Source organism: Bombina bombina, chromosome 8, assembly GCF_027579735.1.
Source record: "Bombina bombina isolate aBomBom1 chromosome 8, aBomBom1.pri, whole genome shotgun sequence".
Taxonomy (NCBI): Eukaryota; Metazoa; Chordata; class Amphibia; order Anura; family Bombinatoridae; genus Bombina; species Bombina bombina.
Window position 1 is genome coordinate 342,699,790 of NC_069506.1, and position 72,089 is coordinate 342,771,878.

A 72,089-nucleotide genomic window follows, 5' to 3' on the forward strand; every position below is an offset into this window, starting at 1 on the left:
CGCCTAATAAATGTTGAGGAGCTGGCACCATAAAAAAAAACTTTTTTAAAAAAAATAAACTGACTAGATCATTTGTACTAAGAATAAAACACAATTTGTATATACTTATAAACTTATAAATGATGTATATTCTGGTAGCAAGCTGGGCCTTAGATCACCATGAGAAGACTGGACAGTTCACATGGCAGAGCCAAGAAGGTAGCAATACACACATGGACATACAAGCACACAATGGTGGGATACACACATGCACAAACATACATGCAGGGCTAAACAGACACACACACACATGCAGACACACAAACATACATTACAGAAATAGTTACACAAACATACATGCAGGGCTAAACAGACACACACACACATGCAGACACACAAACATACATTACAGAAATAGTTACACAAACATACATGCAGGGCTAAACAGACACACACATGCAGACACACAAACATACATTATAGAAATAGTTACACAAACATACATGCAGGGCTAAACAGACACACACACACATGCAGACACACAAACATACATTACAGAAATAGTTACACAAACATACATGCAGGGCTAAACAGACACACACACACATGCAGACACACAAACATACATTACAGAAATAGTTACACAAACATACATTACAGAAATAGTTACACAAACATACATTACAGAAATAGTTACACAAACATACATGCAGGGCTAAACAGACACACACACACATGCAGACACACAAACATACATTACAGAAATAGTTACACACACACACACACATACAGACACACAAACATACATTACAGAAATAGTTACACAAACATACATGCAGGGCTAAACAGACACACACATACATGCAGACACACAAACATACATTACAGAAATAGTTACACAAACATACATGCAGACACACAAACATACATTACAGAAATAGTTACACAAACATACATGCAGGGCTAAACAGACACACACACACATGCAGACACACAAACATACATTACAGAAATAGTTACACAAACATACATGCAGACACACAAACATACATTACAGAAATAGTTACACAAACATACATGCAGACACACAAACATACATTACAGAAATAGTTACACAAACATACATTACAGAAATAGTTACACAAACATACATGCAGGGCTAAACAGACACACACACACACATGCAGACACACAAACATACATTATAGAAATAGTTACACAAACATACATGCAGACACACAAACATACATTACAGAAATAGTTACACAAACATACATGCAGGGCTAAACAGACACACACACACATGCAGACACACAAACATACATTACAGAAATAGTTACACAAACACACATGCAGACACAGAAACATACATTACAGAAATAGTTACACAAACATACATGCAGGGCTAAACAGACACACACACACATGCATTACAGAAATAGTTACACAAACATACATGCAGGGCTAAACAGACACACACACACATGCAGACACACAAACATACATTACAGAAATAGTTACACAAACATACATTACAGAAATAGTTACACAAACATACATGCAGGGCTAAACAGACACACACACATGCAGACACACAAACATACATTACAGAAATAGTTACACAAACATACATGCAGGGCTAAACAGACACACACACACACATGCAGACACAGAAACATACATTACAGAAATAGTTACACAAACATACATGCAGACACACAAACATACATTACAGAAATAGTTACACAAACATACATGCAGACACACAAGGATAGATACACACACACAGACACATAGAGGGGTAGATACACATACAGGGAAAGATACACACATACATGCAGACACACAGACAAAAAACATACAGGGATAGACTATACATGGATTGATATACATGCAGACAGACAAATACATGGTTGGACACAGGGACATAGAACACACATATGGTCATACACACAGGGACACATAACACACAGACACAGAACACACACAGGGGCATACACATATGGACACAGAACACACGGGGGCATACAACACAAACACAAGGACATACACATAGACACACACATGAACACAAAACACACATGGGGCATACAACACAAACACAAGGACATATACATAGACACGAACACACAACACACACACACACAGGGGAATACAACACAAACACAGGGACATACACATGAACACAGAACACACACGGGGGAATACAACACAAACACAGGGACATACACATAGACACACATAGGGACACAAAACACACACGGGGCATACAACACAAACACAAGGACATACACATAGACACACACATGAACACAGAACACACACGGGGGAATACAACACGAACACAGGGACAGACACACATAGGGACACAGAAGACACACGGGGGCATACAACACAAACACAGGGACAGACACATAGGGACACAGAAGACACACGGGGGCATACAACACAAACACAGGGACAGACACACATAGGGACACAGAACAGACACTGGGGCATACAACACAAACACAGGGACAGACACATAGGGACACAGAACAGGCACTGGGGCATACAACACAAACACAGGGACAGACACATAACACACATGGACAGAACACACACAGGGCATACAACACAAACACAGGGACATACACATAGACACACGCAGGGACACAACACACATGGACACAGAACACACACAGGAGCATACAACACAAACACAGGGACACATAACACACACAGGGGCATACACACAGAGGGGGACACAGAACACACACAGGGGCACATACACAGGGACATACACATAGACACACACAGGGACACATAACACACACAGGGGCATACACACAGAGGGGGACACAGAACACACACAGGGGCACATACACAAACACATACACATAGACACACACAGGGGCATACAACACAAACACAGTGACATACACATAGACACACACAGGGGCATACACACAGAGGGGGACACAGAACACACACAGTTGCACATACACAAACACAGGGACATACACATAGACACACACAGGGACACATAACACACACAGGGGCATACACACAGAGGGGGACACAGAACACACACAGTTGCACATACACAAACACAGGGACATACACATAGACACACACAGGGACACATAACACACACAGGGGCATGCACACAGAGGGGGACACATAACACACACAGGGGCACATACACAAACACAGGGACATACACATAGACACACACAGGGACACATAACACACACAGGGGCATACACACAGAGGGGGACACAGAACACACACAGGGGCACATACACAAACACAGGGACATACACATAGACACACACAGGGACACATAACACACACAGGGGCATACACACAGAGGGGGACACAGAACAAACACAGGGGCACATACACAAACAAAAGGATATCTTTAATACTTCTGTGACTGTTGCAACTTTAGTTCCAACCTAAGTTCCAGCTCACTGGGAACCCCCTCCTGCTCAATTAAATTGGACAAAAAACACACATAAACAGACACACACGTACAGGGACACAGAATGCACACAGAACACACACACACACAGGGACACAGAACACACACACAGGGACACAGAACACACACACAGGGACACAGAACACACACACAGGGACACAGAACATACACACACAGGGACACAGAACATACACACACAGGGATACAGAATACACACACACACACACAGGGACACAGAATACACACACACAGGGACACAGAATACACACACACAGGGACACAGAATACATACACACACAGGGACACATAACATACACACACAGGGACACATAACATACACACACAGGGACACATAACATACACACACAGGGACACATAACATACACACACAGGGACACATAACATACACACACAGGGATACATAACATACACACACAGGGACACATAACATACACACACAGGGACACATAACATACACACACAGGGACACAGAACACACACACACAGGGACACAGAACACACACAGACAGACAGAGACATCCAGCCTAATGCTGCCCCTTTAGTTCCAGTCTGAGGTCCAGTTCACTGGGGACCACTCATGCTCAATTAGAATGCAAGTCATGAAGTAGGGAGCATGCTCTGGTTTCATTTAATGGAGGTAAGCGGTATGGTTAATGATGATCCATACCACCTGCTTCATCAGAAAACAAATAATTGAGACCAAGGGTTGGCCAGGGCAATGAGCAAAACAACAACCACTGGGGTATTAATAATATAACTCAAAATAAATGTGGTAAGGTTTACAGGGGTGAATAGGCATAAGACATTGCCTAAATGAATTGTGATTTTGTTATGGTTAATTTATTAGAACAGATAATTACAAGACAGGAGACGGTTTGACAAAATAATGAAACAGTGCAGAGCTGATTATCAGGGTGCAGTGTAATTAGAAGGGTTGCCCGGCTGTTTTACATGGCCTAGATCTAGTGGTGTCTAGAAAGGAGTCTGTGGGTGTCAGGTTAGGAAATGTCCAGAAGAAGACCCAAATGCTAGGGCGAACTTAATCAACACCCTTGCACTCTGAGTTTAATCCAGGACGTGACCCCACGACAACCTCCAAAAAACAATTTACTCACGATATGGAGCAGGGTTAGCCTGTGCCCAAAGTAATTCAAGATATCAGCCAGAAAGACTTCTGAATAAGGAACTGGTTTCAGGAAATGTCTTCCACAGAATCAGGAAAGCAGGGATAGTCCACTTATACTTAGACAGAAGAAGGGTAAAACAGGAAACAGTTAATAATGCAGGAGTAGGTAATTTGTTATCAGGCAGTTTGAGGGTAAACACTGTGTAGATAGTCTTTGCAAAGTATGCAACAGGTAATCAGGCAGTTTGAGGGTTAACACGGTGTAGTCAGAACTTGCAGAGTTAACAACATGTAATCAGGTAGTTTGAGGGTTAACACTGTGCAGACAGTCTTTGCAGAGTATGCAACAAGTAATCAGGCAGTTTGAGGGTTAACACTGTGTAGATAGTCTTTGCAGAATATGCAACAAGTAATCAGGCAGTTTGAGGGTTAACACTGTGTAGATAGTCTTTGCAGAATATGCAACAGGAAATCAGGCAGTTTGAGGGTTAACACGGTGTAGTCAGAACTTGCAGAGTTAACAACATGTAATCAGGTAGTTTGAGGGTTAACACTGTGCAGACAGTCTTTGCAGAGTATGCAATAGGTAAACAGGCAGTTTGAGGTTAACACTGTGTAGATAGTCTTTGCAGAGTATGCAACAGGTAATCAGGCAGTTTGAGGGTTAACACTGTGTAGTCAGAACTTGCAGAGTTAACAACATGTAATCAGGTAGTTTGAGGTTTAACACTGTGCAGACAGTCTTTGCAGAGTATGCAACAAGTAATCAGGCAGTTTGAGGGTTAACACTGTGTAGATAGTCTTTGCAGAATATGCAACAAGTAATCAGGCAGTTTGAGGGTTAACACTGTGTAGATAGTCTTTGCAGAATATGCAACAGGAAATCAGGCAGTTTGAGGGTTAACACGGTGTAGTCAGAACTTGCAGAGTTAACAACATGTAATCAGGTAGTTTGAGGGTTAACACTGTGCAGACAGTCTTTGCAGAGTATGCAATAGGTAAACAGGCAGTTTGAGGTTAACACTGTGTAGATAGTCTTTGCAGAGTATGCAACAGGTAATCAGGCAGTTTGAGGGTTAACACTGTGTAGTCAGAACTTGCAGAGTTAACAACATGTAATCAGGTAGTTTGAGGTTTAACACTGTGCAGACAGTCTTTGCAGAGTATGCAACAAGTAATCAGGCAGTTTGAAAGTTTCACAAAACAAACAGTACTTGCATTGTTTGGAGACAGGTAATCAGGAGGTTGAAGGTTAATCCAGCATAGTAAGTCCTTGAAGAGATTGGCAACAGAAAAGCAGCAGTTAGAGAGATTCCACAGTGAATTCACCACAGAAGCCACAAAGTTAAACAAACAAACGGGCACTGGAGAAACAGGAAGCCCGAAATAAAAAGCCTGGTTGTGACATCATCAGGAAGGGGTGGCTCAGACACCTGTCAATCAAGCACACAGAGAGGACTGCAGAGCTTCCCAGCAGCTGAGCGTGACAGTGGGATCCCTCTGTGTCATGTATTCCAGCTCTGTCTACATCCAGATCTACTTCTTTATCTGTATCATAAACTCCCAAATGGAGAGATTGGAAACCTCCAGATACATATGTGGCTATAAAATGGTGATCTTATATTGTGCTCAGCCAGTATGAATGTTTTTTGTGACTGTGTGTCTGTTTTACCAGTATCTCACTTGGTCAGTCTTTAACAGTGTCACTTTAATAGCGCAGGGGGAGTGACATCAGTGCAGACTGCCGCATTAAAAAATTCCCATATAAAAAAAGGTTTTCAATTCCAAATGTTCAAATGCTTGTCCACTAGGTTATCTTAGAGGGAATGGGCCTACTTAGGAGTATGGGCTTGGAGCTGCAGCTCCACCCGCCCATAGGTTAATGCGACCCTGCCAGGTCCCTGAAGGCTAGTGCGGGCTGAAAAGTACCACCACCTACAACAGTGTGGGCCGGGCTCCCTGCGTTCTATAATAGTGCACAACACTCTCTCTTGCAATTAAAGAAAGAAATGCCCCTTATTATGGTGGCTGAAAAGCACCATCGTTAGTGCGGCTCTAGGGCCGGTGTTGTGTCGAATCTGGGGATCATCAAAATAGGGAATCAGCAATTCCCGGAACCCCGGCCACACATCTCTAACCCGCCCACACATCTCCAGTAAGATAAAACACACTATGCCTAACGTCCGCCCAGGATACCTCCCACGTCTACTAAACTCCACCCAGGATAGCTGTACTTTTTCGATTTTTATCATAATTAATAAATTGTTAAAATTAATATGCAATTCTTAGTCCTGGTTGGAGTTTAGTAGAAGTGGGAGGTAGCCTGGGCGGACTTAGGATACTGTTTATTAGCTTAGTAGATGTGTGGGCGGGTTTAAGATGTGTGGGCGGGGTTCCGGGAATTGCCGATTCCCGATTTTGATGATCACTACATTTGACACAACACCGGGCCCACTGCCCTTCATTCTGCAGTAGCACTCTCTGCCGCCGTTTAAAAAAAAATATGTTCCAGCACCCGGTAAGTGTGGTAAATCGGTCTGGCTCACTGGGCCCCTGACTCCAGTCACCCCTTTCACCCCCGGATGGCTATATAATAAAGAAATTACAGGCTCTAATCCGCATGTCATTTTCTAACTATCAGCCCTGCTCTACTGTGTATTTAATCACACAAAGGGATTAAACACATAGTAGAAAGTTCTGCTCGGGATACGTGGTGCACTACTTGAGCAGAACTCGCAGCTGATCCAATCGGCAGTGCTAGTTGCTCATCTGGGCGACTAGTGCACTGATTGGATCAGCTGTTGGTTTTGCTCAGGGCCAGCAGTATACTGTGAGTCACAGGCTGCACTTTTACTGTGTGTTTATCCCCTATGCAATGTTAAATACACAGTAGAGCAGGATCTAACTGATGATAAGAGCATGTCATTTTTTTACTATAATGGCCCTTTAACCATTAGAAATTAGTAATTGATAAATATCACAAAAATATTGTTCTCAAATTATATGAGGTTGCAATTTATGCAGAATAGGAATACAATAAAGTATATGGCTGAAAGCTTGTGCACATCACACCTATATGAGGTTGCTGGGCCTCCTATTCCAAAACCATGGGCATTAATATGGAGTTGCCTTCCCCAAACTGTTGCCACAAGGTTGAAAACACTCAATTGTTTTAGAATTCTTTGTATCCTGTAGCATTAAGAGGACCTTCTCTGACATTAAAAGGTCAAGCCCCAGACCATTATCGCTCTTTTATAACATTTTACAGTGGGCACTATGCATTCCATTAGGTAGAATTCTCCTGGCATCCACCGTAGGCTGCCAGATGTAGTGTGAGTCTCCAGAGAACACACTGTCAATGCTTTAGTGGGTACAGTGGTGAAATGCTTTGCACCACTTCAGCCAAGACTTGGCATTGTGCATGTTGGCGTGATGCTTTGTACGGCTGCTTGGTCATGGAAATCAATATCAGGAAGCTCCTGAATAGGGATGGAAGTGTAATTCATTTGGTAGAATAAATAGTCCTATAGACATAAGCTTTGGACAATCGAATGTTGATTAGGAAAATCCATTAAAATTCGGTAATCATTCTGGTTTTCAAATGTTCATAGATAAATCAAATATTCAGATTTAAAATTTCGAAAGTAACATTTAATTTAACAAATACTATTCAGAAGTTCAAAAGTTCATGGGGTAGGGAATTTTGTAAGTTGATACATTATAGATACAAATATATCATTTTGAATATTGCATAATTTTGAGAGAACATCTTGGATGACGTCATTTAAGGAACCTTCATTCGTCGTTACCAAGTTACCTGTAAAATAAATATAAATCCTAAAATAGCTACAATGTAATTATTAGTTATATTGTAGCTATATTAGGGTTTATTTTATAGGTAAGTATTTATTTTTAAATAGGATTTATTTATTTAATGATAGTAATTTTAGTTTGTTTTATTTAAATTATATTTAATTTAGCGGGGTGTTAGGGTTAGGGTTAGACTTAGGTTTAGGGGTTAATAACTTTATTATAGTAGCGGCGACGTTGGGGGCGGGAGATTAGGGGTTAATAATTGTAGGTAGGTGGCGTTGATGTTAGGGAGGGCAGATTAGGGGTTAATAAAATTTATTATAGTGTTTGAGAGGCGGGAGTGCGGCGGTTTAGGGGTTAATACATTTATTATAGTGGCGGCGATGTCCGGTCGGCAGATTAGGGGTTAATAAGTGTTGGTAGGTGGCGGCGACGTTGGGGGGGGACAGATTAGGGATTAATACATATAATATAGGTGTTGGTTATGTTAGAGGCAGCAGATTAGGGGTTCATAGCTATAATGTAGGTTGCGGCGGTGTCTGGAGCGGCAGATTAGGGGTTAATAGTATAATGCAGGTGTCAGCGATAGCGGGGACGGCAGATTAGGGGTTAATAAGTGTAAGGTTAGGGGTGTTTAGACTCGGGGTTCATGTTAGGGTGTTAGGTGTAGACTTAGAAAGTATTTTCCCATAGGAAACAATGGGGCTGCGTTAGGAGCTGAACGCTGCTTTTTTGCAGGTGTTAGGTTTTTTTCAGCCAGCTCAGCCCCATTGTTTCCTATGGGGAAATTGTGCACGAGCAGGCAACGCTGGTATTGAGAGTTGAAGGGAAGCTAAATTTGCTCAACGCTCCCTTTTCTGAGGCTAACGCAGCCATTCAGACAACTCGTAATACCAGCGTTGGCTTAAGGGTGTGCTGGAAAAAAAAGGCTCGTTAGCACCGCGGGTCTTTACCGACAAAACTCGTAATCTAGGAGTTAGTTTGTGAGCAAAAAATATGTTTAGTAGAATATTTAAATTTAAGATTTTTTTAGCAGTGTGTAATTATGTGTATTAATTTAATGTATTGATACTCTTTATTATCTCATTTCATTTTCGTTTTTATTTCCACCGGTGGAATATTTTATGTACTGTTTTACATCTTATTAGATGTGATATTTTGTGCCAACATTTTATATATAAAATATATTTTTTAGCACTTCCTGCAATCAGAATCGCTTTGTAATCTATTTTATTTTATTGATTTATTGAGCCTTCCTTTATATATTGATACATTTTTTTATTATTTCCATATTTTAGTGGTCTAGCTTTTTAGCGCATTTTCTTTCTTTTTTATACTGTTTCTGCTCTAGACGTTTCCACTTCACAATAATAGCACTTACAGTGACCAGGGCAGATCTAGTAGGACAAACGTTTCACAAACAGGCTTTGGGGCCTATTTATCAAGCTACGAATGGAGCTTGAGGACCCGTATTTCTGGAGAGTCTTCAGACTCGCCAGAAACAGCAGTTATGAAGCAGCGGTCACAAAGACCGCTGCTCCATAACCCTGTTCGCCTGCTCTGAGCAGGCAGACAGGAATCGCCGGAATTCAACCCGATCGGGTTGATTGACACCCCCTGCTGGCATCCCATTGGCTGCGAGTCTGCAGGGGGCGGCGTTGCACCAGCAGCTCACAAGAGCAGCTGGAGCTGAAAACCTAAACTCAATAATTAGTAGGGGACAAATACTTTTGGCCATATAGTGGTTCCTGACCACAAACAATATTACTTAATAAAATGTGCCTAATAGTTGCTGTCAGGTTATAGTATAAAACGTTTTATTTGAATGTTTTATAGTTCTGTTGTGATGGGTGGTAAAGGCCTTGTCAGAGTTGTAAAAACCCCAACATGACAATCATATGGCAGCTGTATAAATCGATAGGGGGATTGTCTTCTTTAAATAATGTGTCTCACTCTTCCCTAAATGTTGTGGGGTTGAAATACTATAAGGTAATTAGATAATTACCCAGTCTGGTGTCTGGAACCAATTAAGCAGAGGATAGACTGCAGGAACTTGTCAGAGACACATTAGAATAGTCCCTAGACAGGCCAGGGGTTAGAACCAGAAGAGCCATCAAAGACCAGGGGGCCGATTTAACAATGTGCGGACGGATCATGTCCGCTGCACATCGATAAATGCCGACTGCATACGCTGTCTGCATTTATCATTGCACAAGCATTTCTAGTAAAATGCTTGTGCAATGCCGCCCCCTGCACATTTGCTGCTAGCAGGGGGTTTCAATCAACCCTATCGTATCCCATAGGGCTGATTGCTGCCCGTCACCTCAGTGGTAGCGGATGAGTTAAGGAACAGTGGTCTTAAGACCGCTACTTCTAACTCCTGTTTCCGGGGAGCCTGAATGCATTAAGATCCATACAGGGCTTGATAAATCCGCCCCCAGGCGTCAGAACATAAGGATGAAACAAATAACTCTTGCAATAAATGGTTATTATATGGCCCTTTAAATGAACAGTTAAAGTTAAAGGGACATAAAAGCCCAAACATTGAGTTCATGATTCAGACAGAACATACAAATTCAAACAACTTTCCAATTTAATTCTATTATCATATTTTCTTTGTTTTCTTGTTTCTTTGTTGAAAAGCAGGAAGGTAAGTTCAGAAGTGTGCACGAGTCTGCAACACTATATGGCAGCAGTTTTACAATAATGCTATACCTTAGCAAGAGCACTAGATGGCAGCAGTTTTACAATAATGCTATACCTTAGCAAGAGCACTAGATGGCAGCAGTTTTACAATAATGCTATACCTTAGCAAGAACACTAGATGGCAGCAGTTTTACAATAATACTTTACCTTAGCAAGAGCACTAGATGGCAGCAGTTTTACAATAATGCTATACCTTAGCAAGAACACTAGATGGCAGCAGTTTTACAATAATGCTATACCTTAGCAAGAACACTAGATGACAGCAGTTTTACAATAATGCTATACCTTAGCAAGAGCACTAGATGGCAGCAGTTTTACAATAATGCTATACCTTAGCAAGAACACTAGATGGCAGCAGTTTTACAATAATGTTATACATTAGCAAGAGCACTAGATGGCAGCAGTTTTATAATAATGTTATTCTTTAGCAAGAGCACTAGATGGCAGCAGTTTTATAATAATGTTATACATTAGCAAGAACACTAGATGGCAGCAGTTTTATAATAATGTTATACATTAGCAAGAGCACTAAATGGCAGCAGTTTTATAACAATTTTATACATTAGCAAGAGCACTAGATGGCAGAGGTTTTATAATGTTATACATTAGCAAGAGCACTAGATGGCAGCGGTTTTATAATAATGTTATACATTAGCAAGAGCACTAGATTTTAGCAGTTTTATAATAATGTTATACATTAGCAAGAACACTAGATGGCAGCAGTTTTATAATAATGTTATACATTAGCAAGAACACTAGATGGCAGCAGTTTTATAATAATGTTATACATTAGCAAGAGCACTAGATGGCAGCAGTTTTACAATAATGCTATACATTAGCAAGAGCACTAGATGGCAGCAGTTTTACAATAATGCTATACCTTAGCAAGAACACTAGATGGCAGCAGTTTTACAATAATGCTATACCTTAGCAAGAACACTAGATGGCAGCAGTTTTATAATAATGTTATACCTTAGCAAGAACACTAGATGGCAGCAGTTTTACAATAATGCTATACCTTAGCAAGAGCACTAGATGGCAGCAGTTTTACAATAATGCTATACCTTAGCAAGAGCACTAGATGGCAGCAGTTTTACAATAATGCTATACCTTAGCAAGAGCACTAGATGGCAGCAGTTTTACAATAATGCTATACCTTAGCAAGAACACTAGATGGCAGCACTATTTCCTGTCATGTAGTGCTTCAGGCATGTGCATGCTGTCTATCTAGGTATCTCTTCAACAAAGAATAACAAGAGAATGAAGCAAATTTTATAATAGAAGTACATTGAAAACCTTTTTAACCCCTTAATGACCACAGCACTTTTCCATTTTCTGTCCGTTTGGGACCAGGGCTATTTTTTCATTTCTGCTGTGTTTGTGTTTAGCTGTAATTTTCCTCTTACTCATTTACTGTACCCACACATATTATATACAGTTTTTCTCGGCAATAAAAGGACTTTCTTAAGATACCATTATTTTCATCATATCTTATAATTTACTATAAAAAAATTATAAAATATGAGGAAAAATTGGAAAAAAAACACACTTTTTCTAACTTTGACCCCCGAAATCTGTTACACATCTACAACCACCAAAAAACACCCATTCTAAATAGTTTCTAGATTTTGTCCTGCTTTTTTTTAGAAGACATCCCAAAGTATTGATCTAGGCCCATTTTGGTATATTTCATGCCACCATTTCACCGCAAAATGAGATCAAATAAAAAAAATTGTTAACTTTTTCACAAATTTTTTCACAAACTTTAGGTTTCTCACTGAAATTATTTACAAACAACTTATGCAATTATGGCACAAATGGTTGTAAATGCTTCTCTGGGATCCCCTTTGTTCAGAAATAGCAGACATATATGGCTTTGGCATTGCTTTTTGGTAATTAGAAGGCGGCTAAATGCCACTGTGCACCACACGTGTATTATGCCCAGCAGTGGAGGGGTTAATTAGGGATCATGTAGGGAGCTTCTAGGGTTAATTTTAGCTTTAGTGTAGTGTAGTAGACAACCCCAAGAATTGATCTTGGCCCATCTTGATATATTTCATGCCACCATTTCACCGCCAAATGCAATCAAATAAAAAAAATAGTTAACTTTTTCACAATTTTAGTTTTCTCACTGAAATTATTTACAAACAACTTGTGCAATTATGGCACAAATGGTTGTAAAAGCTTCTCTGGGATCCCCTTTGCTCAGAAACAGCAGAAAAAATGGCTTTGGCATTGCTTTTTGGTAATTAGAAGGCCGTTAAATGCAGCTGCGCACCACACGTGTATTATGCCCAGCAGTGAAGGGGTTAATTAGGGAGCTTGTAGGGTTACTTTTAGCTTTAGTGTAGTGTAGTAGACAACCCAAAGTATTGATCTAGGCCCATTTTGGTATATTTCATGCCACCATTTCCCCGCCAAATGCGATCAAATAAAAAAAAAATCGTTCACTTTTTCACAAACTTTAGGTTTCTCACTGAAATTATTTACAAACAGCTTGTGCAATTATGGCACAAATGGTTATAAATGCTTCTCTGGGATCCCCTTTGTTCAGAAATAACAGACATATTACTTTTTGGTAATTAGAAGGCCACTAAATTCCGCTGTGCATCACACGTGTATTATGTCTAGCAGTGAAGGGGTTAATTAGGTAGCTTGTAGGGAGCTTGCAGGGTTAATTTTAGCTTTAGTGTAGAGATCAGCCTCCCACCTGACACATCAGACCCCCTGATCTCTCCCAAACAACGCTCTTCCCTCCCCCACCCCACAATTGTCCCTGCCATCTTAAATACTGGCAAAAAGTCTGCCAGTACTAAAATAAAAGGTATCTTTAATTTTTTTTTTTATATATTTTTTTAGCATATTTACATATGCTGCTGTGTAGGATCCCCCCTTAGCCCCCAACCTCCCTGATTCCCCCCACACAGCTCTCTAACCCTCCCCCACTACCTTACTGGGAGCCATTTTGGGTACTGGCAGCTGTCTGCCAGTACCCAGTTTCCCAAAAAAATGCTTTTTTTTACTTTTTTTTTCTGTAATGTAGCTTCCCCCCCAAAGAACAACCCCCCTCCACCTCCCAGATCCCTTAGATTTTTTAAAATTATATTTTACCCCACTCTTCTTGAACATTTTTTTCTGTAGTGTAGCCGTTCCCACCCGCTTCCACCCCGTGCATGCGCGCGAGTCCGTTCACGCCCCCGGCGATCCCGCCCACGATCCCGCCGCCCTCCACATCACACGGCCCATCGATGGCCGCCGACCCGCCTCCCAGATTGGCTCCCCCATCAACGATACAGGCCATCGATGTCCAGTGCAGAGAGGGCCACAGAGTGTCTCTCTCTGAATGGGATGGCCATGGGGGGGTTATTGCAGGATGCCTCGATATCGAGGCATCACTGCAATAACCGGAAAGCGTCTGGAAGCGATCAGGATCGCTTCCACCGCTTTCCAAGACCAAGGACGTACGCCATATGTCCTCGGTCATTAACTGTATTTTTTTGAGGAGTTTGAGGACGTATGGCGCACGTCCTTGGTCGTTAAGGGGTTAAAATGTTACTCTCTATCTGAATCATGAAAGAAATGTTTTGAGTTTCATGTCCCTTTAAGTCAAAATTAGACTTTCATGATTCAGATAGAGCACACAATATTAAACAACTCTCCAATTCACTTCCATTATCTAAATATGCACAATATTCTTATATGCACGAGTTTCCATTGAGCAAGTGCAAGAATTCACAGTACATATATTAATTTTGTGATTGGCTGATGACTGTCACATGATGCAGTGGGAAGGAAAATTAAACTAAATTGAAATTTGTCAGAAAATAAAAAACTAACGCCTAGATTACAAGTTTTGTCGGTAAAAACTTGCGGGGCTAACGAGCCTTTTTTTTCAAGCGCTTACTTAAAACAACGCTGGTATTACAAGTTTTCTGAATGGCTGCGTCAGCCTCAGAAAAGTGAGCGTTGAGCAAAATTTAGCACCACTTCTACCTGTAATACCAGCGTTACTTACGGTAGCGGTAAGCTGGAAAAACGTGCTCGTGCACGATTTCTCCATAGGATAAAATGGGGCTGACCTGGCTGGAAAAAAACCTAACACCTGCAAAAAAGCAGCGTTCAGCTCCTAACGCAGCCACATTGTTTCCTATGGGGAAACACTCTCTAAGTCTACACCTAACACCCTAACATGAACCCCGATTCTAAACACCCCTAACCTTACATTTATTAACCCCTAATCTGCTGCCCCCGCTATCGCTGACACCTACATTATATTATTAACCCCTAATCTGCCACTCCGGACACCGCCGCCACCTACATTATAGCTACGAACCCCTAATCTGCTGCCCCTAACATCGCCGACACCTATATTATATTTATTAACCCCTAATCCTCCGCCCACAACATCGCCGCCACCTACCTACACTTATTAACCCCTAATCTGCCGACCGGACATCGCCGCCACTATAATAAATGTATTAACCCCTAAACCGCTGCAATCCCACCTCGCAAACACTATAATAAATTTTATTAACCGCTAATCTGCCCCCCCAATGTCGCCGCAACCTACCTACAATTATTAACCCCTAATCTCCCGCCCCCGTCGCCGCTACTATAATAAAGTTATTACCCCCTAAACCTAAGTCTAACCCTAACCCTAACACCCCCTAACTTTAATATAATTTAAATAAAACGAAATAAAATTACTATAATTAAATAAATTAATCCTATTTAAAACTAAATACTTACCTGTAAAGTAAACCCTAATATAGCTACAATATAACTAATAGTTACATTGTAGCTATTTTAGGATTTATATTTATTTTACAGGCAACTTTGTATTTATTTTAACTAGGTACAATAGCTATTAAATAGTTAATAACTATTTAATAGCTACCTAGTTAAAATAATTACAAAATTACCTCTAAAATAAATCCTAACCTAAGTTACAAATACATCCAAACATAAAGAAAAACCAGCGAGCCTCAGATAAAGTTAGTAGACCTTTATTCCTCCTTCACAGGTTGCTACATGTCAAGTAGTAAAAACTGCACACAGGCAGTGCTGTCAGCTTAGCAACTGACGCGTTTCGGCTAGTATGCCTTAATCGTAGATGCTCACTTAGTGGCCAATCAATCTTTAAATAGCCACCTTAATTAGAATAATGCAAAAACACTGTGGCTGAATTTCTAAAAACAGACCTTAACATTCATCTGGGCATATGGTGGAGAAAGTGAAAAATCTGTGATTTGGTGGTGACATATTGTTCAACAAAATAAAGTAAAGTAAAACAGAATAACTTATAAAATACTAATACTTTCCTATTATTTTCTTATTATACTAATCCCTGAGTATTTAACTGAATATGAGTGATTAAACATATGTTTATATTAATTCATATGAATTTTCAAAGCTGGTATTATATCTTTTTAAGAAAAAACATTCTAAGCTCATTTGATCACCCCAATTAAACAATAATACTAAAATGGGTGTAAGGAAAAACATGTCTTGAGAAATTTACAAAAGACACAGAAATTTAAACCCTTTTCCAAAAATTGATTATGTCGCCACTAATGTTGAATCCTTGAGGTCTTCTAGTTCTCAATAGAAATATCCAAAAGGCTTCTCTGTGAAACATTTTCACTGTTTTGTCTCCACCCCTGGGACCTACTTGTATACGTTCGATTACACACCAGTTAAAAGTAGTAACCTTTTTGTCATGCACTTGTATGAAGTGTCGCACAAGATCTGACCAATCTATTTCTTGTTCAATATTGTTAAGATGCTCCCTTATACGTGAGCGCACCTCCCTTGAGGTGCACCCCACGTACTGTAATTTACATTGGGAGCATTCTGCAAGATAGATCACATATTTTGTGCGACAGTTTGTACACTCACTTAGATCAAATACTTTTTGGGTTACATAAGATTGAAAATGTTTAGTGGGTCTCATATGGTTACAAGCTATGCATTGTGAAAAATGACATTTGTAATGTCCTTTAGAGGTGAGCCAGCTGCTAGTTTTTTTTTTACTCTTACTTTGTATAATGGATGGAGATAATATATTACCCAATGTTGTACCCCTCTTAGGAATAAAACTACATCCCCTTGATACATAGTCCTTGAGACTGTCTTCTCCTGTTACAATGGTTAAATGCCTTTTTACAATATTGCATATTTCCTCAAACTGTGGACTATATGTCGTAACAAAGCAGGGTCTGTCTTCCTGGGATCTAAGTTTACGCTTAGTGTTAGAACCCTGTAGGAGTGTATCCCTGTCTAGTCTCTTAACTTCAAGCAAAGCCCTACTAACTGTCTTATTTGAATACCCTCTCTCTAATAATTGGTCCCTCAGTTTGCCTGCCTCAACTAAAAAATCTGACTCAAAAGTGCAATTGTGCTTGAGTCTGATAAACTGGCCTTTGGCTACGCCAAAGCCAGTATGTTTTGGATGTGAGGACTTAGCGTGGAGGATAGTATTAGAAGATATGGGCTTTCTATACAGACTAGTAGCTACTTTGCGTGTAGAAACTGATCCCTTGAGGATTACATCCAAATATGGTATCTCTACTGTTCCTGATTCAGCAGTAAATTTAAGATTGACCTGGTTGTCATTTAAATATTTGATGAAATCTGCCTTTTTATCATTTCCTCCCGTCCACACAAACAAGAGATTATCAATAAATCTCTTGTATGTCTTGATTTTAGACCTGAATGGGTTCTGTTCCCCAAAGACGTGGGACCGCTCCCACCAACCCATAAATAGGTTGGCATAGGAGGGGGCAAATTTAGCCCCCATAGCGGTCCCATGTCTCTGTAGGTAGAAGCCATCCCCAAACTTAAAGTAGTTGTGTTCTAGAAGGAACTTGATGAGCCTGATCACAAATCCTTTAAGATTATCATCAAAAATTGTGTACATGTCTAGAGAGAACTTTATTGCCTCTAATCCATCTTCATGTGGTATAGTGGAGTAAAGGCTGACCACATCAGCGGTCAACCATACACACTCCTCATCCCAGAAGATCTTGTCTAAGCTATTAAGTAGGTGAGTGGTATCCTTCAAGTAAGAAGGTAATTGGTAGACGATGGGCTGGAGCAGAGACTCTATCCAGCCTGAAAGGTTCTCAAATAAGGAACCTATTCCTGAAACAATCGGTCTTCCCTTCACCTCCTCCAAGGATTTATGAACCTTGGGGAGGTGATGGAAGATAGGAATAACTGGTGATTGAACATTTAAAAAATCAAAGGTTTCCTGATCGAGGATCCCTAGCTCCAGCCCATCGTCCAGCAAATCCACCAATTCACATTTGAAATCTGCAGTGGGGTCTTTGTGTAAGTTAATATAGACTTCAGGATCTTTAATCTGTCGTTCCGTTTCTTCGGTATAAGATAACTTATCCATGACAACAATACTACCACCCTTGTCAGCCTGTCTGATGACTATCGTATCTCTTTCTTTCAGGCTGTCAAGGGCGCGTAGCTGTTCCACGGACAAGTTATTATGTTCTCTTCTATGGTATTTGGTTCATTTGATCAAATCCTCTTCCACCCTATGGTGAAAGGCCTCCAAAAAGGGGCCTCTCTCCTTAGTAGGGTAGAAGATGGATTTGGGTTTGAACCCCGTATGCTTAGATTTAATGGAGAAGCTTTGAGAAGTGGAGGATTCTGCCAAAAGACCCTGCAGGGCAAAATAATCACAACCCTCATTGAAATCAATGATGTCATGAATTTTGTGTTGATCATAATCTGGATACTCACGGGAGGAACCATCAGGTGCCTGTGTTGAATATTGTAATTGTTTATTGGAAAAAAACTTTTTTAGGGTTAAATCTCTAACCAATCTATTAACATCAATGATAGTTTCAAAGAGGTTAAATTTCTTTGTTGGCACAAATCCCAGGCCCATTCCTAATACAGATAGTTCCTAACACTACACTATCAATAAATTAATTAAATAAATAAACTACAATTATCTAAACCAAAATACAATTAAATAAACTAAACTATAGTACAAAAAAACACTAAATTACAAAAAATAAAAAAATATTACAAGAATTTTAATCTAATTACACCTAATCTAAGCCCCCTAATATAAAAAAAGCCCCCCAAAATAATAACATTCCCTACCCTATACTAAATTACAAAAGTAATCAGCTCTTTTACCAGCCCTTAAAATCGGATTGAAGTTCAATCCGATTGGCTGATTAAATCAGCCAATTGGAATTTTCCTACCTTAATTCCGATTGGCTGATAGAATCCTATCAGCCAATCGGAATTCGAGGGACGCCATCTTGGATGACGTCATTTAAAGGAACCTTCATTCGTCGTTAGTCCGTCGGCCGAGGAGGATGTTCCGCGTTGGAGGTCTTGAAGATGGAACCGCGGATGGATGAAGACTTCTGCCGGATGGAGGACCTCTTCTGCCCTGCTTGGATGAAGACTTCTGCCTGATGGAGGACCTCTTCTGGCCCGCTTGGATGAAGACTTCTGCCAGATTGAGGACCACATCGCCCGGATTGGATGAAGAATTCGGCCCAGCTGGGTGAACACGGCTCAAGGTAGGGTGATCTTCAGGGGGTTAGTGTTAGGTTTATTTAAGGGGGGATCAGGTGGGTTTTAGAGTAGGGGTGTGTGGGTGGTGGGTTGTAATGTTGGGGGGGTTTTGTATTTTTTATTACAGGTAAAAGAGCTCATTACTTTGGGACAATGCCCTGCAAAAAGCCCTTTTAAGGGCTGGTAAAAGAGCTGATTACTTTTGTAATTTAGTATAGGGTAGGGAATTTTATTATTTTGGGGGGCTTTTTTATTTTATTAGGGGGCTTAGATTAGGTGTAATTAGATTAAAATTCTTGTAATATTTTTTTATTTTTTGTACTATAGTTTAGCTTATTTAATTGTATTTTAGTTTAGATAATTGTAGTTAATAATTTATTAATAATGTAGTGTTAGGTGTATTTGTAACTTAGGTTAGGATTTATTTTACAGGTAATTTTGTAATTATTTTAACTAGGTAGCTATTAAATAGTTATTAACTATTTAATATCTATTGTACCTAGTTAAAATAAATACAAAGTTGCCTGTAAAATAAATATAAATCCTAAAATAGCTACAATGTAACTATTAGTTATATTGTAGCTATATTAGGGTTTATTTTACAGGTAAGTATTTAGTTTTAAATAGGATTAATTTATTTAATTATAGTAATTTTATTTTGTTTTATATTTAAGTTAGGGGGGTGTTAGGGTTACTGTTAGACTTAGGTTTAGGGGTTAATAACTTTATTATAGTAGCAGGGACTTTGGGGGTGGGAGATTAGGGGTTAATAATTGTAGGTAGGTGGCGGCGAAGTTGGGGGGGCAGGGGTTAATAAAATGTATTATAGTGTTTGCGAGGCGGGATTGCGGCGGTTTAGGGCTTAATACATTTATTATAGTGGCGGTGATGTCCGGTCGGCAGATTAGGGGTTAATAAGTGTAGGTAGGTGGCGGCGACGTTGGGGGGGCCAGATTAGGGGTTAATAAATATAATGTAGGTGTCGGCGATGTTAGGTGCAGCAGATTAGGGGTTCATAGGGATAATGTAGGTGGCCGCGATGTCTGGTCGGCAGATTAGGGGTTAAATAATTTTATTATAGTGTTTGCGATGTGGGGGGCCTCGGTTTAGGGGTTAATAGATAGTTTATGGGTGTTAGTGTACTTTGTAGCACTGTAGTTAAGAGCTTTATGTTCCGGCGTTAGCCCATAAAACTCTTAATTACTGACTTTTAAATGCGGTAGGAGTCTTGACAGGAGAGGGTCTACCGCTCACTTTCTCCATGACTTGTAATACCAGCGTTTATGGAAGGGGATTTGCGGTAAGCTTGAGTCACGGAAAAAAAGTGAGCGGTACACCTGTACCTGCCTGACTCGTAATATCAGTGGGCGTTAAAAAGCAGCGTTGTGACCTCTCAACGCTGCTTTTTAAGGCTAACACAGAACTCGTAATCTAGCCGTATGTGCTTTTGTATTTAGTTTTATTTTGCATTTATGGATTGTGCTATTCTGCTGTGTTAAGTGATCCTTTATATTCAGGTTCCCTATAACAGAAACTTTCAGGAGACGTTTATGCTGCTAAAAATGCAGGAGTCCTCAATCACCTGTAAAATCTAAATCTGATGCAACATTAATGCAAATAAAAGTGGTGCGAAGAAGAGCAATGTAAACAAAGGAATCAGGGCATCGTACTGTTAGACTGAGCCATTATTGGGAGTTAGTTGCTGACTTTACAAAACTGTTACTGGAATAAAACTTACTGCATCTGCACAGCAGCCATAAATTAAAAAGGGCAAAGGAATCTGTCATATGAATAAAATATACGGGACAAGAAATAGAGGGATGTGAGATGGAAGTGAGAGGGCTACAAATGATTGGTATTTTTATTTTCTGAATAGCTGCAAGTGGATAAGTGGTTGGGTCTGATTATTTATATCTCAGACCTCTGCAGTAATATTCCCATTCCTTATTCTAGGTTATCGGCTTTCCCCACATGAAGGCTATAAGTAACTAAAGTGAGGCTTATCAGTAGCGTTTTATGTCTTGGCTAATGGGGGAGATGTCTGAAGCAATGAACCTTTCTGTCTGCCAGGGGTTTTCTATTTTTTTATTTTTTTTTAAACGTTTAAACAAATAAAAAAAAAGGTAAAATAGAGTAATTAAAATGAAATGTAATAAAAAATAGACCTTACTGTATTTGTGTTTGTTTTAGCATTTAGTAGTATTACTAAGAAGGAACTTTAGTGTATACATTCTTTTATTCTGTGTCATTCGCTTTAATGTTACATTTAAGGGAAATACAGTATGTATATGTATATACACACACATATATATATATAATTGTGCCGTATGTGCACAATTAAAGGGACAGTATATACAAATTTTTATATAACTGCATGTATCAAACACTACTATAAAGAATAAGATGTACAGATACTGATCTAAAAATCCAGTGTAAAACCTTTTATAACTTACTTAGAAGCTCCCAGTTTAGCACTGTTGAAAAGGTTAGGCTGGGACACCCACTGAAAAGGGCTGGGACAGCAAAAAGTGCAGACACCCCCCCCCCCCTGCATATGAAAAGCTTTACACAAACAGGAGCAAGCTGGAGTAGGTAGACAACAGTCTGCTTCTAAAAGTTTGGAACAATGTTATTTAAAAAGAAGCAAAACTATACATTAAAAAAAAAACCTGTATGGGCTATATAAGTTGATCATCTACAAAACATTTATGCAAAGAAAATACAGTGTCCCTTTAAAGAGACTCACCTTGTACGCATCCAATTGTAAACAGATTTTGTCCCCAGAAACAGCCCCAGTGACCCCCTTCATAGCCTGCCTGTTAGCCGCAGCGTCATTTTTAAAAAAGTGTCAGAGGGTCATTTGCAAATCCCAATCTGACCGAAGTTCATTTTAATGTAGAGCACTTTCATGCTGGGTAAAGTTATCTGCTGCTTTATCCAGTGCAGAAGTGCACTACAGTAAATGAATGACGCTAATGATCAGGTTATGATTTGCAAAAAACTTTGTGACGCTTCTTCTTTTTTTCTACTGCTGCTACTTTTTGGAAACTAGCGCCCATTATTTTCACTTACTTGATTACTTGATGACTAAATTTCCCTAATTATTAAATGACTACTCTCAAAATTTACCAGATCACTAATTACAGTTAATTACAAACCAACATTACACCCCTGTAGCTTCATATTCCCTTTGAGAATTACCACACCTGTAGATTTATTTAAATGTATCCAAAAACTCCTTACCCCACTGTTGTGTGTAACAATAGACTCTGTGAAACTTGTACATACTGGTGCTATGGAGGTTCTGACTCTTTTCGTGCAATTTTTAATTTGAGAACATGTAACATCAATTTAAATTTGAATCCAGTGAGAAGAGACAAAAACCTAGCAGTATTATAACATCATTCACTATCACCAATTGCTCTAAAGAGACATGAAACCCAACATTTTTCTTTCATGATTCAGATAGAGAGTGCAATTTTAAACAACATTTCAATTTACTTCTATTACCTAAATTGCTTCATTCTGTTGTTATCTGTTGTTGAAGAAGCAGCAATGCTCTACTAGGAACTAGCTGAAGGCATTGGGTCACCCAATAGCATGAGGCATATACGTGCAGCCACCAATCAACAACTTATGACTACCTATGTATTCTTTAAAATAAAAGATACCAGGAGAACAAACCAAATTAAATAATAGAAAAAAAATGGATAGATGTTTAAAATCGCTCTATCTGAATAATTAAACAAAAAAATGTGGGTTCCATGTGCTCTTCAAATTACATTTCAAATTCCTTATGCTTGGAATATGTAGCCATATTATAAATAAATACTAAACAACCAATACCAGTGATTATCTATGGTCCCTAGGGTGCTCCTAATTTGAGCTGCCAAATGATCAAATATATAATCAAATGCTACACGTGATAGCACAATTAGTATTGATTATATTAATACCATAAATATGTGTATATATGTGTGTGTGTGTGTGTATATATATATATATATATATATATATAAGAAAATAAAAAATACAAATAAATTAATATAATTGAATAAAGTAATTAAAAAAAATTAAATGGGTTCAGCTGGATGTATATGTGTCAATGACCATATGTGGCCACAATGACCTTTAAGTGGATACAAACAAGATATTAGATTGACTTAAGTCCAGCTTAATAACGATAGAAATGGCTGTACCAATTCAATAAAGGGTTATGAGAAAACCCACAGGTGAATCTCCTCATCTGGGTGCATATAGTGTGGTAAATTCTCAGGGCTGCTTCTCTCCTTAGTATTCGGATGGATAGCAATCTGTGTAGAGACACAAACAACAGATGGCGCCCCCTAGTGTAACACTGGGGTGTACCAAGCAGATAGATAACAATCTGTGTAGAGACACAAACAACAGATAGCGCCCCCTAGTGTAACACTGTGGTGTACCAAGCAGATAGATAACAATCTGTACGGAGACACAAACAGAGGGCGCCCCCTAGTGTAACACTGTGGTGTACCAAGCAGATAGATAACAATCTGTATGGAGACACAGACAACAGATGGCGCCTCCTAGTGTAACACTGTGGTGTACCAAGCAGATAGATAACAATCTGTACGGAGACACAAACAACAGATGGCGCCTCCTAGTGTAACACTGTGGTGTACCAAGCAGATAGATAACATTCTGTGTAGAGACACAAACAACAGATAGCGCCCCCTAGTGTAACACTGGGGTGTACCAAGCAGATAGATAACAATCTGTGTAGAGACACAAACAACAGATAGCGCCCCCTAGTGTAACACTGTGGTGTACCAAGCAGATAGATAACAATCTGTACGGAGACACAGACAACAGATGGCGCCTCCTAGTGTAACACTGTGGTGTACCAAGCAGATAGATAACAATCAGTACGGAGACACAAACAGCAGATGGCGCCCCCTAGTGTAACACTGTGGTGTACCAAGCAGATAGATAACAATCTGTACGGAGACACAAACAGAGGGCGCCCCCTAGTGTAACACTGTGGTGTACCAAGCAGATAGATAACAATCTGTACGGAGACACAAACAGAGGGCGCCCCCTAGTGTAACACTGTGGTGTACCAAGCAGATAGATAACAATCTGTACGGAGACACAAACAACAGAGGGCGCCCCCTAGTGTAACACTGTGGTGTACCAAGCAGATAGATAACAATCTGTACGGAGACACAAACAACAGATGGCGCCTCCTAGTGTAACACGGTGGTGTACCAAGCAGATAGATAACAATCTGTACGGAGACACAAACAACAGAGGGCGCCTCCTAGTGTAACACTGTGGTGTACCAAGCAGATAGATAACAATCTGTACGGAGACACAGACAACAGATGGCGCCTCCTAGTGTAACACTGTGGTGTACCAAGCAGATAGATAACAATCTGTACGGAGACACAAACAGAGGGCGCCCCCTAGTGTAACACTGTGGTGTACCAAGCAGATAGATAACAATCTGTATGGAGACACAGACAACAGAGGGCACCAAGCAGATAGATAACAATCTGTACGGAGACACAGACAACAGATGGCGCCTCCTAGTGTAACACTGTGGTGTACCAAGCAGATAGATAACAATCTGTACGGAGACACAGACAACAGAGGGCGCCTCCTAGTGTAACACTGTGGTGTACCAAGCAAATAGATAACAATCTGTACGGAGACACAGACAACAGAGGGCGCCCCCTGGTGTAACACTGTGATGTACCAAGCAGATAGATAACAATCTGTACGGAGACACAAACAACAGAGGGCGCCTCCTAGTGTAACACTGTGGTGTACCAAGCAGATAGATAACAATCTGTACAGAGACACAAACAGAGGGCGCCTCCTATTGTAACACTGTGGTGTACCAAGCAGATAGATAACAATCTGTACGGAGACAGAAAAAACAGAGGGCGCTTCCTAGTGTAACACTGTGGTGTACCAAGCAGATGGATAACAATCTGTACGGAGACACAAACAACAGATGGCGCCCCCTAGTGTAACACTGTGGTGTACCAAGCAGATAGATAACAATCTGTACGGAGACACAGACAACAGATGGCGCCTCCTAGTGTAACACTGTGGTGTACCAAGCAGATAGATAACAATCTGTACGGAGACACAGACAACAGATGGCGCCCCCTAGTGTAACACTGTGATGTACCAAGCAGATAGATAACAATCTGTACGGAGACACAAACAACAGAGGGCGCCTCCTAGTGTAACACTGTGGTGTACCAAGCAGATAGATAACAATCTGTACAGAGACACAAACAGAGGGCGCCTCCTATTGTAACACTGTGGTGTAACAAGCAGATAGATAACAATCTGTACGGAGACACAAACAGAGGGCGCCCCCTAGTGTAACACTGTGGTGTACCAAGCAGATAGATAACAATCTGTACGGAGACACAAACAACAGAGGGCGCCTCCTAGTGTAACACTGTGGTGTACCAAGCAGATAGATAACAATCTGTACGGAGACACAAACAACAGAGGGCGCCTCCTAGTGTAACACTGTGGTGTACCAAGCAGATAGATAACAATCTGTACGGAGACACAAACAACAGAGGGCGCCTTCTAGTGTAACACTGTGGTGTACCAAGCAGATAGATAACAATCTGTACGGAGACACAAACAACAGATAGCGCCCCCTAGTGTAACACTGTGGTGTACCAAGCAGATAGATAACAATCTGTATGGAGACACAAACAACAGAGGGCGCCCCCTAATGTAACACTGTGGTGTACCAAGCAGATAGATAACAATCTGTACGGAGACACAACCAACAGAGGGCACCTCCTAGTGTAACACTGTGGTTTACCAAGCAGATAGATAACAATCTGTACGGAGACACAAACAACAGAGGGCGCCTCCTAGTGTAACACTGTGGTGTACCAAGCAGATAGATAACAATCTGTACGGAGACACAAACAACAGAGGGCGCCCCCAGTGTAACACTGTGGTGTACCAAGCAGATAGATAACAATCTGTACGAAGACACAGACAACAGATAGCGCCCCCTAGTGTAACACTGTGGTGTACCAAGTAGATAGATAACAATCTGTACGGAGACACAGACAATAGAGGGCGCCCCCTAGTGTAACACTGTGGTGTACCAAGCAGATAGATAACAATCTGTACGGAGACACAGACAATAGAGGGCGCCCCCTAGTGTAACACTGTGGTGTACCAAGCAGATAGATAACAATCTGTACGGAGACACAGACAATAGAGAGCGCCCACTAGTGTAACACTGTGGTGTACCAAGCAGATAGATAACAATCTGTACGGAGACACAAACAACAGATAGCGCCCACTAGTGTAACACTGTGGTGTACCAAGCAGATAGATAACAATCTGTACGGAGACACAGACAACAGAGGGCGCCCCCTAGTGTAACACTGTGGTGTACCAAGCAGATAGATAACAATCTGTACGGAGACACAAACAGAGGGCGCCTCCTATTGTAACACTGTGGTGTACCAAGCAGATAGATAACAATCTGTACGGAGACACAGACAACAGAGGGCGCCCCCTAGTGTAACACTGTGGTGTACCAAGCAGATAGATAACAATCTGTACAGAGACACAAACAACAGAGGGCGCCCCCTAGTGTAACACTGTGGTGTACCAAGCAGATAGATAACAATCTGTACGGAGACACAAACAACAGAGGGCGCCCCCTAGTGTAACACTGTGGTGTACCAAGCAGATAGATAACAATCTGTACAGAGATACAAACAACAGAGGGCGCCCCCTAGTGTAACACTGTGGTGTACCAAGCAAATAGATAACAATCTTTACGGAGACACAAACAACAGAGGGCGCCCCCTAGTGTAACACTGTGGTGTACCAAGCAGATAGATAACAATCTGTATGGAGACACAGACAACAGAGGGCACCAAGCAGATAGATAACAATCTGTACGGAGACACAGACAACAGATGGCGCCTCCTAGTGTAACACTGTGGTGTACCAAGCAGATAGATAACAATCTGTACGGAGACACAGACAACAGATGGCGCCTCCTAGTGTAACACTGTGGTGTGCCAAACAGATAGATAACAATCTGTACGGAGACAAAAACAACAGATGGCGCCTCCTAGTGTAACACTGTTGTGTACCAAGCAGATAGATAACAATCTGTACGGAGACACAAACAACAGAGGGCGCCCCCTAGTGTAACACTGTGGTGTACCAAGCAGATAGATAACTATCTGTACGGAGACACAGACAACAGATGGCGCCTCCTAGTGTAACACTGTGGTGTACCAAGCAGATAGATAACAATCTGCACGGAGACACAAAAAACAGATGGCGCCTCCTAGTGTAACACTGTGGTGTACCAAGCAGATGGATAACAATCTGTACGGAGACACAAACAACAGAGGGCGCCTCCTAGTGTAACACTGTGGTGTACCAAGCAGATAGATAACAATTTGTAAGGAGACACAGACAATAGAGGGCGCCCCCTAGTGTAACACTGTGGTGTACCAAGCAGATAGATAACAATCTGTGTAGAGACACAGACAACAGATGGCGGCCCCTAGTGTAACACTGTGGTGTACCAAGTAGATAGATAACAATCTGTACGGAGACACAAACAACAGAGGGCGCCCCCTAGTGTAACACTGTGGTGTACCAAGCAGATAGATAACAATCTGTACGGAGACACAAACAACAGATGGCGACTCCTAGTGTAACACTGTGGTGTACCAAGCAGATGGATAACAATCTGTACGGAGACACAGACAATAGAGGGCGCCCCCTAGTGTAACACTGTGGTGTACCAAGCAGATAGATAACAATCTGTACGGAGACACAAACAGAGGGCGCCTCCTAGTGTAACACTGTGGTGTACCAAGCAGATAGATAACAATCTGCACAGAGACACAAACAACAGATGGCGCCCCATAGTGTAACACTGTGGTGTACCAAGCAGATAGATAACAATCTGTACGGAGACACAAACAACATAGGGCGCCTCCTAGTGTAACACTGTGGTGTACCAAGCAGATAGATAACAATCTGTACGGAGACACAGACAACAGAGGGCGCCCCCTAGTGTAACACTGTGGTGTACCAAGCAGATAGATAACAATCTGTACAGAGACACAAACAGAGGGCGCCTCCTAGTGTAACACTGTGGTGTACCAAGCAGATAGATAACAATCTGTACGGAGACACAAACAGAGGGCGCCCCCTATTGTAACACTGTGGTGTACCAAGCAGATAGATAACAATCTGTACGGAGACACAAACAGAGGGCGCCCCCTATTGTAACACTGTGGTGTACCAAGCAGATAGATAACAATCTGTACGGAGACACAAACAACAGAGGGCGCCTCCTAGTGTAACACTGTGGTGTACCAAGCAGATAGATAACAATCTGTACGGAGACACAAACAACAGAGGGTGCCCCCTAGTGTAACACTGTGGTGTACCAAGCAGATGGATAACAATCTGTACGGAGACACAAACAACAGAGGGCGCCCCCTAGTGTAACACTGTGGTGTACCAAGCAGATAGATAACAATCAGTACGGAGACACAAACAACAGAGGGCGCCCCCTAGTGTAACACTGTGGTGTACCAAGCAGATAGATAACAATCTGTACGGAGACACAAACAACAGAGGACGCCCCCTAGTGTAACACTGTGTTGTACCAAGCAGATAGATAACTATCTGTACGGAGACACAAACAACAGAGGGCGCCCCCTAGTGTAACACTGTGGTGTACCAAGCAGATAGATAACAATCTGTACGGAGACACAGACAACAGAGGGCGCCCCCTAGTGTAACACTGTGGTGTACCAAGCAGATAGATAACAATCTGTACGGAGACACAAACAACAGAGGGCGCCTCCTAGTGTAACACTGTGGTGTACCAAGCAGATAGATAACAATCTGTACGGAGACACAAACAACAGATGGCGCCCCCTAGTGAAACACTGTGGTGTACCAAGCAGATAGATAACAATCTGTACGGAGACACAAACAACAGATGGCGCCTCCTAGTGTAACACTGTAGTGTACAAAGCAGATAGATAACAATCTGTACGGAGACACAAACAACAGAGGGCGCCCCCTAGTGTAACACTGTGGTGTACCAAGCAGATAGATAACAATCTGTACGGAGATACAAACAACAGAGGGCGCCCCCTAGTGTAACACTGTGGTGTACCAAGCAAATAGATAACAATCTGTACGGAGACACAAACAACAGAGGGCGCCCCCTAGTGTAACACTGTGGTGTACCAAGCAGATAGATAACAATCTGTATGGAGACACAGACAACAGAGGGCACCAAGCAGATAGATAACAATCTGTACGGAGACACAGACAACAGATGGCGCCTCCTAGTGTAACACTGTGGTGTACCAAGCAGATAGAGACCAACCTGTACGGAGACACAAACAACAGAGGGCGCCTCCTAGTGTAACACTGTGGTGTACCAAGCAGATAGATAACAATCTGTACGGAGACACAAACAACAGAGGGCGCCCCCTAGTGTAACACTGTGGTGTACCAAGCAGATAGATAACAATCTGTACGAAGACACAGACAACAGATAGCGCCCCCTAGTGTAACACTGTGGTGTACCAAGTAGATAGATAACAATCTGTACGGAGACACAGACAATAGAGGGCGCCCCCTAGTGTAACACTGTGGTGTACCAAGCAGATAGATAACAATCTGTACGGAGACACAGACAATAGAGGGCGCCCCCTAGTGTAACACTGTGGTGTACCAAGCAGATAGATAACAATCTGTACGGAGACACAGACAATAGAGAGCGCCCCCTAGTGTAACACTGGGGTGTACCAAGCAGATAGATAACAATCTGTACGGAGACACAAACAACAGATAGCGCCCACTAGTGTAACACTGTGGTGTACCAAGCAGATAGATAACAATCTGTACGGAGACACAAACAGAGGGCGCCTCCTATTGTAACACTGTGGTGTACCAAGCAGATAGATAACAATCTGTACGGAGACACAGACAACAGAGGGCGCCCCCTAGTGTAACACTGTGGTGTACCAAGCAGATAGATAACAATCTGTACGGAGAAACAAACAACAGAGGGCGCCTCCTAGTGTAACACTGTGGTGTACCAAGCAGATAGATAACAATCTGTACGGAGACACAGACAACAGAGGGCGCCTCCTAGTGTAACACTGTGGTGTACCAAGCAGATAGATAACAATCTGTACAGAGACACAAACAACAGAGGGCGCCCCCTAGTGTAACACTGTGGTGTACCAAGCAGATAGATAACAATCTGTACGGAGACACAAACAACAGATGGCACCTCCTAGTGTAACACTGTGGTGTACCAAGCAGATAGATAACAATCTGTACGGAGACACAGACAACAGAGGGCGCACCCTAGTGTAACACTGTGGTGTACCAAGCAGATAGATAACAATCTGTGTAGAGACACAAACAACAGAGGGCGCCCCCTAGTGTAACACTGTGGTGTACCAAGCAGATAGATAACAATCTGTACGGAGAAACAAACAACAGAGGGCGCCTCCTAGTGTAACACTGTGGTGTACCAAGCAGATAGATAACAATCTGTACGGAGACACAAACAACAGAGGGCGCCTCCTAGTGTAACACTGTGGTGTACCAAGCAGATAGATAACAATCTGTACGGAGACACAAACAACAGAGGGCGCCTCCTAGTGTAACACTGTGGTGTACCAAGCAGATAGATAACAATCTGTACGGAGACACAAACAACAGATGGCGCCTCCTAGTGTAACACTGTGGTGTACCAAGCAGATAGATAACAATCTGTATGGAGACACAAACAACAGAGGGCGCCTCCTAGTGTAACACTGTGGTGTACCAAGCAGATAGATAACAATCTGTACGGAGACACAAACAACAGAGGGCGCCCCCTAGTGTAACACTGTGGTGTACCAAGCAGATAGATAACAATCTGTACGAAGACACAGACAACAGATAGCGCCCCCTAGTGTAACACTGTGGTGTACCAAGTAGATAGATAACAATCTGTACGGAGACACAGACAATAGAGGGCGCCCCCTAGTGTAACACTGTGGTGTACCAAGCAGATAGATAACAATCTGTACGGAGACACAAACAACAGAGGGCGCCTCCTAGTGTAACACTGTGGTGTACCAAGCAGATAGATAACAATCTGTACAGAGACACAAACAACAGAGGGCGCCCCCTAGTGTAACACTGTGGTGTACCAAGCAGATAGATAACAATCTGTACGGAGACACAAACAACAGATGGCGACTCCTAGTGTAACACTGTGGTGTACCAAGCAGATGGATAACAATCTGTACGGAGACACAGACAATAGAGGGCGCCCCCTAGTGTAACACTGTGGTGTACCAAGCAGATAGATAACAATCTGTACGGAGACACAAACAGAGGGCGCCTCCTAGTGTAACACTGTGGTGTACCAAGCAGATAGATAACAATCTGTACAGAGACACAAACAACAGATGGCGCCCCCTAGTGTAACACTGTGGTGTACCAAGCAGATAGATAACAATCTGTACGGAGACACAAACAACATAGGGCGCCTCCTAGTGTAACACTGTGGTGTACCAAGCAGATAGATAACAATCTGTACGGAGACACAGACAACAGAGGGCGCCCCCTAGTGTAACACTGTGGTGTACCAAGCAGATAGATAACAATCTGTACAGAGACACAAACAGAGGGCGCCTCCTAGTGTAACACTGTGGTGTACCAAGCAGATAGATAACAATCTGTACGGAGACACAAACAGAGGGCGCCCCCTATTGTAACACTGTGGTGTACCAAGCAGATAGATAACAATCTGTACGGAGACACAAACAGAGGGCGCCCCCTATTGTAACACTGTGGTGTACCAAGCAGATAGATAACAATCTGTACGGAGACACAAACAACAGAGGGCGCCTCCTAGTGTAACACTGTGGTGTACCAAGCAGATAGATAACAATCTGTACGGAGACACAAACAACAGAGGGTGCCCCCTAGTGTAACACTGTGGTGTACCAAGCAGATGGATAACAATCTGTACGGAGACACAAACAACAGAGGGCGCCCCCTAGTGTAACACTGTGGTGTACCAAGCAGATAGATAACAATCAGTACGGAGACACAAACAACAGAGGGCGCCCCCTAGTGTAACACTGTGGTGTACCAAGCAGATAGATAACAATCTGTACGGAGACACAAACAACAGAGGACGCCCCCTAGTGTAACACTGTGGTGTACCAAGCAGACAGATAACTATCTGTACGGAGACACAAACAACAGAGGGCGCCCCCTAGTGTAACACTGTGGTGTACCAAGCAGATAGATAACAATCTGTACGGAGACACAGACAACAGAGGGCGCCCCCTAGTGTAACACTGTGGTGTACCAAGCAAATAGATAACAATCTGTACGGAGACACAAACAACAGAGGGCGCCTCCTAGTGTAACACTGTGGTGTACCAAGCAGATAGATAACAATCTGTACGGAGACACAAACAACAGATGGCGCCCCCTAGTGAAACACTGTGGTGTACCAAGCAGATAGATAACAATCTGTACGGAGACACAAACAACAGATGGCGCCTCCTAGTGTAACACTGTAGTGTACAAAGCAGATAGATAACAATCTGTACGGAGACACAAACAACAGAGGGCGCCCCCTAGTGTAACACTGTGGTGTACCAAGCAGATAGATAACAATCTGTACGGAGATACAAACAACAGAGGGCGCCCCCTAGTGTAACACTGTGGTGTACCAAGCAAATAGATAACAATCTGTACGGAGACACAAACAACAGAGGGCGCCCCCTAGTGTAACACTGTGGTGTACCAAGCAGATAGATAACAATCTGTATGGAGACACAGACAACAGAGGGCACCAAGCAGATAGATAACAATCTGTACGGAGACACAGACAACAGATGGCGCCTCCTAGTGTAACACTGTGGTGTACCAAGCAGATAGATAACAATCTGTACGGAGACACAGACAACAGATGGCGCCTCCTAGTGTAACACTGTGGTGTGCCAAGCAGATAGATAACAATCTGTACGGAGACACAAACAACAGATGGCGCCTCCTAGTGTAACACTGTCGTGTACCAAGCAGATAGATAACAATCTGTACGGAGACACAAACAACAGAGGGCGCCCCCTAGTGTAACACTGTGGTGTACCAAGCAGATAGATAACTATCTGTACGGAGACACAGACAACAGATGGCGCCTCCTAGTGTAACACTGTGGTGTACCAAGCAGATAGATAACAATCTGCACGGAGACACAAACAACAGATGGCGCCTCCTAGTGTAACACTGTGGTGTACCAAGCAGATGGATAACAATCTGTACGGAGACACAAACAACAGAGGGCGCCTCCTAGTGTAACACTGTGGTGTACCAAGCAGATAGATAACAATTTGTACGGAGACACAGACAATAGAGGGCGCCCCCTAGTGTAACACTGTCGTGTACCAAGCAGATAGATAACAATCTGTGTAGAGACACAGACAACAGATGGCGGCCCCTAGTGTAACACTGTGGTGTACCAAGTAGATAGATAACAATCTGTACGGAGACACAAACAACAGAGGGCGCCCCCTAGTGTAACACTGTGGTGTACCAAGCAGATAGATAACAATCTGTACGGAGACACAAACAACAGATGGCGACTCCTAGTGTAACACTGTGGTGTACCAAGCAGATAGATAACAATCTGTACGGAGACACAAACAGAGGGCGCCTCCTAGTGTAACACTGTGGTGTACCAAGCAGATAGAAACACAATCTGTACAGAGACACAAACAACAGATGGCGCCCCCTAGTGTAACACTATGGTGTACCAAGCAGATAGATAACAATCTGTACGGAGACACAAACAACATAGGGCGCCTCCTAGTATAACACTGTGGTGTACCAAGCAGATAGATAACAATCTGTACGGAGACACAGACAACACAGGGCGCCCCCTAGTGTAACACTGTGGTGTACCAAGCAGATAGATAACAATCTGTACAGAGACACAAGCAGAGGGCGCCTCCTAGTGTAACACTGTGGTGTACCAAGCAGATAGATAACAATCTGTACGGAGACACAAACAGAGGGCGCCCCCTATTGTAACACTGTGGTGTACCAAGCAGATAGATAACAATCTGTACGGAGACACAAACAGAGGGCGCCCCCTATTGTAACACTGTGGTGTACCAAGCAGATAGATAACAATCTGTACGGAGACACAAACAACAGAGGGCGCCTCCTAGTGTAACACTGTGGTGTACCAAGCAGATAGATAACAATCTGTACGGAGACACAAACAACAGAGGGTGCCCCCTAGTGTAACACTGTGGTGTACCAAGCAGATGGATAACAATCTGTACGGAGACACAAACAACAGAGGGCGCCCCCTAGTGTAACACTGTGGTGTACCAAGCAGATAGATAACAATCAGTACGGAGACACAAACAACAGAGGGCGCCCCCTAGTGTAACACTGTGGTGTACCAAGCAGATAGATAACAATCTGTACGGAGACACAAACAACAGAGGACGCCCCCTAGTGTAACACTGTGGTGTACCAAGCAGATAGATAACTATCTGTACGGAGACACAAACAACAGAGGGCGCCCCCTAGTGTAACACTGTGGTGTACCAAGCAGATAGATAACAATCTGTACGGAGACACAGACAACAGAAGGCGCCCCCTAGTGTAACACTGTGGTGTACCAAGCAGATAGATAACAATCTGTACGGAGACACAAACAACAGAGGGCGCCTCCTAGTGTAACACTGTGGTGTACCAAGCAGATAGATAACAATCTGTACGGAGACACAACCAACAGATTGCGCCCCCTAGTGTAACACTGTGGTGTACCAAGCAGATAGATAACAATCTGTACGGAGACACAAACAACAGAGGGCGCCTCCTAGTGTAATACTGTGGTGTACCAAGCAGATAGATAACAATCTGTACGGAGACACAAACAACAGATAACTCCCCCTAGTGTAACACTGTGGTGTACCAAGCAGATAGATAACAATCTGTACTGAGACACAGACAACAGAGGGCGCCCCCTAGTGTAACACTGTGGTGTACCAAGCAGATAGATAACAATCTGTACGGAGACACAGACAACAGATGGCGCCTCCTAGTGTAACACAGTGGTGTACCAAGCAGATAGATAACAATCTGTACGGAGACACAAACAACAGAGGCTGCCTCCTAGTGTAACACTGTGGTGTACCAAGCAGATAGATAACAATCTGTACGGAGACACAAACAACAGAGGGCGCCTCCTAGTGTAACACTGTGGTGTACCAAGCAGATAGATAACAATCTGTACGGAGACACAAACAACAGAGGGCGCCTCCTAGAGTAACACTGTGGTGTACCAAGCAGACACATAACAATCTGTACGGAGACACAGACAACAGAGGGCGCCCCCTAGTGTAACAATGTGGTGTACCAAGCAGATAGATAACAATCTGTACAGAGACAAAACAACAGAGGGCGCCTCCTAGTGTAACACTGTGGTGTACCAAGCAGATAGATAACAATCTGTACGGAGACACAGACAACAGATGGCGCCCCCTAGTGTAACACTGTGGTGTACCAAGCAGATAGATAACAATCTGTACGGAGACACAAACAACAGATGGCGCCTCCTAGTGTAACACTGTGGTGTACCAAGCAGATAGATAACAATCTGTACGGAGACACAAACAACAGATGGCGCCTCCTAGTGTAACACTGTGGTGTACCAAGCAGATAGATAACAATCTGTACGGAGACACAAACAACAGATGGCGCCTCCTAGTGTAACACTGTGGTGTACCAAGCAGATAGATAACAATCTGTACGGAGACACAAACAGAGGGCGCCCCCTAGTGTAACACTGTGGTGTACCAAGCAGATAGATAACAATCTGTACGGAGACACAGACAACAGTTGGCGCCTCCTAGTGTAACACTGTGGTGTACCAAGCAGATAGATAACAATCTGTACGGAGACACAGACAACAGATGGCGCCTCCTAGTGTAACACTGTGGTGTACCAAGCAGATAGATAACAATCTGTACGGAGACACAAACAACAGAGGGCGCCCCCTAGTGTAACACTGTGGTGTACCAAACAGATAGATAACAATCTGTACGGAGACACAAACAACAGATGGCGCCTCCTAGTGTAACACTGTGGTGTACCAAACAGATAGATAACAATCTGTACGGAGACACAATCAACAGAGGGCGCCTCCTAGTGTAACACTGTGGTGTACCAAACAGATAGATAACAATCTGTACGGAGACACAAACAACAGATGGCGCCTCCTAGTGTATCACTGTGGTGTACCAAGCAGATAGATAACAATCTGTACGGAGACACAAACAACAGAGGGCGCCCCCTAGTGTAACACTGTGGTGTACCAAGCAGATAGATAACAATCTGTACGGAGACACAAACAACAGATGGCACCTCCTAGTGTAACACTGTGGTGTACCAAGCAGATAGATAACAATCTGTACAGAGACACAAACAGAGGGCGCCTCCTAGTGTAACACTGTGGTGTACCAAGCAGATAGATAACAATCTGTACGGAGACACAGACAACAGAGGGCGCCCCCTAGTGTAACACTGTGGTGTAACAAGCAGATAGATAACAATCTGTACGGAGACACAGACAACAGAGGGCGCCCCCTAGTGTAACACTGTGGTGTACCAAGCAGATAGATAACAATCTGTACGGAGACACAAACAACAGAGGGCGCCTCCTAGTGTAACACTGTGGTGTACCAAGCAGATAGATAACAATCTGTACGGAGACACAAACAACAGAGGGCGCCTCCTAGTGTAACACTGTGGTGTACCAAGCAGATAGATAACAATCTGTACGGAGACACAGACAACAGAGGGCGCCTCCTAGTGTAACACTGTGGTGTACCAAGCAGATAGATAACAATCTGTACGGAGACACAAACAACAGAGGACGCCCCCTAGTGTAACACTGTGGTGAACCAAGCAGATAGATAACAATCTGTACAGAGACACAAACAACAGAGGGCGCCCCCTAGTGTAACACTGTGGTGTACCAAGCAGATAGATAACAATCTGTACGGAGACACAAACAACAGAGGGCGCCTCCTAGTGTAACACTGTGGTGTACCAAGCAGATAGATAACAATCTGTACGGAGACACAGACAACAGATGGCGCCCCCTAGTGTAACACTGTGGTGTACCAAGCAGATAGATTACAATCTGTACGGAGACACAAACAACAGAGGGCGCCCCCTAGTGTAACACTGTGGTGTACCAAGCAGATAGATAACAATCTGTACGGAGACACAAACAGCTGATGGCGCCCCCTAGTGTAACACTGTGGTGTACCAAGCAGATAGATAACAATCTGTACTGAGACACAAACAACAGATGGCACCTCCTAGTGTAACACTGTGGTGTACCAAGCAGATAGATAACAATCTGTACGGAGACACAGACAACAGAGGGCGCCTCCTAGTGTAACACTGTGGTGTACCAAGCAGATAGATAACAATCTGTACGGAGACACAAACAACAGATGGCACCTCCTAGTGTAACACTGTGGTGTACCAAGCAGATAGATAACAATCTGTACGGAGACACAGACAACAGAGGGCGCACCCTAGTGTAACACTGTGGTGTACCAAGCAGATAGATAACAATCTGTGTAGAGACACAAACAACAGAGGGCGCCCCCTAGTGTAACACTGTGGTGTACCAAGCAGATAGATAACAATCTGTACGGAGACACAAACAACAGAGGGCGCCTCCTAGTGTAACACTGTGGTGTACCAAGCAGATAGATAACAATCTGTACGGAGACACAAACAACAGAGGGCGCCTCCTAGTGTAACACTGTGGTGTACCAAGCAGATAGATAACAATCTGTACGGAGACACAAACAACAGAGGGCGCCTCCTAGTGTAACACTGTGGTGTACCAAGCAGATAGATAACAATCTGTACGGAGACACAAACAACAGATGGCGCCTCCTAGTGTAACACTGTGGTGTACCAAGCAGATAGATAACAATCTGTATGGAGACACAAACAACAGAGGGCGCCTCCTAGTGTAACACTGTGGTGTACCAAGCAGATAGATAACAATCTGTACGGAGACACAAACAACAGAGGGCGCCCCCTAGTGTAACACTGTGGTGTACCAAGCAGATAGATAACAATCTGTACGAAGACACAGACAACAGATAGCGCCCCCTAGTGTAACACTGTGGTGTACCAAGTAGATAGATAACAATCTGTACGGAGACACAGACAATAGAGGGCGCCCCCTAGTGTAACACTGTGGTGTACCAAGCAGATAGATAACAATCTGTACGGAGACACAGACAATAGAGGGCGCCCCCTAGTGTAACACTGTGGTGTACCAAGCAGATAGATAACAATCTGTACGGAGACACAGACAATAGAGAGCGCCCCCTAGTGTAACACTGGGGTGTACCAAGCAGATAGATAACAATCTGTACGGAGACACAAACAACAGATAGCGCCCACTAGTGTAACACTGTGGTGTACCAAGCAGATAGATAACAATCTGTACGGAGACACAGACAACAGAGGGCGCCCCCTAGTGTAACACTGTGGTGTACCAAGCAGATAGATAACAATCTGTACGGAGACACAAACAGAGGGCGCCCCCTAGTGTAAAACTGTGGTGTACCAAGCAGATAGATAACAATCTGTACGGAGATACAAACAACAGATGGCGCCTCCTAGTGTAACACTGTGGTGTACCAAGCAGATGGATAACAATCTGTACGGAGACACAGACAACAGATGGCGCCCCCTAGTGCAACACTGTGGTGTACCAAGCAGATAGATAACAATCTGTACGGAGACACAGACAACAGATGGCGCCTCCTAGTGTAACACTGTGGTGTACCAAGCAGATAGATAACAATCTGTACGGAGACACAGACAACAGAGGGCGCCCCCTAGTGTAACACTGTGGTGTACCAAGCAGATAGATAACAATCTGTACGGAGACACAGACAACAGATGGCGCCTCCTTGTGTAACACTGTGGTGTACCAAGCAGATAGATAACAATCTGTACAGAGACACAAACAGAGGGCGCCTCCTAGTGTAACACTGTGGTGTACCAAGCAGATAGATAACAATCTGTACGGAGACACAAACAACAGAGGGCGCCTCCTAGTGTAACACTGTGGTGTACCAAGCAGATAGATAACAATCTGTACGGAGACACAAACAACAGAGGGCGCCTCCTAGTGTAACACTGTGGTGTACCAAGCAGATAGATAACAATCTGTACGGAGACACAAACAACAGAGGGCGCCTCCTAGTGTAACACTGTGGTGTACCAAGCAGATAGATAACAATCTGTACGGAGACACAAACAACATAGGGCGCCTCCTAGTGTAACACTGTGGTGTACCAAGCAGATAGATAACAATCTGTACAGAGACACAAACAACAGAGGGCGCCCCCTAGTGTAACACTGTGGTGTACCAAGCAGATAGATAACAATTTGTACGGAGACACAAAGAGAGGGCGCCCCCTAGTGTAACACTGTGGTGTACCAAGCAGATAGATAAAAATCTGTACGGAGACACAAACAGAGGGCGCCCCCTAGTGTAACACTGTGGTGTACCAAGCAGATAGATAACAATCTGTACGGAGACACAAACAACAGAGGGCGCCTCCTAGTGTAACACTGTGGTGTACCAAGCAGATAGATAACAATCTGTGTAGAGACACAAACAACAGAGGGCTCCCCCTAGTGTAACACTGTGGTGTACCAAGCAGATAGATAACAATCTGTACCGAGACACAAACAACAGAGGGCGCCCCCTAGTGTAACACTGTGGTGTACCAAGCAGATAGATAACAATCTGTACGGAGACACAAACAACAGAGGGCGCCTCCTAGTGTAACACTGTGGTGTACCAAGCAGATAGATAACAATCTGTACGGAGACACAGACAACAGATGGCGCCCCCTAGTGTAACACTGTGGTGTACCAAGCAGATAGATAACAATCTGTACGGAGACACAAACAACAGATGGCACCTCCTAGAGTAACACTGTGGTGTACCAAGCAGATAGATAACAATCTGTACTGAGACACAGACAACAGAGGGCGCCCCCTAGTGTAACACTGTGGTGTACCAAGCAGATAGATAACAATCTGTGTAGAGACACAAACAACAGAGGGCGCCCCCTAGTGTAACACTGTGGTGTACCAAGCAGATAGATAACAATCTGTACAGAGACACAGACAACAGAGGGCTCCCCCTAGTGTAACACTGTGGTGTACCAAGTAGATAGATAACAATCTGTACGGAGACACAAACAACAGAGGGCGCCTCCTAGTGTAACACTGTTGTGTACCAAGCAGATAGATAACAATCTGTACTGAGACACAAACAACAGATGGCGCCTCCTACAGGGAGTGCAGAATTATTAGGCAAATTAATATTTTGACCACATCATCCTCTTTATGCATGTTGTCTTACTCCAAGCTGTATAGGCTCGAAAGCTGACTACCAATTAAGCATATTTGGTGATGTGCATCTCTGTAATGAGAAGGGGTGTGGTCTAATGACATCAACACCCTATATCAGGTGTGCATAATTATTAGGCATCTTCCTTTCCTTTGGCAAAATGGGTCAAAAGAAGGACTTGACAGGCTCAGAAAAGTCAAAAATAGTGAGATATCTTGCAGAGGGATTCAGCACTCTTAAAATTGCAAAGCTTCTGAAGCGTGATCATCGAACAATCAAGTGTTTCATTCAAAATAGTCAACAGGGTCGCAAGAAGCGTGTGGAAAAACCAAGGCGCAAAATAACTGCCCATGAACTGAGAAAAGTCAAGCGTGCAGCTGACAAGATGCCACTTGCCACCAGTTTGGCCATATTTCAGAGCTGCAACATCACTGGAGTGCCCAAAAGCACAAGGTGTGCAATACTCAGAGACATGGCCAAGATAAGAAAGGCTGAAAGACGACCACCACTGAACAAGACACACAAGCTGAAACGTCAAGACTGGGCCAAGAAATATCTCAAGACTGATTTTTCTAAGGTTTTATGGACTGATGAAATGAGAGTGAGTCTTGATGGGCAAGATGGATGGGCCCGTGGCTGGATTGGTAAAGGGCAGAGAGCTCCAGTCCGACTCAGACGCCAGCAAGGTGGAGGTGGAGTACTAGTTTGGGCTGGTATCATCAAAGATGAGCTTGTGGGGCCTTTTCGGGTTGAGGATGGAGTCAAGCTCAACTCCCAGTCCTACTGCCAGTTTCTGGAAGACACCTTCTTCAAGCAGTGGTACAGGAAGAAGTCTGCATCCTTCAAGAAAAACATGATTTTCATGCAGGACAATGCTCCATCACACGCGTCCAAGTACTCCACAGCGTGGCTGGCAAGAAAGGGTATAAAAGAAGAAAATCTAATGACATGGCCTCCTTGTTCACCTGATCTGAACCCCATTGAGAACCTGTGGTCCATCATCAAATGTGAGATTTACAAGGAGGGAAAACAGTACACCTCTCTGAACAGTGTCTGGGAGGCTGTGGTTGCTGCTGCACGCAATGTTGATGGTGAACAGATCAAAACACTGACAGAATACATGGATGGCAGGCTTTTGAGTGTCCTTGCAAAGAAAGGTGGCTATATTGGTCACTGATTTGTTTTTGTTTTGTTTTTGAATGTCAGAAATGAATATTTGTGAATGTTGAGATGTTATATTGGTTTCACTGGTAAAAATAAATAATTGAAATGGGTATATATTTGTTTTTTGTTAAGTTGCCTAATAATTATGCACAGTAATAGTCACCTGCACACACAGATATCCCCCTAAAATAGCTAAAACTAAAAACAAACTAAAAACTACTTCCAAAAATATTCAGCTTTGATATTAATGAGTTTTTTGGGTTCATTGAGAACATGGTTGTTGTTCAATAATAAAATTAATCCTCAAAAATACAACTTGCCTAATAATTCTGCACTCCCTGTAGTGTAACACTGTGGTGTACCAAGCAGATAGATAACAATCTGTACGGAGAAACAGACAACAGAGGGAGCCCCCTAGTGTAACACTGTGGTGTACCAAGCAGATAGATAACAATCTGTACGGAGACACAAACAACAGAGGGCGCCCCCTAGTGTAACACTGTGGTGTACCAAGCAGATAGATAACAATCTGTACGGAGACACAAACAACAGAGGGCGCCTCCTAATGTAACACTGTGGTGTACCAAGCAGATAGATAACAATCTGTACGGAGACACAAACAACAGAGAGCGCCTCCTAGTGTAACACTGTGGTGTACCAAGCAGATAGATAACAATCTGTGTAGAGACACAAACAACAGAGGGCTCCCCCTAGTGTAACACTGTGGTGTACCAAGCAGATAGATAACAATCTGTACCGAGACACAAACAACAGAGGGCGCCCCCTAGTGTAACACTGTGGTGTACCAAGCAGATAGATAACAATCTGTACGGAGACACAAACAACAGAGGGCGCCTCCTAGTGTAACACTGTGGTGTACCAAGCAGATAGATAACAATCTGTACGGAGACACAGACAACAGATGGCGCCCCCTAGTGTAACACTGTGGTGTACCAAGCAGATAGATAACAATCTGTACGGAGACACAGACAACAGATGGCGCCCCCTAGTGTAACACTGTGGTGTACCAAGCAGATAGATAACAATCTGTACGGAGACACAAACAACAGATGGCACCTCCTAGAGTAACACTGTGGTGTACCAAGCAGATAGATAACAATCTGTACTGAGACACAGACAACAGAGGGCGCCCCCTAGTGTAACACTGTGGTGTACCAAGCAGATAGATAACAATCTGTGTAGAGACACAAACAACAGAGGGCGCCCCCTAGTGTAACACTGTGGTGTACCAAGCAGATAGATAACAATCTGTACAGAGACACAGACAACAGAGGGCTCCCCCTAGTGTAACATCGTGGTGTACCAAGTAGATAGATAACAATCTGTACGGAGACACAAACAACAGAGGGCGCCTCCTAGTGTAACACTGTGGTGTACCAAGCAGATAGATAACAATCTGTACGGAGACACAAACAACAGAGAGCGCCTCCTAGTGTAACACTGTGGTGTACCAAGCAGATAGATAACAATCTGTACTGAGACACAAACAACAGAGGGCATCTCCTAGTGTAACACTGTGGTGTACCAAGCAGATAGATAACAATCTGTACGGAGACACAAACAACAGATGGCACCCCCTAGTGTAACACTGTGGTGTACCAAGCAGATAGATAACAATCTGTACGGAGACACAAACAACAGAGGGCTCCCCCTAGTGTAACACTGTGGTGTACCAAGCAGATAGATAACAATCTGTACGGAGACACAAACAGAGGGCGCCTCCTAGTGTAACACTGTGGTGTACCAAGCAGATAGATAACAATCTGTACAGAGACACAGACAACAGAGGGCGCCCCCTAGTTTTAACACTGTGGTGTACCAAGCAGATAGATAACAATCTGTACGGAGACACAAACAACAGATGGCGCCCCCTAGTGTAACACTGTGGTGTACCAAGCAGATAGATAACAATCTGTACGGAGACACAAACAACAGAGGGCGCCCCCTAGTGTAACACTGTGGTGTACCAAGCAGATAGATAACAATCTATACTGAGACTCAAACAACAGAGGGCGCCTCCTAGTGTAACACTGTGGTGTACCAAGCAGATAGATAACAATCTGTGTAGAGACACAAACAACAGAGGACGCCCCCTAGTGTAAGACTGTGGTGTACCAAGCAGATAGATAACAATCTGTGTAGAGACACAAACAACAGAGGACGCCCCCTAGTGTAACACTGTGGTGTACCAAGCAGATAGATAACAATCTGTACGGAGACACAAACAACAGATGGCGCCCCCTAGTGTAACACTGTGGTGTACCAAGCAGATAGATAACAATCTGTACGGAGACACAAACAACAGATGGCGCCCCCTAGTGTAACACTGTGGTGTACAGAGCAGATAGATAACAATCTGTACGGAGACACAAACAGAGGGCGCCCCCTAGTGTAACACTGTGGTGTACCAAGCAGATAGATAACAATCTGTACGGAGACACAAACAGAGGGCGCCCCCTAGTGTAACACTGTGGTGTACCAAGCAGATAGATAACAATCTGTACGGAGACACAAACAACAGATGGCGCCCCCTAGTGTAACACTGTGGTGTACCAAGCAGATAGATAACAATCTGTACGGAGACACAAACAACAGATGTCGCCCCCTAGTGTAACACTGTGGTTTACCAAGCAGATAGATTACAATCTGTACGGAGACACAAACAACAGAGGGCGCCCCCTAGTGTAACACTGTAGTGTACCAAGCAGATAGATAACAATCTGTACGGAGACACAAACAACAGAGGGCGCCCCCTAGTGTAACACTGTGGTGTAACAAGCAGATAGATAACAATCTGTACGGAGACACAAACAGATGGCGCCTCCTAGTGTAACACTGTGGTGTACCAAGCAGATAGATAACAATCTGTACAGAGACACAGACAACAGAGGGCGCCCTCTAGTGTAACACTGTGGTGTACCAAGCAGATAGATAACAATCTGTACGGAGACACAGACAACAGAGGGCGCCCCCTAGTGTAATACTGTGGTGTACCAAGCAGATAGATAACAATCTGTACGGAGACACAAACAACAGATGGCGCCTCCTAGTGTAACACTGTGGTGTACCAAGCAGATAGATAACAATCTGTACGAAGACACAAACAACAGAGGGCGCCTCCTAGTGTAACACTGTTGTGTACCAAGCAGATAGATAACAATCTGTACGGAGAAACAAACAGAGGGCGCCCCCTAGTGTAACACTGTGGTGTACCAAGCAGATAGATAACAATCTGTACGGAGACACAAACAACAGAGGGCGCCCCCTAGTGTAACACTGTGGTGTACCAAGCAGATAGATAACAATATGTACAGAGACACAAACAACTGATGGCGCCTCCTAGTGTAACACTGTGGTGTACCAAACAGATAGATAACAATCTGTACGGAGACACAAACAACAGATGGCGCCCCCTAGTGTAACACTGTGGTGTACCAAGCAGATAGATAACAATCTGTACGGAGACACAGACAACAGAGGGCGCCCCCTAGTGTAACACTGTGGTGTACCAAGCAGATAGATAACAATCTGTACGGAGACACAGACAACAGAGGGCGCCCCCTAGTGTAACACTGTGGTGTACCAAGCAGATAGATAACAATCTGTATGGAGACACAGACAACAGAGGGCACCAAGCAGATAGATAACAATCTGTACGGAGACACAGACAACAGATGGCTCCTCCTAGTGTAACACTGTGGTGTACCAAGCAGATAGATAACAATCTGTACGGAGACACAAACAACAGAGGGCGCCTCCTAGTGTAACACTGTGGTGTACCAAGCAGATAGATAACAATCTGTACGGAGACACAGACAACAGATGGCGCCTCCTAGTGTAACACTGTGGTGTACCAAGCAGATAGATAACAATCTGTACGGAGACACAGACAACAGAGGGCGCCCCTAGTGTAACACTGTGGTGTACCAAGCAGATAGATAACAATCTGTACGGAGACACAGACAACAGAGGGCGCCCCCTAGTGTAACACTGTGGTGTACCAAGCAGATAGATAACAATCTGTACGGAGACACAAACAACAGAGGGCGCCCCCTAGTGTAACACTGTGGTGTACCAAGCAGATAGATTACAGTCTGTACGGAGACACAAACAACAGAGGGCACCCCCTAGTGTAACACTGTGGTGTACCAAGCAGATAGATAACAATCTGTACGGAGACACAAACAGCTGATGGCGCCCCCTAGTGTAACACTGTGGTGTACCAAGCAGATAGATAACAATCTGTACTGAGACACAAACAACAGATGGCACCTCCTAGTGTAACACTGTGGTGTACCAAGCAGATAGATAACAATCTGTACGGAGACACAAACAACAGAGGGCGCCTCCTAGTGTAACACTGTGGTGTACCAAGCAAATAGATAACAATCTGTACTGAGACACAAACAACAGAGGGCGCCTCCTAGTGTAACACTGTGGTGTACCAAGCAGATAGATAACAATCTGTATGGAGACACAAACAACAGAGGGCACCAAGCAGATAGATAACAATCTGTACGGAGACACAGACAACAGAGGGCGCCTCCTAGTGTAACACTGTGGTGTACCAAGCAGATAGATAACAATCTGTATGGAGACACAAACAACAGAGGGCACCAAGCAGATAGATAACAATCTGTACGGAGACACAGACAACAGAGGGCGCCCCCTAGTGTAACACTGTGGTGTACCAAGCAGATAGATAACAATCTGTACGGAGACACAAACAACAGAGGGCACCAAGCAGATAGATAACAATCTGTACGGAGACACAGACAACAGAGGGCGCCTCCTAGTGTAACACTGTGGTGTACCAAGCAGATAGATAACAATCTGTACGGAGACACAAACAACAGAGGGCGCCCCCTAGTGTAACACTGTGGTGTACCAAGCAGATAGATAACAATCTGTACGGAGACACAAACAACAGAGGGCGCCCCCTAGTGTAACACTGTGGTGTACCAAGCAGATAGATAACAATCTGTACGGAGACACAGACAACAGAGGGCGCCCCCTAGTGTAACACTGTGGTGTACCAAGCAAATAGATAACAATCTGTACGGAGACACAAACAACAGAGGGCGCCTCCTAGTGTAACACTGTGGTGTACCAAGCAGATAGATAACAATCTGTACGGAGACACAAACAACAGAGGGCGCCCCCTAGTGTAACACTGTGGTGTACCAAGCAGATAGATAACAATCTGCACGGAGACACAAACAACAGAGGGCGCCTCCTAGTGTAACACTGTGGTGTACCAAGCAGATAGATAACAATCTGTACAGAGAAACAAACAACAGATGGCGCCCCCTAGTGTAACACTGTGGTGTACCAAGCAGATAGATAACAATCTGTACAGAGAAACAAACAACAGAGGGCGCCCCCTAGTGTAACACTGTGGTGTACCAAGCAGATAGATAACAATCTGTACGGAGACACAGACAGATGGCGCCCCCTAGTGTAACACTGTGGTGTACCATGCAGTGGAAATCGCTGTACTCACAATTGTGGCAGCACCAATGTGCTGCATGACACAGACTGGGATCTCTCAGTGTCCCAGCTCTCTGCTCCAGCAATAGTGTGGTCAGACAGACTCACTCCTCCCAAACAGACTCGTGCTTGTGGTGTAAAATGGTGGTTTATTAAAACAGAATAAAAATAAATCTTAAAATCAGGGGTACAATTGCCCCTTTAGACACTTGCAACGCGTTTCTCAGCTACAACACAGGCATCTGTCTCTTACTAACAAGCACAGTCTTTAAAAAAAAAAAAAAAAACTAACAACCTATCAGGATGTGGCATCTGCTCACACCCACTTTACCTCATTTGTAGCATATCAATTAATCAAAATGTTGCTAACAAAGAAGTAAGTTGTTTCAATGCATCGTATTATCAAACACATTTACACAATACCTAAAAACCATAATTGTACATTCTATTTATCCTCTCGTTTGAAGGAAATCTGAAATCCACAGTATGTGTGAAGCAAACTCACTTGTGTTGATAATGCCCTTTGTGTGTATTCCTAATTATATACATTAAAAAGTGTGTATCTAATAGGAATTTGTGTACTGTCACTATTAGTGCCGTTCTACTACCTCTTCGGATTGATTTAAAATTGTGTGTAAAAAATATATATGAGCTTCCAAAGATCTACCGATTAAATATTTGCTGGACCTTTTCCCGGATACCTTGTTTATCAGTATAAGAACGCCCATCTGAGTGGCGTGACTGGGAGGCGTGTGCTCCAAAAACATCATTGTTGACGCGTGCACAGGGGTGTGTGAGTTACGTGTCTAGATAGGCCTATGTCGTGTAATGTGACAAGAGCTATGATGTGTGATAAGGGGGGTGGGGATCGTTTTTTAACCTGTGTCATATAATGAGGCGTCTATAATTGTGTGTATACACAGAACTAGAAATAAAAGTGCAGGTGTTTGCAAAATATCGTCAATGACATAGAGAGGGGAGTAAGACCATTTATGATCATTGGACTATGTCATGAATGTCATATACTATGTAGATATATATCAACTACTCCAATAACAGAAGAATGCCGCTTGGATAAAACTTCATATTTTATTTAGAACAATTAAAAACTTGATGCTAACGTGCAGTAACAAGTGTTCATGTCACAAACAGGCCAGTCTGACGCATTTCGGCTGATATGCCTTATTCATAGACTCAATTATCTGATATCACCTGTGGAGCTTTATATGCCCCCTCACAATCTTATTGGTTGCCTGAATAGGTGTGTGAACTCTCTCCTCCCCTTTGCTCGTCTACCATTGATTTTAGTTCTCCCACTACCTTCTTATCCTCCTCTATACACAGTTAATGGTACAGTATCTGTATCAATATAGATAAATTTTCTGTCTAATGGGATTGCAATAATAACATGTGTAAACTCTCATTTTAAGGTTCCAAAACAATCCCTACATTACGCCAGAGAATCGGCGAACTCCTTACACAGCAGTAACACAACCTCATATTTGACTATTACCTCTCTTTACATATTGATACATATGCTGGCTACAAGCTGCAGTAATGTAGTCTGGTCGCAGTATCCTGTAGTTCCTATTTACAGACGATACATTGTCAATTGGCAACATTTAGTTTGTATTACACAGTCTCGATCTAATTAAACAATCGTTCTTAGAGCTACTTCCTGGACCAGTTATTGTATATGAGAAATTGATCCCTATTCTGATTTCTTGCCTATGATTGTTTGCCATTAAGGTCATCCTTCTTAGCTCGATTAATAATCGATCACAAGCTGTATTAACTAGCTGCCCCTTTCTTGTCAGTGACTATATCTAGTTTATAATTTATTACCGTCAGTGAGTCCTCCTACCGCTGTACCAAGACCTATTATGTTGTGTATCTATGCATGTCATTATACCATTGTATAATTCTAACTTAGTGTACCCCAGTATCAGGATATCTAATCTGATTAAATATATATAAATCCCTATGTTTGGATGAATTAATCTATCCTTCAATGTTGGTCACTATAATCAAGTTAAAATGTATCAATTAGTATATTGTTTGACATACCTACAAATACAACATATTGTATCATTATGTTTTGAAAGAGCAATAGTCTGTTTACATTAGTCTTAATGTCCTGATGTCTCCCAAAAGTTGATAATATCATCTGCTATATTCATGCCAGCTGGTCTACGTGTATTGAGGGTGAAGATCCAGTACGCCTCTCTACGAAATAGCTCTTGCACTCTATTACCCCCTCTGGGTTTTTTATCTATCACGTGAATTATCATCCATCTAAGGGTGTTTACATTTCCTTGATGGTCATACAGAAAATGTTTGGCTACTCCTGTGGTGGTTTTCTCTTTGTCAATGTCATTAAGGTGCTCCCTAATTCTTGCTCGAGCCTCCCTAGAGGTGCACCCCACATACTGTAGTTTACATTCATTGCATTGCACCATATATACAACGAATTCTGTTCTACAGTTGGTACATTGTTTACACTCATATACCTTTTGTGTATATATCAATTGAAACACTTTGCTGATTAATGTATAGCTGCAGGCTGTGCAGCTTCTGGTGCCACATTTGTAATGCCCCTTGCAGCTCAACTAGCTGCTCTCTTTCTCTTTAACATACTCATACATAATATATCAACTACTACGTGTCAACATGACACCAAAGCACCTATATATATGTTGTATTGTGATCACCATATGAGATAAATACGAGTGGTGATAAGTGGTTAAAGTGATAGTGACACCAAAGCACCTATATATATGTTGTATTGCAATCACCATATGAGATAAATACGAGTGGTGATAAGTGGTTAAAGTGATAGTGACACCAATGCACCTATATATATGTTGTATGGTGATCACCATATGAGATAAATACGAGTGGTGATAAGTGGTTAAAGTGATAGTGACACCAAAGCACCTATATATATGTTGTATTGCAATCACCATATGAGATAAATACGAGTGGTGATAAGTGGTTAAAGTGATAGTGACACCAAAGCACCTATATATATGTTGTATTGCAATCACCATATGAGATAAATACGAGTGGTGATAAGTGGTTAAAGTGATAGTGACACCAATGCACCTATATATATGTTGTATGGTGATCACCATATGAGATAAATACGAGTGGTGATAAGTGGTTAAAGTGATAGTGACACCATGTGAGAAACGGGGATCTAGGGTGTTGGTGTGAATCACTTAAATGACTCTATATAGATGGATATGATATCGATACAGTTTGCTAGATAGAAATGTCAAGTTGCTTGGGTCATTTAGAATGACATCTATAGTGTGAGAAAATGCGGTAAATACTGTTATCTACCATTAACATAGGGGTAATTAAAAAGCATATTTTTTTATATAGATTAAGCTTAGTATATAAGGGACACTATGGTGGTGTGTAATAGACTGATGTGGCAAATTAGCAGCATAAAAGTATATGATGAGACCTAACTTGTGTTAATAAATAGTGTGTTAATGAATAGTGACTACTGGATGAAAAAATATTAGTGTGAATGGTGACAGGTGGAGTGTCTATAACTTGTATTAAGATGAGACATTATTTGTTTAAAGTAGTGGCAACTAGTGTATCTGTGGGGATTGTGCCTGACTAGTGGTTACTATCAGTCTTCTAATAACCAATATTGGTGCACCGAATCCTATTGCTATGCTATGTGTGCTGGATATTATTAATCTACTAGTGGGGCTAATATAATGTACGGGTTAATGGTGATGTTGGGTGTTTGTAATTAAATGCTAATATTCTATATGGGTCAAAGGTGATGTTGGATGTTTATAACTAGATGCAGAGTTCCTTCAAACTGAACTCACACTTATTGAATTGATTAAAGGCTGCCATGTCCAAATTCTCATTTAGACCCATTGGAGATAGTGATTTGAACTTGTAGATCCAATAGGTCTCTCTCTGTCTAAGTTTTACAACTCTATTAGATCCCTGTATAAAGGGTATATGTTCGATGGGGGTAATTTTGAAGACACATTTTATATTTGAATGTCTGGAGACACTATGTTTATTACTCCCTTTGATGACATTTCTATAATGTTCACCCCATATTTTCCTGGTCACTATCCAAACCAGATCAACACTTATAATAAATATACACCCTTGACCTATGGAGACCAAAGTAACACACACACAGATATAATGAAGGGCAACATATGGGTCATTATAATGGTATAAATAATTCACATGATAGAAGATTTACTATTCCATCGCAGAATGTTATTTCTGAAAATAGAGGCCTTGGTATTAACCAGCTAAATGAGGGCCTTATTAATATACCAACTGGTAACTTCAGAAGACACAACATCAACCAATATAATGACAGCCCAATAAACCCACAGGCTAGCAATTCAAATAACCCCAATTTTATACCTATTCCACAGAGTGACAACTTCCCTCATTAGACTAATGGGGGCCACAATTTGAATCCCCAGAATGAACAATATAATATTTCCCCTGCCCCTACACAGGTTTTTTTTAGGAAACCCTCCCACCCCAACAGAATCTGGCACCTCTTTGGAGGAAAGATACACAGAATTCAAATTCAAGAACCAACCAAGGTCAAAAAAGACCATACGGCCACGGGGAGGAGAGGGAGAGGAAATACAACCAAACAAGAAAAATTGGAGAAACTAAAAGAGGGGATATTTAATCTCTCTGATCATCATTTATCTGACGATGAAATTAGAGTGTTAGGGAAGGGATTATCCTTCAGTCCCTCTAACACTAACAACATTTTTAATTTATATGCTGACCTAAACAGATTTACTAGAAAACTGTCTCTTCAAAGATATTTTGCTTTAAAAAAACTGAAACATCAGGGAATTGATGGAATGCCCATATTGACAGATGATATGAACATTAAGGATAATACTATAATTCATAGTGATATTGATACACTATTAGGGGATTTATATGAGGGATATATACATACTAATCTCAAACCTTTATCTACATTTACACCCCATAGAGATGAGGGATCCTACATTGGTATATTTCATGATTTAGTAATGGAAGACCTTGAGCGCATACCCAAACATGTATTGGGTAAACCCAATCTGTGGCCCAATAAAAGAAATGCATTAAATCAACTACAAAGGAATCAATCCATAGTTATCCGCCAAGCGGACAAAGGAGGAGGAGGGGTTGTTCAAAATTATACAGATTATACAGCAGAAGCAGACAGAATATTAGGTGATAAGGCTTACTATAGGATTCTAGATAGAGATCCCACTGACATCTTCCTAAAAAAACGTTTGTCTAAGATAAATTATGTTTTTAGGGAGGGCATTCTAATATTACATGAGAAAAATTACATTACACCTACACAACTGAATATACCATTCTACTATCACCTTCCTAAAATACATAAAAAATACCCAGCAACCTCCAGGAAGACCCATCATTGTGGGTATAAACAGTATTACTGACAAACTATCGGCATACCAAGATAAGTTTTTACAAAAATATATGAGACTATTGCCCTCCTATATCAAGGATACAACTGATTTACTATACAAATTATCAAATATAAAAAAGCGAATGACTATTGGTGGTTATCATGTGACGTCAATGCCCTATACCCAATATAGCACATAATATTGGTTTAGATGCCATCAGTAAATATTTGAGGGATGATATTTATATGCCCAATGAACAAAAATAATATATTCTGGAATTAATTAAATTAATCTTAGAAGACAACTATTTTAAGTATTTGGATCGTTAATTTTTTGCAGGTAAAAGGGACAGCCATGGGGACCAGGTTCGCTCCCAGCTTCACCAATTTGGTCATGGGTAGATTCAAGGATATCTACATTTATGACAGAAGCTGGGAGTCAAACCTGGTCTTCTATGGTCGCTATATAGATGACCTCTTGATAATCTGGAGAAGTGAGAAATCTGCCGATGACTTTGTAAAACAGTTGAACAATAATACATTTGGTGTTACTTTTAGTAACAATATTCACAAAAGTAGAATTGAATTTCTAGATGTATCTTTATCTGTCATGATCCGGTGTACATGCGCTCAGGACACAGACCCTCAGGGCAGTGGTAGGGATTTGAAGACACCAACCCCTGACCTGGGGAAGAGTATCCTGGACGTGGATAGATGATATTCTGTGATTCATAGTTTCTAGAAGTTATTATAGAATAAATGGAGAGTGCAACATTTGTATACAATATAATCTGGCTTCACTGTGACTTATAATTAGTTAATAGGAGTAGCTGCAGGATTCAATGAGTGGAAAATATAGCAATGTGGAATGTTCAGGCTTCAGAGTAAACTGGTAAAAGATTGACACTTAGATGCAAACTAAGGTTTGTTGCAGGTTCACAATACATAATATTATATAAAGCTGTATGTCAGTATTAAGCACAGGTGATAAACAATCTGCAAGTTTAGGCATTAATTACTGTTTGTGCATATATTGGAGAATCACATGAAAGCTTTTAACTGAAAACATAGATGCAGAGTTCTGAATATGTTAACATATTTGCAGCAGGATATTTTAGCAATGACAACTTGTAGCAGAGAAATAGTTATAAAGTTCTGAGTAAGATGCTGTTGTTGTAATTAGAGAGTGATGATAACCAAAAGCATACTTGGGATTTATAATAAAGTTCAGAGTTTGTTAAATAGCAGAGTCCAGGAAACAGAATGAAATTATTTGGATACTTGCGATTTGATGATTTTAAGCATTGGTAATAGAAAATGCTGTAGCTTGAAATAGTTGGTAAATTCATGCAGGAAACAGTCACAGACCTCTGTTGTTCAGGATAACAACTTCAAAGTGAATGCAAAGCACATTAGACCTGAGAAGGCTTAAAAAGAGGCTGAGGGAATCAGGTGCATGAATGATTAATCAGGCAGGCAGGCAAGCTGAATGTAAATACTGCCCAAAACCAGCAGTCAGGGAAGGAAGTCTTAAAGGGATAGTGACATTAGGCTGAGATATGTTACAGATCCCCCTCCTTAAAGGCGACCTCCGGGCGCCCAACACAATCCAAAAGGAGAGAGAACAAAAATGATATGGAGAACCGGTAGTAGGTGTATGGAGGTAGTGAGTCCAATCGGAAGTCAAGAAAGGAGGGTTGGAGATCTCTTGAAAAAGTTGAATGACAAAGAAAAGGCCATGGAATTCAGGTATCAAAAGATCTTGATAATGACGAGAGCAAAACTTGAAGTCATCTTTCTTGTAGTCATCATGAGAATGCATGAACGTAACATACAATGAGCTTCCTACCACAGAATCATCCTGAGGGTTGATAGGCGAATGTTCTTCATAATAGATGACCATGTACACAGCCAATGAAAAGGTGCCCAGTCCTAGACATATGAATAGGCTTTCCTCAACATCAGAAATAGAGATGCAGCATTCTGGATTGATAACCAGATTATCCACCTTTGTGTCAGAGATTTGAGTATCCTTAGAATTAACCTCTTGTCTGAGGATTAGATATACTCCAAAAGAAAAAGCTATAGCCACTTCTAACCCAATAGCAGGGCTTTCTTCGAAGTAGGAGATAGGAGTGTAGAGTGCAAGATTTGTCCAGTTCTTGCCATCTTCTGATTCAATATGAAATGTCTCCTTACTGGATTCGGAATCAAGAGTGTCCTCACTAGGAACAGGTATATGAATGCCCACACCAGGGCAAGGTTCAGGAATACCCACATCAGGGCAAGGTACAGGAATATCCTCAATAGGATCAAGTGAAAGAATGCCCTCACCAGGGCAAGGTTCAGGAATACCCACATCTGGGCAAGGTTCAGGAATATCCTCAGTAGGATCGGGTGAAGGAATGCTCATGCCAGGGCAAGGTTCAACTATAGAAAAAGAAAAAGAACCCACTTTAGAGCCAGGAACCATACTCTCTTCTGAGCAGAGGGCGAGGCTTTCTTCAGGGTTTCACAAATGAAGAATTTACAAGACCCACTTTAGAGCCAAGAACCATACTCACTTCTGAGCAGAGGGCATGGCTATCTTCAGGATCAAGTATTATTACACCCATTTCTGGGTTAAACAAAGGAATACCCATACCAGGGTCAAAAACAGGAGAGTCCACCTTGATGCCAGGTTTAGTGGTATCATCATGGAAAACAGGGACAGGATTGGCCACTGGGGAATCTTCTTGAAGAACTTTTGTACAAGTTTCAGGGTCAAGAATGTCCACTTGTGAACTTGGTTCAATGTTGTCCTCACAGGATTCAGTATCAGGAATTCCTGTACAGGAAACTGATGTAGTAGAAAATGTAGGTTGGTGCAAAGTATCTCCCAAGGGAAACAATTTCTTAGATGCAGTAACAGAAGAATTTTGAGAAGATGAAGTGTACTGAAATATGCCACACTCAGGTAGATGCGGAGGAATTGTGACACAAGATTCTGACTGAGAAGTTTTCTGGGGTTCAGCAGGCATACTTATTTGAGTTTGAATATCAGAGCTAAATTCTCCAGGGACTATCTCTGTTAAACTGTTAGATTGTATATCTGGAACAAAATTATCTTTTGTTTCTAGCACAGGATTTATAGACATTGAGGCAGCATGAGTGGGATGCAAGAAATCAATAGTTGGAAACTGTTTTTGTAGTTGTTGTAGAGTCTGAGAAGAGATACCTTTAGATGCTTTAAGAACAGACTGATAGTGACTATAGACATCATCCAGCTTGGTGTTGACAGTGTCAGGAGGCAAGAGAGGGTCTGGCACAACAGAAACTGAAACAGGAGATTCAGGCTGAGTTTCCTCTTTGCACTTCTGATTTTCTGTAGGCAGAAAGACTTTCTTCTTCTTTTTTTTCTTAGAGAGCTTAGATAACTGATATTTCTTCCCAGTATGAGGCTTCTTAAGTTGCTGCCATTGTGGCTTGTAGTAAGGTTGAGAACAGAAATCCTCTTCATCACTGGATGCATAATTCTGATGTAATAAATCAGCATAGTAGTTGAGGGGACCTTTACTCCTAACAGCAGTCTGTAAACCAGATGTCTTTTCTTCCGGCTCTGAATCTGTCCAATCTAATGAATCCATGGGAATATCAGAAATAGGAAGATCAGTATTTCCATGAGAGGTTTCATGATGGGAGCTGTCTGTATCATCCATATTGTAAATATAACAACCAAGGATGTCATTATAGCCAATAGGTTGAGGTTTTGTCTGAGTTTGTGGCGAATTAAAGTTGCGCTCATACCAGTCTAATGCCAGTTCAGCTGGATCTGTGAAGTCATCCTCCTTGTTGACATATTCAGACTCAGAATCAGTTTCACCAAAATGGAAATCACGAACATGGGGAACAGATGAAATTCTAGAAAAGTGGTTCTGTCTCTTTAAATCTTTAAAGATCTGTTTTTTTTCTGCTGAATCTATGAATGCATCCTCTTCAGTTACATAGTCAGACTCAGAATCAGTTTCACCAAAATGGTAATCACGAACATGAGGAACAGATGACATTTTAGAAAAGTGGTTCTGTCTCTTTAAATCTTTAAAGATCTGAATTTTTTCTGCTGAAGCTATGGTTAAATCCTCTTCATTTTCATAGTCAGATTCAGAATCAGTTTCACCAAAATGGTAACCACGAATATGAGTAGAGGATAGTCTAGAATAGGAGTACTGTGTCTTTAAATTTTTAAAGTATGAAAATCTTCTGTTTTTTCTTTAGGGATAGCGTCGGTCTGAGATATGTTGCAATTTTTTATTTTCCTTTGAGGGTCGGTGCATCCACTACCACTGCGGATCCCTTTTTTAGGCATTAACTTTCTGTCATGATCCAGTGTACATGCACTCAGGACACAGACCCTCGGGGCAGTGGTAGGGATTTGAAGACACCGACCCCTGACCCGGGGAAGAGTATCCTGGACGTGGATAGATGATATTCTGTGATTCATAGTTGCTAGAAGTTATTGTAGAATAAATGGAGAGTGCAACATTTGTACACAATATAATCTGGCTTCACTGTGACTTATAGTTAGTTAATAGGAGTAGCTGCAGGATTCAATGAGTGGAAAATATAGCAATGTGGAATGTTCAGGCTTCAGAGTAAACTGGTAAAAGATTGACATTTAGATGCAAACTAAGGTTTGTTGCAGGTTCACAGTACATAATATTATATAAAGCTGTATGTCAGTATTAAGCACAGGTGATAAGCTGCAAGTTTAGGCATTAATTACTGTTTGTGCATATATTGGAGAATCACATGAAAGCTTTTAACTGAACACATAGATGCAGAGTTCTGAATATGTTAACATATTTCAGCAATGACAACTTGTAGCAGAGAAATAGTTATAAAGTTCTGAGTAAAATGCTGTTGTTGTAATTAGAGAGTGATGATAACCAAAAGCATACTTGGGATTTATAATAAAGTTCAGAGTTTGTTAAGTAGCAGAGTCCAGGAAACAGAATGAAATTATTTGGATACTTGCGATTTGATGATTTTAAGCATTGGTAATAGAAAATGCTGTAGCTTGAAATAGTTGGTAAATTCATGCAGGAAACAGACCTCTGTTGTTCAGGATCACAACTTCAAAGTTAATGCAAAGCACATTAGACCTGAGAAGGCTTAAAAAGAGGCTGAGGGAATCAGGTACATGAATGATTAATCAGGCAGGCAAGCTGAATGTAAATACTGCCCAAAACCAGCAGTCAGGGAAGGAAGTCTTAAAGGGATAGTGACATTAGGCTGAGATATGTTACATTATCTTGGGACGAATATGACAATATAATATCCCAAACATACTTCAAATCAGTTGACAGTAACAACTTCCTTGAATATAGTAGTAATCACCTAACTAGTTGGAAAACCAATATTCCATACAGTCAGTTTCACCGGATTAAAAGAAACTGTAGCTCCTTAGAGTCATATGATGCAAAATCTATGATTTAAAACAAAGATTTAGAGAAAAAGGGTACACTATTTCCCTTATAGAAGAGGACTTCCTAAAAGCAAGACTAATTAGTAGGAATGAACTACTGGATCAGGTCAAGAATAAGCCTAATAACACCAATTATCCTAGTGAAGCATCATTCATCACTGATTATAACTATTATAATTTTATGGCCATTAAGAAGGTGATCAACAAACATTGGCACCTTTTACAAAGAGATCCTGTCTTGAAACAGATTATAGGTTCCATACCCAAGTGTATTTTCAAAAGGGCACCCACTATTAAACAGAAAGTGGCACCCAGCAAAGTAGTTGTAACCAAGAGAAAAATGCACAATTTGATTCCAAGAGTCAGACAACTACATAATCATATAATTGGGGTTTATAGATGTGACAAAAATAGATGCAATATGTATCAGTATGTCACACATGACCACAAAAAGGTGACATCAATGACAACAGGTTTATCATATACCATAAACAACAAGCTCACATGTAGCTTGAGTTTTGTGATTTATCTACTCACATGTATTTGTGGAATGTAGTATCTAGGTCACACTACTCGACTTATCAGGAAAAGATGGGGTGAACATTATAGAAATGTCATCAAATGGAGTAATAAACATAGTGTCTCCAGACACCATTGTCTGTACCATTCCAATATAAAATGTGCCTTCAAAATAACCCCCATCGAACATATACCCTTTATACAGGGATCCAATAGAGTTGTAAAACAGACAGAGAGAGACCTATTGGATATACAAGTTCAAATCACTATCTCCATTAGGTCTAAATGAGAATTTGGACATGGCAGCCTTTAATTATTTTTTCAAAAAACAAAAACAACAAAAAAAGTGCGCTACAAGCAACAACACATCGACCAGTAAAGAAATATATAAGGAATATTTAATTACAATAATTATTAAAACAGTACATATGCAAAAAATTACTCTCAACCACCGGTGGTATAAAATAATAAAAAAGGACAATGGGGCCTATTTATTAAAGGTCTTGTGGACCTGATCCGAAAGTGCGGATCAGGTCCGCAAGACCTTGCTGAATGCGGAGAGCAATACGCTCTCCGTATTCAGCATTGCACCAGCAGCTCACAAGGGGACGAATGGCTCACAGCGTTTCGTACTAGATATGGTTTGCACGAGTACACTGTGATGCCATTCGGCCTCTGTAATGCCCCAGCAACTTTCCAGCACTTTATTAACGAAGTGTTCAGGGATTTGTTGGATGTTTGTGTAATCATCTATTTGGAAGATATCCTTATTTACTCAGATTCCCAAGAAGAACATATAGAACATGTAACAACAGTTTTAACAAGATTAAGAGAAAATCAACTCTATGCAAAACCTGAAAAATGTATTTTTCATACACAGGATATATCTTTCCTTGGTTACAGAATTACAGCAGAAGTAATTAATATGGAAGATACCAAGATATCCTCCATTACAAGTTGGCCATAACCAACCACAGTAAAGGAACTTCAAAGTTTCCTAGGATTTTCAAATTTCTATCAGAAATTTATCAAAAAATTTTCCTCTATAGTAAAGCCACTCACAAAGCTCACAGGAAAGGGAACACCTTTCGTATGGATTTCAGATGCACAACGAGCATTCAAATCACTAAAGGTATCATTCACAACCGCACCAATTCTTCGTTTCCCAGATCCTTCAAAACAGTACATCCTTGAAGTTGATGCATCTGAATATGCAATAGGATCTATCTTATCACAAAGAACAAGTTTAACAGAACCCATGCATCCGGTAGGAGAAAAAGAACTCCTATCGATTAAATCTGCTTTGGAACATTGGAGGCACCTACTGGAAGGTACTGATATACCAATTCTTGTTTATACAGACCACAAGAATTTAGAATATCTCCAAACAAACCGCACGTTATCATCAAGACAACTCAGATGGAGTTTGTATTTCTCCTGGTTTAACTTTCATATTCAATACAGACCTGGATCACGAAACGGAAAAGCAGATGCTCTCTCAAGGCAAAAGACACCCCCTAACTATAAAGAACATCGGAGAACAGTTTTATCACCAGAACATTTTGTATCTTGCATACATACTCTTATACAAGAAATAAAGACCGCACAAAGTACAGATCTTAACATAAACAAATATGAACTAAAAAAACACACAGATGGTTTATTTTATTTCGGTAAGTTGTATATACCACCAACTATACAAAAAACAATCCTACAACAAAACCACGATTCAGTCCTCAATAGATATCCTGGTATACGTAATACATATCATCTGCTAAGAAGGAAATATTGGTGGCCGAAAATGTGGAGACCTGCATATCATTTGTCCAAAATAAGAAGGACCATAAAAAACCCTATGGATATTTAATGTCGCTACCAATTCCTAGTCGACCATGGAAGGAAGTCGCAATGGACTTTATTGTAGAACTACCAAAGTCTAAGACATATACTACTATTTTGGTAGTAATTGATTTGTTCACTAAGATGGCATATATATATATATATATATATATATTGTTCTTAATACATATTGTTAAATTACATGGACTACCGTCATGCATTTTAACTGATCGTGGTAGTCAATTCACGTCTAAATTTTGGCAATCCTTATGCGAAAGATTGAACATTACTAGAAAATTGACAACATCTTATCATCCGCAAACGAATGGTCAATGTGAACGTACAAACCAGACCCTAGAGCAATATTTAAGAATTTATTGCTCTCAACAGCAAGACAAATGGGCTGAATACTTGGCTACAGCGGAGTTTGCATATAACAATACAAAAAATGATTCAACTCAGCTTACTCCATTTTTTGCTAACTACGGATTTCATCCCGATTATGAACTTCAACCAGATTTACATGTTCCTTGTCCTACTGTTAACGACTTAGTCAATTCTATTGCCCAAAATGTCAAATTATTACAGGACAACATCACCAGGGCACAGACCCGCCAACAACATTATTACAACCTACGCCAACGTCCAGCACCTGAATATAAAGTTGGTGATTTGGTATGGTTGTCCACTCGCCACATGCGAATGCCAGCTTCTAAATCTGAGCTGAATTCTTTGGGGCATGCCGGCCAAATGTCCCTTTTAAGGGCTGGTAAGGTAAAAGAGCTTTTCTATTTTAATTTTAGAATAGGGTAGGGCATTTTTTTTATTTTGGGGGGCTTTGTTATTTTATTAGGGGGCTTAGAGTAGGTGTAATTAGTTTAAAATTGTTGTAATATTTTTCTAATGTTTGTAAATATTTTTTTATTTTTTTGTAACTTAGTTCTTTTTTATTTTTTGTACTTTAGTTAGTTTATTTAATTGTATTTATTTGTAGGTATTGTATTTAATTAATTTATTGATAGTGTAGTGTTAGGTTTAATTGTAACTTAGGTTAGGATTTATTTTCCAGGTAATTTTGTAATTATTTTAACTAGGTAGCTATTAAATAGTTATTAACTATTTAATAGCTATTGTACCTGGTTAAAATAAATACAAAGTTACCTGTAAAATAAATATAAATCCTAAAATAGCTACAATATAATTATTTCGTTAGATAAAAATTATATTTAACTTAGGGGGGTGTTAGTGTTAGGGTTAGACTTAGCTTTAGGGGTTAATACATTTATTAGAGTAGCGGTGAGGTCCGGTCGGCAGATTAGGGGTTAATAATTGAAGTTAGGTGTCGGCGATGTTAGGGAGGGCAGATTAGGGGTTAATACTATTTCTTATAGGGTTATTGAGGCGGGAGTGAGGCGGATTAGGGGTTAATAACTTTATTAGAGTAGCGGTGAGGTCCGGTCGGCAGATTAGGGGTTAATTATTTAGGTAGCTGGAGGCGACGTTGTGGGGGGCAGATTAGGGGTTAATAAATATAATATAGGGGTCGGCGGTGTTAGGGGCAGCAGATTAGGGGTACATAGCTATAATGTAGGTTGCGGCGGTGTATGGAGCAGCAGATTAGGGGTTAAAAAAAATATGCAGGTGTCAGCGATAGCGGCGGCGGCAGAATAGGGGTTAATAAGTGTAAGGTTAGGGGTGTTTAGACTCGGGGTACATGTTAGGGTGTTAGGTGCAGACATAGGAAGTGTTTTCCCATAGGAAACAATGGGGCTGCGTTAGGAGCTGAACGCTGCTTTTTTGCTCAAACTGTCCCATTGTTTTCTTTGGGGGAATTGTGCACAAGCACGTTTTTGAAGCTGGCCGCGTCCGTAAGCACCGCTGGTATTTAGAGTTGCAGTAGCGGTAAATATGCTCTATGCTCCTTTTTTGGAGCCTAATGCAGCCATTCTGTGAACTCTAAATACCAGCGGTATTTAAAAGGTGCGGCCAAAAAGCATGCATAGCTAACGCACCCCTTCTAACGCAAAACTCCAAATCTAGGCCATTGAGTCCACAGCCTTCATAGTTATACTTTTATATTCTGTGATCACAAATATCCACTTCTCTGGAATGTATTTGTTTAAGAAAAGCTTTACATTTTGGTATTGTGGTAAAGTAATATTCTGCAATTATTATATCTCTTAAACAGAATTGGAGAATATGATATTAGCAGAAACAAAACAATCACAAACATTTGAATAAGGACTAAATCTGCATATTTGATTCTTTCACTTAAAGGGACATATTGATTCAAACTGAGTCCTGACACTGAGTTACAGGGGGCAGAGACAGTTGGTCCTGTCCCCCATCAGCAGAGTGATATACAGGGAATTGGGAGCCCACTCTCCATTCCCCAGCGGCTGGAAGTATGTATGGGAGAGGAGCTTGTTACCCCCTCTCCCCAGCGGCAGCTTAACGCAACAGGGGGAGACAGTAAGCCCCACAACCATGCAGATGGGACCGTGGTCTCTGCACTTACAGCACAGGGGGTAGGGACAGTCGGTCCTGTCCCCCAGCAACAGGGCTGTTTAGCCAAAGGGGAGATGATCGGTCTCCCCCTCCAACAGCACAGCTATGTATCCAAAGGGGAGACAGTCGGTCTCCCCCTCCAGCAACCAGGCTCCCACCAGGCTACTTCCGTGGTAGCTGGCACCCGGGCAGAGTACAGCTGGTCTCTGCCCACCTCGCAATCCACCAATTCAGCGTACCAGTCCCCCAAACAGCTGTGGTGAGGCACCTGGACATGGACAAGTTTTCCCCGTACTCAGGTGTAGTAACCATTTATTGTGGGTGGGCTGTACTACAAATTGTGTTTTATGGGTGGGCTGCTGGACCAACCAGGGCACTGACCGGCAGGAGGTCAGATACCCTGTCAGTCTGTTTGGAAAAGGGGAGAGATGTGACGAGACCAATATCGCCACTGTGCATTGGAGGAGCCTGGTTGCCCGCCTGCTGCCTTTAGACTATGGCCCCATGTTGAAACGCTTGATTTTCCCCTGCAAAGACACGAAAGCCGGGTCATTCGGTACTTGCCCTTTTTGAACAGTGATACCCCAGATAGCTATGCCATGGAGCCCATTTGTATAACGAAAGACTATGTAAAAGGTGTTAACTCTCTCCTTGTTCAGTTTTGAGAAACTGTATTTTCTGAGACAGGTTTCCTGGCATCAGCTATTGTTTACTGTAATTAGGTTCAGGTGATACGCTTTTACCTTGTTTAATCACCTCCAGAGTCCAGACTGCTAGGTGCCAGGAAGGAATCCATTGTTTTCGTGTGTTTGATTGTTTATTTGTTTATGTAATGTAATTTTATTGTATCCTGTAAAAGGGCGTTTTTCCTCTATCCATGGAGGTAATTGGATTTATTCACAATTATCTCCAGGATAGAGAGGAGGGGGTTACTGGTACCAAGGCGAGCGTTTATGCCTGAGTCAGTGTGATTGGCTAATGTTCTGTACTTGTCCCAATCTCCCATCTGGTCCCCTAGGGGGGTGTCCACCAGGTGGGAGACCTGCATAAATACCGGGCATGTAGCCCTCAATAAAGGAGATTCCTGTTCACTGCTTGACCCTCAACACAGAGCTTTGTCTCGTTCTTGGGGGATTTACTGTATGCTGTTAGAGACTGATTGCCAGGAGTGTAAGCTGCTGGGGTGCTTTTCCTGTTCAGCTGCTAGCAGCTATTCGTGAGGTTCGGGTTCGGGAGTTTGGTGTTCTGTGGTAGCTGCCTGTGTCTCTGGAAGGGAAGATCTACTAAACGGCAGTTTCACCCCTTTTTATGCCTGGGGGTGCCATAACATGCTGATATCCCTGTCTTTTTTTTCTTAGGGTCAAAGATACCCTCAGTATCTTTCTATTTAAATTATATAGGGTCAGATTACGAGTGGCGCACTATTTAGCGCTTAGCTAGAGCGCAAATTGCGCTAGAAGTAAACTTTTTGCGCACGCCAAGTTGTGCTCGTATTTTTGCGTTACAAGTAAAAAAGTTATCGCTCTTGCGCTAACCAGAGGTGCACAAGAAGCCGAACTTAGAATATCGCACGCATGATAATCTATTCCCCCGTAGAAGTCAATGGGGCAAACCCGATCTCATATTCTCATATGCTCTAAACCGACATGAAAATATGAATATTTCACAATCCAATGTTCTTCATATAGAATAATATGTTCTGTGTATTCATAAATACATATTTCTACATATATTTTGGTGCAATTTTTATTTTTACACATATATATATATACTGTATTAACTAGTATTTATATAGCACCTTTCTCCCAGTGGGATTCAAAGCGTTTTTTCAGTGCTCACTCTCGGAATTAACCAAATCGGCAGCTGAATAGTAATAGTTGTTATTACTAATTTTATCGACCTCGGAAGGATGAAGGGCTGAGTTGGCCCTGCCGGGATCTGAAACTGTGACCTTGGATCTTTTAAACAGGCATTTACCAACTGAGCTACCTCACCAGCCTTTATATATATGTATAGATATGTAAATATATATATAGGAATATGCATTTATAAATACTTAGGCCCCTATTTAACAAAGGTCTTGCGGACCTGATCCGACAGTGTGGATCAGGTCCGCAAGACCTCGCTGAATGCGGAGAGCAATACGCTCTCCGTATTCAGCATTGCACCAGCAACTCACAAGAGCGCCAGCAGGGGGGTGTCAATCAACCCGATCGTACTCGATCGGGTTGATTTGTGTCGATTCCTGTCCGCCTGCTCAGAGCAGGCGGACAGGGTTATGGAGCAGCGTCTTTGTGACCGCTGCTTCATAACTGCTGTTTCTGGTGAGTCTAAAGACTCGCCAGAAACACGGGCTGTCAAGCTCCTTTCGGAGCTTGATAGATAGGCCCCTTATTCTCTGCTATGTGAAGAACATTGGAATGTGAAATATTTACAGTAAATACACAATATAACACTTTATTAGATACTAGTCCTAAAGCCCGTTTACACGGGCCAGTTTTTGTAGTACAGCGGTCCGACCCTTTGCTCTCTCTCTCCCCCTCTCTTTTGTGCTCTCTCTCGCTCCACCTCTCTTTTGCTCTCTCTCTCTCTCCCACCTCTATTTTGCTCTCTCTCTCCCCCTCTCTTTTGCTCTCTCTCCCCCTCTCTTTTGCGCTCTCTCTCACTCCACCTCTTTTGCTCTCTCTCTCCCCCCTCTCTTTTGCTTCCTCTCTCCCCCTCTCTTTTGCTTTCTCTCCCCCCTCTCTTTTGCTCTCTCTCCCCCTCTCTTTTGCGCTCTCTCTCTCCCCCTCTCTTTTACGCTCTCTCCCCCTCTCTTTTGCGTTTTCTCTCTCTTTTACGCTCTCTCCCCCCCTCTTTTACACGCTATCTTTCCCCTCTTTTGAGCTCTCTCTCTCCCCCTTTCTTCTGCGTTCTCTCCCCTCTCTTTTGCGCTCTCTCTCTCCCCCTCTCTTTTGTGCTCTCTTTCTCCCCCTCTCTTTTGTGCTCTCTTTCTCCCCCTCTCTTTTGCTCTTTCTCTCCATCCCTCTCTTTTGCTCTTTCTCTCCATCCCTCTTTTTTGCTCTCTCCCCCCTCTCTTTTGCTCTCTCTCCCCTCTCTTTTGCTGTCTCTCTCCATCCCTCTCTTTTGCTCTCTCTTTCCCCCTATTTATTGCTCTCTCTCCCTCCTCTCTTTTGCTCTCTCTCCTCCTCTCTTTTTTTTTCTCTCTCTCTCTCTCTCTCCCTCTCTATTGCTCTCTTTCTCTCCCCCTCTCTTTTGCTCTCTCTCCCCCTCTCTTTTGCTCTTTCTTCCCTCTATGTTGTGCTCTCTTTCTCCCCCTCTCTTTTGCTCTGTCTCTCTCCCTTTTTTTTGCTCTCTCTCTCCATCCCTCTCTTTTGCTCTTTCTCTCCATCCCTCTTTTTTTGCTCTCTCCCCCCTCTCTTTTGCTCTCTCTCTCCCCCCTTCTCTTTTGCTCTCTCTCTTTCCCCTCTCTTTTGCTCTCTCTCTATTCCTCTCTTTTGCTTTCTCTCTTCCCCTCTCTATTGCTCTCTCTCCCCCCTCTCTTTTGCTCTCTCTCCCCCTCTCTTTTGCTCTCTCTCCCCCCTCTCGTTCCCCCCTTTCTCTCCCCCCTCTCTTCTTTTGCTCTCTCTCTCTCCCTCTCTTTTGCTCTCTCTCTTCCCCCTCTTATTTTCTCTCTCCCCTCTCTTTTGTTCTCTCTCTCCCCCTCTCTTTTTCTCTCTCTTCCCTCTATTATGCTCTTTCCCCTCTCTTTTGCTCTTTCCCCTCTCTATTGCTCTCTCTTCCCCTCTCTTTTGCTCTCTCTCCCCCTCTCTTTTTCTCTCTCTTCCCTCTCTTTTGCTCTTTCCCCTCTCTTCTGCTCTTCCCCTCTCTTTAGCTCTCTCTCCCCTCTCTTCTGCTCTTTCCCTTCTCTTCTGCTCTTCCCCCTCTCTTTAGCTCTCTCTCCCCTCTCTTCTGCTCTTTCCCTTCTCTTCTGCTCTTCCCCCTCTCTTTAGCTCTTTCCTATCTCTTTTTGTCTCTCCCCCTCTCTTTCTATTTCTCTCCCCTCTCTCTTGCGCCGACCGCGCCCGACCACACCCCTGCCACACCCCCATCATGCCTGGCCACACCCCCGGTTACACCTGACCATGCCCCACCCCCCCACACCCACGCTCCCGACCAACCACACCCACTTTTGCCCCACCGCCGCAAACAGCATGTCAGGTAAGGCCAGGTGTGTTTGTCCTCGTGCTGTCTCTACTGCTCATGACAGCTTCGGACAAACACCCTTGGCCTTTTATATTATAGGATGAATATTGCATAAATATGCTTTAACATGTTTTCATCTACTTAACTGCAAAGGGCTCCATTGCACTTATATATTTGTCTATATATGTGTACATATTGTAATGAATATAGTTCTGTGCATTCTATAACAGGAGATCTTTACATGGTGTCAGAAGTAAACAGATTTATTTAACTTTGATTGTCATGGCTGCAAGCAGACAGCAAGTGCCTCCTATGGACTTATAAAGGCAATGTATGTGAGCACTGGACAAGATGGAGACAGCTCATGGAATTATTATTTGCTGGCCCTGATGCTGACAAGTAGACACAGAAGCAGAAGGCTGCACAGTTTCTCATGTGCATTGGAGAGAAAGGCAGAGATATCTGCAGATCATGGAGTGCAAGTGGAGCTATATCTGCTGAAGGTAAAAAGGATCCCAATGTGTTAGTTGAGAAGTTTGAGACATACTGTAATCCTAAAATAAACATAACTGTACAGAGAAAAGTGTTTTATGAAAGACATCAGGGTAAAACAGAATCTATAGATGAGTGGGTCACACAGCTACATCTCATAGCTAAAGACTGTGCCTTTCATGACTGTGATGATAAAAGATAGATTTGTGATGGGATCAAATTCTAGAGAAGTACAGGAAAAATTACCGCTAGAAGAGGATCTAACCATAAACTCTGCAGTAAAAATAGGTAGAGCATAAGAAACATCCAGAGCTCACATGCAGTTAATTCATAGTGACACAGACACAGAAATCTTACACATGGTGCAAAGGAAAAGGCAGTGGAAGGACCAGTATGGGACCAGAACAAGCTAAGGGTTAATGCTGGAGGGAGTGAAATAGGAGAAGAGGGCAATATTGGTTCTAGCTGCAATAATGTTGCTAGTGTAGGGAGGAGCTCCACTTCCTTAACCTTAAAAGTATTCAGCACAGCTTCCTGGCCCTCATCTTCCTGAATCCTGGAGCAGAGACGTTTTGTAGAATTTGCAGTGACTTCAAACTTCTACATGCAGCGTCCAAGAAGAACTAGACTTCCACCAAAGCGATTCCAGGCCCTGAGTTTCACAAAACCTGGAAAAGAAAAGCAGATAAGTGATATGGATAATATTGAGGAGTTAGATGACTTTGTCCCAGCAACACAATACACATATTCAGTTGATGCAACTCATAGTACTATTCACAGATCAGTTACAATAGTGGCTGATGTCCATGAGGTCAGCTGCACTGATTCGGCCTATGCCACCGAGACAATAGTCAGGCCTTCTAGTGAAGTGACTTTGAGTGCACATGGGGGCCTAGGAAGTATATCAGGGGTAGCACAGGGGCTTCAGGAGGTGGGCCAAATAGATCCTCAATCCCCGGTTTTGTTTGAAGATAGGCCAGATATAATGTTAGGGATTATTGTTAGTGTAAGTAGCGCCATCTTGTTCTTGGGAGCCATTTTGTCTTTGGCATCCATCTTGTCTGAATAATCTTTTATTATAGCAGTTATTCTGTAGTGAGAAATACATGCTTGTTATTAGTCTCTGCAAAGCTAGTTAACCTTGCAGATGTCCTGGCACAACCCCTGGAAATCGCTATCTCTATAAGATGCTCGAATAACCTTGTCTTCATCCTAGATGCACTGTTTATTATGACTATAAAAATATTGTTTATGAGCTAGTACTTTTCCTGGCAAACACTGTGAAACTGTGTAAAATGACATGGACATAACTTGTCATCAAGTTAACCCTATATGCTGTATCTGTCGTCTATAAGACATGCTTTGTATCTTTCAATAAACAGAACAGGTTTAGATCATTGCTGCGTGGTCTGAATTACTGTTCTCTGGACGTCCTTATCAAATAATCTTCATTTCTAGTTGGTAAGGTGGGCTCAAGGCCTGACTTACACTCCCCCTATGAAACCAACACCTTACAGTTTCTGGTGTCAGCTTGTGGGATTTGCATGGGGTGAGTAGATGAGTGTTTTTTACTCTACTTTCCCTCTGTGAATCTGAACCTAAATTTAGTTGGTTTTATTTTTTGTAATATGTGTTGGTAATATATGATAAAGGGTTAAAAGGGATTCCTGCAATAAAGAAAGAAGCAGGGTTTGTGCGAAGGTTCTGAGTCCTGTCGGCACTTGTGATAATCCCTCTAGACAGGTTAATAATAAGTCCTGTGCTAGTTTAAGACAGGTATTGTAGTCCTGTTTGTTGAAGCGTGCAAGATAAAAAATTAGCATGCAGTTGACGGAGGTTATCAGTCTCCCGGGCAAGTTGGCATCGCTTTGTGATAAGTGGGTTTGAGTTCCACTTGTGTTGAAGTTGTCCTTATAGATGTCCTATAATAGAGTTTTGTTACATACCTGGATCTGATGTTTGATATTTGATGCTTTTGCTTACAGGCTTTTAATTGCTATTTAATTGCTATAAAATTGTATGTGCTGTGCTTAGAACATATTAAGTGACTGTGCATTTTAGCATTGCTGCTCTTATTTGCATGTAAAATATTGATAATAAATGTGTGTTCGAAAAGGAGAATTTTATTGCATTTTTAATGTCTACAAAGGGGTTAACAGAAGTATTTCAGAAGCAGAGAGATATCCACTCCAGAAAGGGAGGGGGATGATAAAAAAAAAACCTGTCAGTGAGCACAGAAAAAAAAAAGAAAAAAAACTGTTACAGAAGCTCCATTGTATGCGGGTTTGCAGTAAAAAAATTAAATAAAAAAACAAAAGAGGATGTTTGATCCTGTTTGAAATGTGTTTTTCTCAATTTGTGGGGAAAATGGCCATTCCTTGCAAATTCGGACACTTTCAAATATATTTTAAATGTGGTAGAAAGTTAATCTTGTTGTATTTTGATATGTCTTTGGTATATTATGAAATATATGTTTTCCTGAGAAGGAAGGAAAAAAGGGAGTGAATTTCTGGTATGCGAGATGAGATGAGCTTGTGTGTGTATTGCTGTAAAAATGACTTTGGTGCATTTTTTCTTTCTGTATGATAATTATTTAAGCTAGTTTATTAGCTAAGAAATCAGACGTTGTAATGAGGTATTTGAAGTTTGCTTGTAACTGTATTTTAAAGTCAACAGCATATTTTAAGTATGTGTGTTATTAATAGCAGTTTTAGTTTTAAGTGATAATTGTTGTATGCAAATAAAATTGTTGCGGCATATAAATATATTGTTTTTGCAAGTGAACTAATTAAGGGATTTGTGAATGTGCGGATGATTGAGTGACCTTTGGTCATGTTCGAGTAAATAAAAAAGATTAACATTGTATTTGCAAGATCTGTGCACGGCGTTAGTGGAAAAGATAAAATATGGTTATAGGCTGTATATCATTAAAATTTATCTAAAAGTATTTGGGTCCTTTCTGTTGTAAGTAAATTAATATGCAGGTCATGATACAGTAAAGCAGTAGAATTTGTGTGGTAAATAATACAAGCAGCCTAAATCATGGTTAGGGTATACGTATGTAATTTAAGTGATAAATGGTTAGTCCTTAAAGGGACAGTACACTGTAACATAGTTTTGATATAAATGTATTGTCAATGGCTTGTTATACAAGCTGAATAGTTTAAAATGTAGGAGAAGTTGCATTTGTGAGTCTATTTGTATATATGAAGTAAATTGCAATGGGTTGAATTTCGGATAATAAGTATATTTTATTATGTTCCTTATCTTATATTTGTCTGTAAAACCGAAGCTTAGGGCTTAGACAGAGTAATGGAAAATTGTCATTTTATTATTTAAAGGATCAGTTCACTCATGTGAAAGGAGTTCATGAGTAGCAATAGCACTGTATTAGCAGTTTGCAAAATATATTTTTTTTTGAGACCTTTCTTTGTATGATTCTTTTTAAATCTGCCGTTTAGATAGCAGATATGTACGCAGTGTAACTTAATTCTCTCTGTAATGCAAGCTGAACTGATAAATTGTCTACAATCTTGGTGTTGCGATCTGTGAGACTAACGGAGAAGAAAAAAAAAAAGAGAGGAGAGAAAATATTTAAAGGGATACAGGCAAACTGATATAAAATCTGAGATTTTAAGGAAATATTTACAGAGAAGACAATGAGGTTTACTGTAAGCCTAACACTAGTATATTTAACTGTGTCAGCAGTTTCAATTAAAGATATATATATATATATATATTTTTAATTTGGGTAAA